Here is a 72089-nt window from a genome sequence, read left to right as displayed (position 1 = left end):
TATCAAAGTGAAGAATTACACACAACACTTGTTTACTCCGTCAACTACCTCAAGTAGTTTTGACATTATAATAAATTAAATCTGAGTAATCGATTGTCTTATTTTGTACCTTTTACTACTGACAGGTGATAAAGAGTAGGGAGATATGTTGTTTCCATCATCTGGTGAGGACCTCTTGGCACTGAGGGAGTACTGCAAATATTACAAAAGTATAGACCAATGACCATTACCATAACTGAGAGAAAACACTGTGCTTGTTATTCGAGTGCACCAGTTTAGTGCCCTCAAACTAGAGGCTACTCTCTGAGCGAAGCTTCATTAAAATAACAAAAATTATAGAGGGAGAAGTAGCTAATCTAGTCAAGTATCATCTATTTAAGAGCAGAGTTCAGATCAGTTAATTCAAATGACAATTTTGTCCCCCTAATAGAGTATTCTCTGACTGACAATGTATCTCGTCTGGTATGCAATCTGCTAGGGTTCTTACATGAAAAAGACTCCTCCTTTCAGGGGTGGACGGTTGCAGCCGCCTGTCCTCCGTCTGTGGGTCCTGGACCTTCTCTATGCCTGCTCCCAGCAGCTCATTCTTCAGCAAAGCTGAGTAGGCCAGCCCATCCGCTGCACACATAGACATTTGACATATTGATAAAGTTGGGTTACCAGGATCTGTTCAGTGGACAGCAGACAAGGTGTTGTTTCAATCTACTTGTTAATGTTATTCATTTTGAAACTGTTAATTCACCTTTGCTATTATCAGAAGATGCATCCTTTGTTTTTCTATTTTGACTTGGTGTTTTCTCATTTTCCTATTTGAAAATCACAAAAACAACATTAGAAGTCTGACGATAGGAGACTTGTTCTAAACAAAACAATAATACTGTAACAAAATGTAAGCACCAAGATGATGCATGTTAGGTGGAGGGCAGCTTGATCTTACTCTCAACATTCCATTCACATAATGCTGCTCTCTCTCTCTCTCTCTCTCACACACACACACACACACACACATACCGGCACCCATTCATTTGTAACGTGTTCATACATTGATTCTGTGGAAGTTGATATTCCAGTTGGCCCCTGCTCTTGCTGGGATGAACCTGTCTCCGTGTTTACTTGGGGATGACAGGGGGGAGCTAGTTGGTGTGAGACCACCACGCACCACGTTGGTCATTTTCTGCGTCATAGAAAGGCATAGGCTGTTAAACTATTCTCTCTTTGTTATTATTAGTCAGTCGATGAGCTCAACATTAATCACTATAATACTTCAGTGAAAAGCATTCCTTTAGACAACAGCAAAATGAGAATTGTGAGAGTGGAACAGTAAACTAGGACTCACAGTGGGACTTGAGTTGTCATTATGAATGTTGATCTGTCGAAGGAGGCGCCGTTCATATTCTGGATCCATGCTACATTTGGATCACACAGACACAGGCTGGGACAGTGTTAGCTAGCCGCAAGCAACTTAGATGTTAATGCTATCTGGCATTGAAGATGCAATACCAACCCTTGACACATTCACTGAAACCAAAAAGTCTGAATATTGCAGCTGTATGGAAAGCTTTGGGTTATCCTCTTTGTATCTGTCAAGTTTTTGTTTGATAAGAATCCACCGTAGACATGTTATGAGCTACTACTTTCTGTCAATAATCCCCCTGAAAAGAAGCAGCTTGGACTAGGTCAGTCCGCTGCTGTTAACTGTGAGTGGACGACGCAATAAAGCATTACACTTGTTTACAAGAGGGTCCACCTTGTTCAATTCATCAAAACATTTAGAGACGTACAAATAGACACTATAGCCAAAGAACAGAACAGAACAGGAATTCATCATAAAAGGAGGTCAAAAGGGAAAAGAAACATATACAGTGAGGGGGAAAAGGGGGGGGGGGGGGATTCCGATTTTACGGGGCCAGTTTCGAATTGCAGCCGTCCGTAGGTGCCCTTTGAGAGCGGTTTTGAAGGAGTCAAGGGATTCACATGTCTTAATGACTGTTGATAGGGCGTTCCACATTTTGGTGGCATAGGAGCGAAAATAATTTATTTGTGCCAAATCTGGGTTGTACATGGTTTGTTGCACTCCCTCTGGTGTTGTGGGTGTGGACTTCGTTAACATTAAGGAAGTACAGGTACATGGGTATCTTGGTGGTGTATCGAATCTTGTGGACCAGACCCATTGCAAGATGCTGTACTCTGTCGTCGACCCTAAGCCATTCCAGCCTGTCAAAGTGGGCAGGGGTGAGGCCAAGTAGGAGCCTGACCAGTTTGTTTTGGGAGGTCTGGAGCCTTGTTTTAAGGGCCTTTGAGGTGCTGTGGTACCAAGAGGTGCATGCATAGTCGAAGAAACCTTGTACGAGGGCTCCTGTTAAAGTCTTCAAGGTGTTTTTGTTGACCAGTGAGGAGATCCTGTAAAGGAATCTTGTTCTTTGATTGACTTTTTTGATTACCGGAAAGATTAGCCGCCAGGATGGAACCTAGGTAGGTAATTTCATCTTTTCGTGTGATAATATTGTCATCCACTCTAACCAAGAAGCCATCTGCCTCTGTCAGGTCTTGATAGTGTTGATAGTGTTGATAGGACTTTTTGGTTTCAATGAATGGGCTGTCAAGGGAAAGAGTTGCAACTGTTGCTTGCAGCTAGGTGTTGCTGATTACACAAGAATTATATTGATTCGATGCAACAAAAAAACTAAACAATATTGGGTACATTACAGTCAAGAATCGTGTGCTGTCTGTTTGACTTAACTTTAGGTGAAATATAACCATGTTGATGATGCAGGACTCACAGTGAGTACAGATAGTGTTCCCCATAGACTTCACTTCACAGAAACGTTTGTGCTATTAGGAACACCACTTTGACACTATGTAAATACTTATAGTTCATGGTAAAAATGCCAGTACAGTACAGTAGATAAGTGGGCAAGTGGCTGATACATAGCCTGGCCCTATGGCAGCCTTAGCCCAAGATTTAGACTCTCGTAGAGTTTTTTTCGATTCTGACGATCAGAATCGGAAAAGAACTCTACGATAGTCTAAATCTTGGGCTATGACAGCCTTTACTGGCGTTAGCAAACTGTAGCTAATGTTTGACAAGGGATGTGCATAGTTGCATACTACATACCTCCAGCAAGCAGGACGGCACCCAGAATACGAATACCGCCAACCAACAGCAGACACCAAATTGTCGCAAGAGAACGGTACTAGCTGGAAAATGTATGGATGACAAACAGCGTGTTTAATCACTGCTGGAAATAAAGTAGTGGCTTAGCTGAGGGGCTGACTGGTTATTGACAAAATGACACAATGCATTGTGGGACATTCTTTCAGAACATCCGTGACGTGCCTTTTATAATCAAAACAAGGAAATGCCACTTTTTGTTGCCAGGGGAACAAGGAGCTGCAGTGCAAACCTAACACGTTGCGTGGTCAACTCTAGAAACACACTTTTATGTCTTTGATCAACAATAAGGCTTCCCGTAAGTTTAGGTTTATTATTATAATCACCTTCCGGAATAGCGAAAATTGGAGATAGAAGTAGTAATGGAAAGTTCTACGTGCCAAACATAGATGGCGTGATAGCTCTATTTTCAGTGAAGTTGTGTGTGTGTGTGTGTGTGTGTGTGTGTGTGTGTGTGTGTGTGTGTGTGTATAAATGTAAATGCGACCAGAGGACCAGAGGTCGCATTTACTATGAAATCCTGCATCTCCAGGTCAGGCTCCATATATGGTCACGCCTCGTGACGTCACGCCTCCATATATGGTCACGCCTCGTGACATCACACCACGTGAGTCTTGACACATCATGGCACCATATATGGCCATCTCCATATATGAAGATCACGACACTGACCTCATCTAACCCTGGATAACCATAAATGGAGAAGACTTATTGGGTGTATCCATCCCACCAAACCCGCTAACAGCCTTGTTTGGTATCCCCCCAGGGACCAATATTCCTTTATACCTTAAGAGAATAATCTCCTTTACTTCTCTTTTAGCCCGACGCCTTATACTCCTCAAATGGAAACATGTTTCTCCACCTACACATAACGGATGGATAAAGGACGTACTATTCTATCTTAAGCTGGAAAAGATTAGATTCTCACTTAATGGTTCCATGACAACTTTCCAGCAAACATGGACGCCCTTTGTGGACCATGTAAGAACCCTGACGGTAATCCCAGAGATGAGCGATATTTGAACTAATAGAAAATGGTGAATGCATAGGCCTATGCGTTGTACGTGCGTCGTGTAAACCGGTGAATGTGCGCACACACAGGTGGTCCCCCCTCCCCTCTTTTCCTCCTTTCTCTTCTAATTTATCCACCTTTTTGTTTTTGTGGGGGTTTTTCTTTCTAGCATTGTCTCTGCATTGGGGAAGAGTGGGTGGGTACAATGGGGTGGATGGGAGGGAAATGAGGGGTGTCTATATCTATGTATCACAAATGTATATGTACATGTATATGTATATGAACAAGGACCCCACATAGGAGGGGAATTTTTTTTTAAAAACCCAATAAAAAGATATAAAAAAAAGAGAAGACTGGATCATCACCTATACTATATCTGCATATAATATATGGAGCCGGCCAGCAACTCTACATCTGACCTCAAACCCTTAGATCTCCATATGTGGAGCTGACCTGTTCTGACATTCCACATGTTGACTTCATCAAACCCTGTACACTCCAGTACAGAATTAATTCCATATGTTGATCTGACCCCCCTATGCCAAAGCGCCAGCGCTCGCCCAGCAGTCTGCCATCTGCCGTCACCCAGGCGGATGCGTGCACTTCTCGCCCTCAGGGCACCGGTATACACACACACGCACGCAGGCACACACGCACGCACACACACACACACACACACACACACACACACACACACACACACACACACACACACACACACACACACACACACACACACACACACTAAAACAACTTTAGTATAGTAAGTAACCTTCCAAACATTGCCCTAATCTATCAAACCCTGGGCTGCCTGATGATCAGACTCAAGCAAGCAGTGGCAGAGTGGGCGGGGTCTATGGTCTGGAGCCAGGCTATTGAAAATGGTGTGTAGAACTTAGACCCACAAGCCTCTGAAAAGAGGCCCTCTTTTAACCTGGAGGCAAGGGCTTACAATAATCATAATGTGCAGACAAAAAAAACGATTGCAGGAAGTCTAGACTTGGTCTACATGGATTGAAATACATGGTTTTATTCCTACGGTATCCATAACCCCTACCCCTAGTGTGGAAGGCAGACCCGCACTTTGCCCACAAGGACATAAATACATTTTGTTGCAGCTATGGGTGCTTGGATGGACATGCACAAGGACACTTTGCGCCACATACGCATCACATCTTGCAACACCACATCATTTTCACATACATACATATGACCTCTTTATTATCAATAAAGAGGTCAAAGATGGCTGGATCCAGCTCATTCAAAATGCTCCAGTCAGAGTGCTCACTAGGACAAGAAAAGCAACAAATGACTGTACTAGGTTACTTCACTGGCTCCTGAAACAATCCGTTTCAAAGTAGGCTACTACTTATTGATAATGGCGTGCAGCAGCTCCATGAATACATCTTTGAACTTCTCACTGCCAATCAAATCAAACCTCTCATCACTCACAAATGGGTGTGTGTGTGTGTGTGTGTGTGTGTGTGTGTGTGTGTGTGTGTGTGTGTGTGTGTGTGTGTGTGTGTGTGTGTGTGTGTGTGTGTGTGTGTGTGTGTGTGTGTGTGTGTGTGTGTGTGTGTGTGTGTGTGTGTGGTGCGGTGTTTATGTCCCCTGTACCATGTTTATTTGTTCTTGTATTATTGTATTGTATAGTCGGGACACCCCGGCTGGGTCACCCGAGTGAGGGGTAGGATGTTCGCGAGACCCGAAACCCTGGGATACATCACTGAGGATACGTCCAAGGTGCATCCATGCGATGTATTTTTGTTCTGAGGTATTCTATTTATAGTGACTCATAGGAATAGACTATGTGACAACAGGTATAGTCTGGTGACCACCGGAATGTAGACGGCACCCCGGGAGCAGTATGGGTTGGCGCCCCAGCCTGCATCCTCCGTGAGGAGGAAGCGCAAAATACCTTCGGTGAGGCCTTTAGGAGGGCCATTCGAGCCGCAAGTGGAGCCTGCACGCCCTGCAGTACCACCGTTGCCCAGGCCTGCAGATTTGCAGAACCATTGCGGCTCAAGAATCCACCACTCCTGAATGAAGTGTCTGGTGCTGGGAGTCTGGTGCAACGCACAGGTCCTGGCTGTACTCCTGGTGAGAGCAGGAGTGGACCTGGTGAGACGTAGGAGGGGCCCGGACAGGAGTCAACCCACAGAGCCTAGTTCCTCCACATGCTGTATTTTTTTCATTGTATTGTATTGTATTGTATTGTATTGTATTGTATTGTATTGTATTGTATTGTATTGTATTGTATTGTGTATTGTATTGTACGTGTTTTTGTATGGATAGTTTTATTTTTAAGAGCCTGCTCAGGGATTACAGATGGAAAAATAAATAAATAAAATAAATTTGTCATGAACTAATTGAAATAATTACAGATTTACAATGCTTTTAGTTATTACACATTTATTATGCGAAAACGTGAAATGTTCTGAATACCAGGTGTGTTTGACAGGATATGCTATGCACTGACTTTCAATGAAGTTCACTATGTCTTCTGTTCAATTATTATACTATAAAAGAGTGCAGTGGAGAGTTCCTCTATCTCTATATTTCTTGCTTTTAGTCTCTCTCTCTCTCTCTCTCTCTCTCTCTCTCTCTCACACACACACACACACACACACACACAGTCACACACACACACACAAACACACACCAACAGTGGCGCCAGCCAGCAAATCCCCCTCTCACAACCCCCTCACTCACTGACCTCCAATTATGTCATGCGAAAAAGCTGTGTCCCATTGAAAAGCTCTCTTAATCAAAACCAATTAATTCCGCTCTTTTCCCTTATTATCCTCAGAAAGGAACGCGTCTTTCCATTAAGACTGTTAACTCCAGCCGTGGCCCTTTCAGATTCACTGGGCTGCGGGAGCGAAATAATAGATCACACAATTAATCAATTAGTCGTTAGGAACTTAATTGTTCTTAATGAAGACAATAACACGGGGTTGTAGTGAGTTAGAGGTTCTCTCTAAATCATTTGTCTTTGCTTTAGTGGGTATTCAGCTACTCAGCAACCTGTGGCTTTGGGTTCTGCTACCTTTCTTTCTCATGTGAGGCAGTTGTGTTCTCGTTAGTCTAGTTATTGAATAGATTACTGACTGTATAGATCTTTATTCAACATCTAAGTCATTTTATAATAATTTAGCAACTTTTAACTTTTTGCAAGTAATAATCCTGACTGTCATTGTTGAGGAGGCCATGAGATATTAATCTCCAATGTCCCTGGTTGCCAGGTTTGTAGGATTAACTCCTGCTCCTGTCTCTTACCACCAGCTGTAAGAGAACACACCATGCTTGCATGCCAACCTTTTATCGATGGTTGAAAGCAAAGTAGCATGTGGACAAGATTGATTTTCTCAACAATCCATATGTCCGAACTAGATTAGGTTTTGTTTTTGAAAGAACACATGTGTAATAGTGCTGCACCAGAAATGTTGTTCCAATCAACAGTTGAGTTGAATAGAATGGAAGTAGTTTCACACCCTAACACATGGTTTTGCTTTGGTATTCTGAAGAGATTAGAAATAATTGAGTCTTTTAGATGTTCAGTCAGTTAATCATCAGCAAAAGAGTACGTTTCTGTACAAAGGTATGGTGGCTAACTCGTATGACCTATTCTCAAAACAAAAGATTTCGCACAGTAGAGCAAAATTCCCCAACAAAAAGGTTTTTTTTCTCCTGTTGATCTGCTGCTCTTTTTCCCATGCTTTTTCTTTGTACCACTTACTCCGACTCAACGCATGCCTACCCCGGCCCCTGGCTGTGGCCAGGGACCCATCCTAGCGCTGACTGAGCTGTGCCAAACTGTGTAGCAGTCACAAAATGTATTTTTAGGCCCGGCCCAGCTCAGCTCAGCCTGGCCTAGTCCAGCCTAGGCACTAATCCCCAGGCTGTCAGGGGACCCTGCTCTGAACTCATCCTGCAACGCAGGAAAATGCTCTAATTGGGGGATTTTCTACATCATTAATTCTGATGAGCAGCCATTCTAACCCCTCCTCTCTCTGCCTCTCACACTCCTATTTCTCTCTCCACTGCTACTCTCTATCCTTTCTTCTCTTGCTCTCCCTTCCTCTCCCACACTTTTCCTTATTAATCCCTCTCATCACTGTTTTCCCCCTCTCCCATTTTCATCTCCTCACTCTCTCATCTTACTTACATGTTATGTATGTACTATATATATATATGTTACTTTCTCTCTCCTTACTAAGTTATATCGTCGTTAGTCGTTCTTCCTTCCATCGTCTGACTGTAGTTTCTCTTTCATCTTATCTAACACACTGTGTTATTAGTGACATGGAAACCCCAATGAGCATCTGATCAAGGTTCTGAAAAGCTGTCCAGCCTCACCAGTCCACTTGTGACACTGACACACTACAGTATAGTGTACATATTCACATAGTAGTAGTAACACATTCATGGTGAAAAGGTAACTGAACTCATCATTTGTTTGTATTCTCACAGGCTCATGTCTGAATGTAAATTACAAGAATTAAAAGAAAAATTCTACCATAAATTTGCAGCAGCTTTCCACACAGTTCCAGCATGTAGAATAAAAACCAACCATGACTACAATGCCTCCCTGTTAGATTCTCTGCTCTACCCATGTGGCCCCATGTAGTGCGGTCCGTCCAGGCCTCCATCTGTCCAAGAAAAAGTGGTTCACATGCTGAGGAGACCAGCTAGCACAGCGGCACCACCGGCCTTTCTGTGAACATGTGCTGCAGCGGCCGTGCCTGCCTGCCTGGGGGCAATTAAGGAGCTGGGCCCTGTGGTCCGAGGCCCCCCTGGGAAGCCCTGATTGATTGGAGTCTCATCTTCCTAACAGGCTGGCACCCTGCCACCAGCCATGGAACTGGGAGAGAGGAAAGGGAGGGGTAGAGTGCGAGAAAGAGTGCTTACATCAAGGCCAGAAAGAAATGGGGAACTAGCGAGAAAAGTGTCCATGTATATCAGATTATAACGATTCAGTCAGGATTGCAGACTCAGTCCCTACTTTCCATTGCAGTCCAAAAACCCACCACTTCAGACTCCACCTCACCTTCTAGCACGCACCTCTTCAGAATTCACCATTTCCTTCTGTCCCTTCTCGTTTTTTGATAGATGCTTATATATGTTGTTCATGCCTATCTTGTTAATTGTAAATTCTATAATGTACTCTATAAAATCATTACAGGATAAATGAACACTGTGGATTTAACTGTGTAGTAACTTTGTTTCATTTTATTATTTGGGTTAAAAAACAACTATTCTGCAGGAATGAGTGTGAAGGCCACGCAACAAAATCCAGTGTTAATTTAACTCTGAAAGTGTAAAACTTGATGCTGTCAGAGTTATAATATAATACTCAGGATTTTGTTGTCTGCAAGTGTACATGTGGAAGATAGTAAGGATAAGGAGATGATTATTCTATTAAACTAGATGTGTTTATTATCAGTATTCATTTTTCCAGAATATCCATCATGGTTCTGATAAAAGAGATACAAGAAAACAATGACAGAACTAGGACATAATAAACAAAAAGGCTGTACAGGAAAAAGAAAACAAAGTGAATCCTGTACATTTTCACATTTAAAAGAAATTCTAAAAATGTGTCTTGCTTCTAGTGCATTTCTGCTCATTATCTATAACCTTTGGCTTATTCTTGATCCAAAATCACATTTATAAACAACACCTTTGTGCAGCATTCTTTTTTGTACAGTTTGAGGTCCTCCAAGATTTAATTTGATTTAAAAACTATATAATTCCAGAGCTAAACACCACGAACCCACAACATAACACAGATGCAGGTCAGAAGATGCAAAGTATTTTGAACTATATCAATAACCACATAACTGATTATTGTTGCTGCTGTTCTCATGACAGCAATTGTGGTTATCGTTGAGCGCATATAACTAAACAACAGGAGATAAGAGTGAACTATTGCATGACATTTAAATTAAACAGTACAATGACAGAGAAACAAACTGTAGAGAATGCTGTAATTGCACTTTTTTGTTGAAGGAATCCACCTTCAGGGTTAATCAAATGGATTGCCATATACCATCCTGTTTGAACACATTCAATTCTATTCTATCAGCAGATGCTGTGTATTGGTGAGATGTTTTGATGTTATAGGCAATACAAATACTGATCCACGCCTCACAGTTAACTTGCAAAGTTGCAATAGTACATTTTGTCTGACTCTCACCATTAGGGACGGAGCTCGTTAAATTGTATTGATAACGATCACCTTATCGATCAGGCTTATCAAGCCGGTTTCTTATCGAGCCCACTATCGAGCATTTTTTATTATTTTGTGGAAAGACGGGAGATGACAATACATTCGGAAGAGAACCAGTATCTTTTACTAGGGCCTTTTTACCAATAAAATAATATTATAGAAACTGTTAACTGGTTAATATGTGTACCGTCACTTTTAAAGTGTAATTTTGTTTACCCGAGCAGCGCTGGTTGGCAGGTATCAATACACTTTTAGACCGAAATGTTTGTGCCAGCATGGATGATTACATTTGTTTCTTGATCGCCTCTTGTCTTGATTGTTTAAACATGACGTCATGGTCCATACTATGCTCGATAACAGGCTTGATAAACCCAAAGCTTATTGATACCGGGTTAGGGTTAATTGTTATCGGATTTTTTTCGGGTATCGGTTATCGAGCTCCATCCCTACTCACCATTTTCAATATCAAAATTAGTTTATCTGTACTTTTCTTTATACACGCCTACTTAGAACAGACTCCACAACAGACCCTAAATTACCGATACTGTACCACAGATGACCTGAGTAGCTACAGCCCATGTCTCCTTGCTTTTGACACAGAGTGGAAAAAGACGTCTGCAACAAAGATGGTTACAAGGGCCTATTTAGTGCAGCCTGTGACCGTTTCCCCTCTTTAAACTTTAGACAAAGAGGACAGGCTTGGATCAATTGTGCTGAACAAAGACTAAACTCTAGGGGGTGACACATTAGACAGGACTACCTTCTGCTGCTCTGCACGTAACCACAGCTACCCAGCACTGAGCTGCTAGCAGCTCTTCTACTCTCAGAGTCGTTGAAGCAAAAAATACAAAAAAAAGTAACTTCACTCATAACATCTCTCTTCCTGTCCCTACAATTCCATGTGACAAAGTCCCTGTAGTGAAGCCCTGTTCATTAGTACTGGCTACTTCTCATACATTGTATAAAATATAAGCATCTCGTCATGAAAAGGTTTACAGAACACAATGGAGTAAAGATTGTCTTTTATCAATTCAGCCATAATCCGCAAAAACGGTGCAGTTTACAGTTGTGTATTCACAGTCAAACCCATGATAGGCAGCAACTAGGTTTACTGGTCGTCAGCTAAGAACTTGAATCAGGATGAAATCTAAAGTAACAGCTCATGTGTCTGTGAATTAAGTAAAGAGAATGGGTACTCTAGTCTAGCCCAAGTATGAAAACAGGAGATTATGAGCAAATTGTACATGACAATTTTAAATCAATAAGCTAGATTTCATTTACAGAGACTCACTTCATCCCTCATTTAATTAAAAAAGCTCCTGTCACGTGCCCCTCATCACAAAATATGTGGAGCTACTGATTAGCTGACCCATGAAAGTGGGACAATTGGATTAATTAGTAAGATCACAAACTTAAGGAAGAAAATGGAAGAGTAATGAGTGTACACTTAATTGTGTGATCATCATTGGGTGATAGAGGAGAAAACCCTAACAACAATTAAAACAAGATTTCACCTTAAAAAAAAATTGTTTTTTACATAAGTCAGCACAGCATTCAGGCATTTTTAAATTGCAATGCAAACTTCTTCAAAATGGGGACAGAAAACAAAACTAGATCAAAAGGAATGCTTGTTTTAGGGTATTGTGATATTATGATCATTTGAAGTTTGAACTCTATTGAAAAGTTTCATTAATCAGTGGAACACAATCAATGGAGCACAGGAGTTTATAGTAGCTCCTGGGGTATAAGATGATGATGTGTGTTTTAAAGGGATATTTTTTCACTTTCAAAAAAAGCTTTTGCTCATTTTATCGTCTACTCAGGCTTATGTGAACACCCCAGACAGTTTTTAAGTTGCTTGATTCAGTATTTAGATATTTGATATTCATTTTAGCTACCTAGCTACCCTTGATGAACCATGATAGATTCATCAAAAACACCCGTTTTTCTTTCTGGTGACTGATATTGTCCTTCTAATACGTGAGGGGCTGTGTTTTGTCAATTACTGTTTTCATTTAATTATTTTGGTAAAGAACCTCCTCCAGGAGGAGGCCGGATGAGACAAAAAAAACGAAAAAAAAGGACGGGTGTTTTCGATGAATCTATCATGGTTCAAATTGAGTTCGAAGTTACAATGGGTTTGTATATGAAGCTAAAATGAATATTGAATATCTAAATATTGAATCGAGCAACTTAAAAACTGTCTCACAGCCTGAGTAGACGATAAAATGAGCAAAGGTTTTTGTGAAAGTGAAATATCCCTTAAATAGCAGCCAAGGCATCATCAACTATCTGTTGACCACAATATTGCTATTCAGCAGAAACACAATTAATTTAACCAGGCTGTTGACTCGATCTGTTTACTTGCTGTCTTCGGTGAAAAAGTGTTTGTAGAAAAACAAACCATGTATCCCATCTCCAGTGTTCATTTTGTTTTCCAGTTTGTTTAACCTCCATGTCCTTTATGTGCTGTAGAACAAGGACATGTTGCATTAGCAGGAATCTCGTTCTCGTAATGTCATCTACGTTGTCCGATAGAATGAGGATGCAACACACCTTGAACATCTCCCTTTGTCAATTGTTAATCACATGGGTGGCCAGGATGGCATAGTCACATTGGGTGCCATGTCTTGTCCATAGACTGAAGGTGTTCCTTGGCTTTCATCCTCAGCGCAGCAATACTGGAGCTGCGTTGGTTCACATCCTCCAAAGGGTATTTCTCAGGAAAAGGAGCTGAACACTGGTACGGAGGAGGAGCCATACTCTGCATCCCCTGGGCCATGGAGGGGTGAGGATGAGGATGAGGAGGATGGGTAGGATGGGGAGAGGAGGTTAGGAAGCTGTGGCTGGGGTAGCTGGGCTGGAGGCCCTGGGCCGGTCCCTGCATGAAGCCAGGGATACTGTGGACCGGTGTGGCACTGGACAGAGGAGACGTCAGCCAGGGATCCAAAGGAAGGGAGTTGGCCATTTGTCCTACATTAGTGTGCACAGGTGGTTGCCGGTTGAAGGAAAGCATTGGGGAGTCGTGGAGCTTCATGCTGCTGGCATCCATCTTCTCTTGGCGACGCCATTTAGCTCTGCGGTTCTGGAACCACACCTAGATAATAAAACAAAGTTATTAGTGGTAAGCTTGTCATATGGTAACCTATCCCTCGAAAGGGACTGTCCTATTTTAAAGCTGTGCCCTCCCGCTACTTTACTGTGCATCACAGGGTTTGCTATCGTAATTGTCTTGAATAATCTCACAACCTGAATAGTGAGAAAGCCAAGCCGGTGGCTTGGAATCTGTTGTCCATCCGTATGCCATAATCTGGGAAATTAATACATTCACTTATGTAAATCTACCAACAACAGTCATAAAAAAGTGTGACTCCTTACTCTCCTTCAAAACGGCTCTAAAAGAGAACTTACATGTGGCTGCAATTCGGAACTGGCCCCTGTAAAAAGTCTAAATCTAAGCCTATCCCCAGAAATAAAGTATTCAATCAATCAATAAAAAAATTAGACATTTTGGGCACTTGCTTACTTAACTACACCAATATGCTTTGCTAGAAGAATATCAAGACACAATATCACTTTTCTCATTTCAAAGGGGTTTTCTTTCTAACTGATGTTTTAAGTAGTTGTTCACTTGTTCTACCTGGAAAAAGAGTGCCAGCGAGTTTGCAGTCCTAAAACCTTTTGGAAAAGTACTTCCAAACTATAAGGTGTGTGGTTAACATAAACATAGCTTAGCACCTCCATCCTACTCCTCCCGTTCAACATTCCCTGTTGACAGGTGCCACCCTACTCCGGAGGAGTACGTGCAGTGAAAGATCGCCCTCCTCACCTCCCTCCCATAGTCAATTGGTTTGGCATACAAAAATACATCATCCCTGACCCCTGTAGCTCTCTATTGAGAATCCAACATAGAATACAATAACGTGCTTAGGCTCACATTAGGAAATGGCTTTCTGATGCCAAGGTCTAGCCTACCTGAACCCGGACCTCTGGGAGGTTAACCTTCATAGCTAACTCTTCGCGGCTATACACGTCGGGGTAGTGGGACTTCTCAAAGGCACGCTCCAGCTCATGAAGCTGGTAGGTGGTGAAGGTGGTTCGGTTGCGTCTGTGCTTCTTCTTGGGCTGATCGTCCTTGCATAGCTCTGGGGACTTGCCTTCATCGCTGTCTATACTCTTTGTCAGTTCACTTAGTTCCCCATCACACTTGTTTGTGAATAGGCCCACGTCTGTCCAACATTGAAAGAGAGAGAGAGATCAATGTGTTGTGTTTGTTTGGCTTTTTGTCCTGAACATAATATTGTATGGCTCGATGAAATCTGTGAGAAATAACACATTTTAGAACATAAACAAAAGGCAGCACAAAGGTGACATGAAGTCTTGCATTGACCTACAGTAATGCAACGGCCACTTTCCAGTAGAGCACACATTTGTTTGACACCTGCAACAATAGCCTCCTGAAGCTTGAAGCTTGAAATTGAAAACACCCCTACTCTCACTTTGAGAGGTTTGTAATATAATTTTGCAACTGCAAATATAAGCAATCCTCAGAAAGAGGACTTCAGGGAGATGATTTGTGTCACTCAAACTGTAAGTTACATTACATACTTTACCTCATTGTAGTGAGTATTCAAAATAATACCATGCTCTGAGAATATGTCTATAATCTTAGTACAGTTTTATTTAATATGATTGTTATCCATTTAATGTATTTAATGCATATAATAGAGTAATCCTTTCTTGCTTCTTGCTAGTGTATTATATTGTTGTGAACATTTTATTTTAGCAGACACTGTGACAGGCCATATTGTGCTCCACGGCAGGTGTATATACTTTAAATCTCTGAAGGCACAGATGCCAACCTGATAAACCCTCCTTGCCTTCCTCATATTCCTAATCTACCTATAGGCTAACAAGCTAATGTGTGTGTGTAATACGTGCAGCAGCAAAGAAATAGGCCTACAGAAACCCTGAGGGAAAGTCCTTAACACTGTCAGCCCGTTGGATGAATTAGCCATGGCCTAACTAACTAGCAAGTAATTGAATTAATTTAAGTACAAAGATGATGATTAGATCACACCAGTATGTGTCTCTGTCATGATCAGACTCAATTAGTAGCCCTTTATTGTGTCTGTGCAAATCACATGGTGTCAGGTAAGTTCTCAGCCACACAGAAAGGCAAGCTAAACGTACTATGAAATATACAATATATTATATGCGCATATATATATACTGTATATGTATATGTAAATATATATATATCCCATGTTTGTGGCAAATTACACTCATCTGGCATCAAATGCACCATTTGATATACTTTTTGAGGATTACAAAAAGTATTGGAAACTACAGTTTGGCCAAGTTTTGGCCATGACTTTGGATTTCATAACAGTACAAGATAAAATGCTACTTAGTAGCATAAACAGCATAAAAAAGAACGACTTGTAAGATTACTCAGTTATTCTAATTTTAGGCCATTTCACCTCATAGAGAGGGTATGTCGACTCATTGGGATCCAATATTTGTCAACGGTTGTCAACACATGATGATGATGCCAATTGCCAAGGACTCCAAAACTTTATGTTCCACTTAATGCTTCAGTGTAACTGGGGACAGAGTGTGCCCATGCGTCCATGTGTGCACATGGAGGAGAAGGAGGGGTGCAAGTCTTTCAATTACCAAACATGAGCAGAAGCTAGGGCAGAGGAGGATTTTGGGGGTTCATTTATCTACCTCTCATTAAGCAACTATGACAAAGCCTAGGCTTTCACAATGGCAGAGGTCAAGCCTGGTTCAGTGACCAGCTCTCTGCCTGTCAGCCCGTCACATCCACCGATCTGAAGGCTGCCACTGTTCACTGGCCAGCACCGGTTCTCAATACAGGGGGAGTCGGGTGGGGTGTGGGGGATATGAGTGACGCCATGCGCAAGGTAGTGTCCATTCAGGGAGAACAAGCCTGACTTAACAGCATAGACATCTACAAAAGAGAATTGACATATGTGGTGATTTATGTTGACTCAACAACACATATTGTCCTTTTCGGATGCAGTGACTGGATCCTCCTGAATGACTTTATGTGTGTGTGTAAATATGGGTTTGTCACAGGGCTTCTGCAGTGCTAACTACAAATTACACATGATAAATTAGATGTGGAGAATGGAATGGAATTGAAGAATGACAACAGTTAACACCACAATCAATCTAGGTTACAATTTACAATTTAGGCATTTAGCAGATGCTCTTAATCCAGAGCGATTTACAGTAAGCAAGAACAAGATAAAGTATCAATTGCATAGAAATAGTCATCTAGGATCATAAGAACCTATCATCAGTCTAACAGTAGAATATGCGGCATACATTGAAACTATAAACACTATAGGATGCCAGATCAATAATGACCTGGCATATGTCTACATAACATGCTATCTAAATTACATTTTTAGCCTTTGCATAAGCCTGGAAGGTCGTCGATGCTAGGGCAAGTGCTACGGGCTAGGTTGCAGTGAAGAGACTATTTGGGGGAATTTCACACTATCTTGTTCTGTTATTTTTCTCTCAATCTCAGCCAACACAGTTCACAATAAACTGATGTTTAACCACATGAACGTCCCTATTCTGGGCAGTTCAGAATAGGCAAACATTTGGTGAAAAACGTAGAGATTTTATTTGGAGGGACAAAATGAGGGGACAAAGGATAGACTATGAATGAATTATTCTATGAATTAAATATTCAGGATCCCAATGGAAACAAGCCATAGTGCTTTCTTGGGTTCAATCCTTTTATAATTGTATTTGTATTATTCTATGCTTTTTTCTTCTCTCAAACTGTTAATAAAGTAATCAATCAATCAATCAATCAATCAATCAATCAATCAATCAATCAAATACTCCTTGGTGGACTTCAGTCAACAAAGTATAGGATTTAAGTGGTTATGGTTCTAATCATGGAAACAGTAGCCTATTGTATTTGCTAGAGACTGGTGATAACACCCAGCCTGAGCATGTGTACAATCATCTTATGATTAAGGTGTGCACCATCTTAAAAGCTCCAAGTCCAAACTAATCACTTCATTCAGCATCAGCATCATTTACTGCCTTTTAAGTTAAGAATTTAAGTCAAGAATTGTTATGAAAGGTTATAATAACCACACCTGTGAGATCTGCATGCACTGTAACATCCTTTTTGAGGGGCAAACGAGTGCTGTCATGTGTTAATGTCAAATGCACGTGCCTGGATGAATTCATGGTTAGTGATCAAGTATTTATTCATTCTGAACACCACTGACAGTCTGCGGTCGATGACATACCATGATATGGTGGCTGCTGCTCTGAGCTGCTGTCTCTCAAAGAGGAAAGGTGGCCACCATACGAGGCGTTTGATGAGGGCTCCTGCTGCTTACCAGGCTCTCCAAGGCTGTCCATGCCCAAGCCCACCTTATGGGGCCCCGGATCGCCGGCCGAACTGAGCAGGCTTTCCTGGTCTTTACTGAAACCCAGAATGACATCAATGCTGTGGACGCGGCCCCCTGAAGCTGCCCCTCCGCCTTTCCCCATTTCGTGGAAGTTGCTGGGCGAGAGGCAGCTGTCGTCCACCATGTTCATGGTATCCAGTGATAAATGCATTAGAGCGTCTGGGCACCCGGCCTGTCCTAAAGCAGGGGAAAGTGTTCAAGTGAGGGAGAAGGGATACAAGAGGAGGTCAGAGAATTTCATAGATGGCAGTCTGCTGATTCCTCTGTAAACTAGTGTTCAGCACATAGTTGTCATTGTCCTAGGGTGGGACAATGTCGGGTCTCTGCTCTACATGTAAAGTGTTTTGAGACAACTTGTTGTTTTTGACGTTAATAAAATGTAATACAGGAACAGAAAATCTCACAGTAGTTTGAGACTTTGTTGTAAATCTAGTCTAGGGAAAATTTTCCCCTTTTCAACGACCCAAGGCAATGGCAATTTCACAATTGATAAGCATGATGACAATTCATAGCTTAGGTTATCAGTGAGAACCAACAATTCAAAATACACAGATCACTGTTAGTATTCTTTATGGTTATCAAACATTAAGAATAATCACGTTTCTGAGTTCAAGGCCTCTATCTACACTTTTCTCTCTACACCAAGTTGCTTCACTGAAAATAGCCAATCTACAAGATCATAACCTGTCACAACATGATGTGTTGTGAGAATGTAGATCTGCTATTCTTTCCGAATGTTCGCCCCAGAATAGGGATGCTAGAGTTCATATGGTTAAACATTTGCTAAACATTTTTGAGATAAGGGATTTTCATCTCTGCTAAATGTATATTACACTCATTAAACAGACATGGTTGATCATTCTTCAATTAAGTAAAACCAAATTAATGAACCAGCTGCTTATTATAATGTAAGAACTAGATAGCAATACATTTGGCAATGATACTGACACACTGTGGTGTAAGGGCTTTTACTTAAATTCAACAAGTTGTCTAAGTTCCTCATTAAATATATCGGATATAAGTTACTATTGTTAATATGTTACTATTGAAAACAAACTAAATATTATCCAAATGAAATTATGTGCAGCAAAATGTACCACAGAATGTCCAACAACAACATAATAAACATGGTAGCAATAAGGCCCTGCGATGTCTTCATAGACTGGTTGAGTAACTGACGTGAGACAAAACTTTATTTCATTTCACATGCAGCATCATGAAGGACATATCATTTGCCTTCACTATTAAGTATAATAAACTAAATAAAAGGCAATAAGTAATGGAGCCTACCTCTACAGAATGAATGAGTTGAGCTGTTGCTGATGCCAGTATTCCACCTGTTCCTCTCAGCAGATTGCTCTGTGACTGCTGTGGTACAGTAACCCGTGTGCACCCGCCCCGGTCCTCTATGTGCACCGCTTGCACCCGCTCAGGTGGCTTTGCGTACTATGCATGTCTTTAGATTATATCTTGATGCAATGATGGATCAATCTGCATAGAAAACCTTTATATAATAAGTGCACAATAACCCAGACAAATGCAAACACACTTTACAAGCATAAGTTCACATGCCACACACAGAGAGACAGGAGGGAGAAGAGGAAGAAGGGAGTGGGACGAGAGAGAGAGACAGAGAGAGAGAGAGAGAGAGAGAGAGAGAGAGAGAGAGAGAGAGACGCAGACAAGACTGGGGAATGGAAGGAAAATGAAGGGATTAGCAGAGGTTTATTAATTGGAATCCTTCCCCTTTAAGAATGATTGGCAGTTGTTTTCTGGTCAAGTAATTGTTTTAAATGTGGGTTTCCACTCACACCCACAGGAGGAGGCCCAGGCTAATGAAGCCTCAACAAATCTTTCTTTCATATATTTATTGTTTTAGAGACAAAAGCACCACTGAAAGTTTTCACTAATCCCCCCCATCATTCATGTGAGGACAATACAACCATGAAAAGCACGAACTATGTAGAGATAGCCACAAGTTAGGACCTAATGCAAGACTCAACAGGCTGCCTTAATGTTTCAAGTGCCGTCATTGGTCACACAAAACTTAACATTCACAGCTTAAATGTTTTTAAAAACATCCATGATAATTTGTGCCAAAAACGTCAGTAATATTTAACTTGATACATTTTAACGTTACGTTTTGTATTTTCTGGACTACACGTTTTTTAGGTAATCCTTTACAAAATAACTTGGAAAATTGGGTTACAACTACAAGAGCAAACTTTATTCATCTTAATTTTAAAGATAAAAACTTCAACAACACGAACCCTAGCGTCCCTGTTGTGGTAATGTCATATTAGGAAATCATTCGGTGAAAATAGCAGCTCTAGAATATCATACGTCAGAACTCAATATGGTTATGGATCCTTTTAACTTTAAACCTGTAAGCTTAGCTCACCCCGCTCTAGCTTTGACTGAATTATGTAATAAATATTATATTATAGACATTTCCGTTATGATCCTTGATTTATTTGAATTAGAATCCAATTTTAACTGTAACACGATGTACAGTATACAGTTGTTCATAGAGTTTTATGTTGGGGCACAGAAATGTCAGCTGGGAGCTTACAGTCGGTCAAGGCCATAGACCAAGGTTCATCCTGGCTTAGTGAGGTAAACGACACAGAGATCAAGCATGTATCTAATTATGCTAAAGAGATTTCCTCTGGCCTCAATACAAGCCTAAACATAAAGCGAAAGAATGACAGATCGTGTTAAAGACAGCAGTTTGATTCAGTCGTGGTCTTCATTTCTAGGAGGAAAAGGTACTGCAATTTTTACCAGATTAATTTAATACCTTAATAGATTTTTGCTTTTATAGGTCTAAACTGGTCATGGGTTAGATTATGCAGCTATTGCTGGTGAACTATGGTTGAGGCTGTCAGTCTGCCTGTTTGTCTGCATACATGCATGTCACTGTCCACAGATCTGTCCACCAGAGGGTGTTGTGGTTCAACTATGCACAACGCTTAGGCATTTATTTATTGTTCAAAATCTACTCTACTCCCATTTTCCCAGCAAGACTGTGACATTTTGAAATATTATATTGGCGACAAATTGTATCTCTTTTGGGTTTGTATGAATGTATTCAGGTAAGGACCGGACTGGAATGGGTTGAGGACTCATTTAAAACTGTCAGACTCGCCTCAGGGTGGCATGCAAATGTGCCCTTTGAGACCCATAAACCGGAGCAAAATATTATCACGTAATGTATAGGCCTATACTGTAGTCAAAGTTTTTTTTTTCTCCAACATTTCTTTATCCCACGACATCGTAACCCATTTTTCACCCGGTGCCAATGCCTAAACTGCATTCCTGGGTGCTACTCTCTAGGCCAGTCAATCTAAGCTAAAAAGGGGCGTGACCCGAAAGAAATTGCAATAGTAATCGTTCAAGGTTTTTTATGATCCTTTAATAGGGTCATCCAAATAACATAAAAAATTGGACCATGGTAATTCAGGGGTTGAAAGTTGGGGTACCATTAAAAACCTAAAAGTAAAATAAATCATTTTAATTATGCTTTAAGTAGCATGTGACGTGTCAAACTAGGGGTTATTCATGATTCTGAATCCATTCCAAGCATTAGTTTGGCACCAAAAACACTCCTTGGGCTAAATTAGGCCATAGCCACTTGCCCAAATGTGCCCAAATGTGAAGACCTCATCACATTTGTGATGATGGCTATGGCCGTTTTTACCCCAAGGAGTGTTTTTCGTGCAAAACTAATGCTTGCAATGGATTCAGAATCATGAATAACCCCTAGTTTGACACAGCACATGCTACTTAAAGCATAATTCAAATTAGAAATTTAGAAAGGTTTTTAATTGTATACCAACTTTTAACCCCCTGAATTTACCATGATCCAAAACATTTCAATCCATCAATTTTTAATGTTATTTGGATGACCCTAAGGATCATAAAAAACCTTGAACGATTACTATTGCAATTTCTTTTGGGTCAAATCTTGACTGGCCTACTCCCTCTGCCAACCTGGGGAGAGCCCCGAACTGAGCTTATGCTTCCTTCAATGTATGAGGAGTGAGCAGGCCGTTTCTTATCACCTGACAGGGGGGATTTTCCCTGGTAGGATGTAGCGCATGGAAGGAGTGGAACACGTTGTTCCATCCAGTTCCTTTCCCTTCCATCAGGTGCCTCGGCTGACCAGGGAGAGGCAGTACAGATACCAAGATTACTGCATGTTTCGTGAGGGAAGAACATGCAAACTCCACACAGAAAGGCCCTTTCGCCAACCAACCTAGGGTATGGACGCTGATGACGCAGAGGAGAGAACACGCCCCCCAGCGCCCACAGCGTACCTGGCAGGAATCGACTGCTACCGACTGTGCCACCCTCTAGTCAAAGTTTGACTGTAAAAGACTCTCACTGCCAACTGGCTTAGAAGGTGATCATAGCGTATATCCTCTCCTCATTTAGTTAATACATTTTTTGTACTTCTACTGTTGTTTCTCCATTATCCTAATTGAGTATAAATTGGTTAAGAAGGAACAGTTCAGTTATCAAGCTGCTTAGTTTTATCAGATGACAATTTAAGTCCCCCTGATCCTATTAGAGACAAAAGCAGCTAACGTGTAAATGCGCAGTGTCAGCTTACTGAGGCAGGTGGGGAAGGCTGGGGTAGAAAGAGAGAGCAATCAGCAATGGTTAGACAAGTAGAGAGAGCTAGAGACAGTGATGGGGGAGGGGAGCACAGTAAAATTAGTGGTGTTTTTACAGTTTCTGAGTTAAATTAATACTCAAGGTTTTTGTGTGTGTGGAATGGCAAGGTGAAATATTGTGAGATGAAGAAAGAATATTCTTGTGATCCTCTTCTCACTCTCAGTTTCTCAAACACAAGTGTGCACACAAGGGCAGACAGATCACTGCAGCAATCTCTGTTTGTTAAAACCTTCTTTTGCAAGGCACTAACCTGCGCAGCACATCGAGAGCAATTAAGGGTTCAGAGTCTTGCTCAAGGACACTTCGACACTAACTCTATGGGAGCCCGGGTTCGAACTGGGAACCTTGCGGTTTCCATCCGGTCACTCTACCCCTGAGCCACTGCCGCCCCTTAGGGTGAGGTTTATGAGACTTGATTGCTGAAGCCAGATGTTTTTATTGGATGTTGGCCAACAGAGCAACATGATCCTATTTTGTTATCAACAACAATATTGACAACAAACAGCATTATCCGTGACATACAGTATTTAGTCTGGTCTTTGGTCTGACTCCAGCAGCCACTCCGGCCATGACGCACTACTGTATTTCCACACCAAGCTACTATACTGCTCTGTGTAAAAAAGCAAGTACATTACAAAGTACTTGACAATAATCCAAGCAATGACAATAATCCAAGAAGATGCTATTTCCTCCCTAAGGGACTATTCGTTATTCATGAGGGTCACTGGAGGATTTTAAAGTACTTGATTCTAGGCTCAGTTTGTAGTTGTGTTCCTTTTTCCTTTGGAAAAAAACAAACAAACAAACACGGCGAACGGGAGACCGATGGGCTGACCGGGGCCCACCGGGGCCGGCGATCGCCTCCCCGGGGGATTCAGTCTCCCATATTCAGCTCAAACAAGGGGTTAAATTAATTTCGTTAAGACATGTGAAACCTTTTGTCTGTTTAATGTAATGTCTGTTTGTATTGTTTTTTTAAGTGGTTCTATACGCACTATATATTGCGATTGAACAGATGTGAAATTTCAGCCTCAATAAAAATTTAAAAAAAATGTGAATCCCTAGAGTCCTTCAAAACCGCTTTCAAAGAGCACTTCGAAACTGGCCCCTGTAAAAAAGTTAACCAACCCTATAGAAGTGTATATTTTTGTACTTTAGTACTTTTATATTTGTACGTCTCTAAATGTTCTGATGAATTGAAAAGTGTTGTAAACAAGTGTAATGCTTTATCAGTGTGTCGTCCACAGTTAACAGTTTTTGTATTGAGTTGTGCTTGAAATGTATTGTAATTCTGCAAACTGTTAATAAATACTTCAATCAATCAAAGTAGGCCTAAGTCTTTAAATGTTCTGGTAAATTGAAAATGGAGGATTGATTGATTGAAATATTTATTAACAGACCCTGATGTAAACAAGTCTTAGTGCTTTTTATGTTTTTATCCTCGTAGCAGATTTTGTATTGACCTCACCAGTACTTTTGTTTGAACTGTACCCACTCTACAAACTGTGAATAGTTTTCAATCAATCAATCTCAAGTCCTTAACGCTATGGACCAGAGCTAGTGCTTCTCTAAGTTGGTTTGTAGTATGTGGACAGGAAGCAATGCTAAAGACATTTAAAATGTATTATGTATACAATTATATACAGTAGGCTATATAGCAATGCATGCATGCATGTGCATGCAAGCACACAATCCTTGTATAGTAAATGATTCAAACTAAAGTATTAGTACTTACTACTTACCATATTTGGGTAGGGTGTTGTCCATAAGAAAATAACTCCCAGAGGGGAACACCATAGCTCCAGACATCTGACCTTGTTGAGAACTTCTACATGACAACCACAAAAACAACAGTATTTAGATTCACACCCATGATTGCATAAATAAATACATGTTTATTAGGGGCCATACATTTCAGTAAATCCACATGAATAGCATACAATATATACTTACATTAATTGTTAATTTGGTTTGATGAAATTACATTTTCCACTTTTACCAACAGTCCACTAACTATTTGCATTAATTAATCTTCATTCAACAACTTTGTACTACGTTATGTATCTGTATGTATTGTATTGTGTGGCCCTGGTTTTGCCCTAATGAGACTGATTGAGGGTAGCTACTGGGACGTAAGTCGGGACTTGATCACCCCGGCTGGGTCGCCTGAGTGAGGGGTATGATGTTCGAGAGACCCGAAACCCTGATTACCTTGGGATACATCACTGAGGATACATCCCAGCTGCATCCATGCGATGTTTTTTGTTATGTAAAGGAACAGCCATGTGTACAATGTCAAATTATGAATGTTCATTTTACCCTGACAGTGTAAAAAATTAAAGTCACCTCTTTCTTTAGGGCCTCAGGGGCAGTCCATTTGACTGGTATAGTTTGGGATTATCCAGGGCCTTGCAGTCTGATTTTGTCAGGCCAAAGTCACTGAAATTGGCCACAACCTAATCAGAGACCAAGATGTTACAAGCTACCAAGTCTCTGTGGACCAGTTTCTTAGACTCCAGGTAATACATTCCCTCACACGCAAAGCACTGATGAAAGTCTATTGTCTACTACAAAACTGAAGAACATCTGAGACTGCTATGGACTTGAAGACGACTTGTTACTGAACAATTTAATAAACACTATATAGCAAGGATTGCTATATCAGCATAGTGATAGAACTATGCAACACTTATTTTAATAATAAATAACGCACAACCGGAGACAAATTATGCTGTTTAAAAGTATCCTATTTAATATTTCCCCTTAATTATAGGCAGCACTACAAAGACAATCAAATAACAGGACAGCAATGTTCACACTCGTTTAACAATACAAAACTGATTGCAACATCCTTTAAATAAAACAAAACGCCTATGTTCATAAAGGAAAACAAACTAAAATAGCACATCGTTTCTCTCATAAATCTTTGTCAAAGATTTGTCACCATCCAACAACTTTGTGAAGTAAGATCTTTAAAATATTGCATGACAGCATAAAGTGTTCCCCTTCCTACTACACCTTCAGTCTTCATAAGAAATCTCTACACATCACAATGCAAGACTAGTAACCTTCTTGACCATTTCAGTGGATCTTCAGTCTGACATTTTTTTCACCATGTCTCCTCTGCTAACCATACTCTTAAAATAAAAGAAAAAAGATTGCTAGGCATTATTCAAATGACAAAAAGTATGGCAGCATAAACATTGTCATTTTAAGTGCTTCATTCCCTCAGCATGCTGAACTGTGCAACATAGAACTCTTTCTTCAGACAGAACATTATTACCCAATGTAAGCTTTTAATTTTTCTGTTGCAATCAAACCTTGCACCAGGCATTATATTTGCAGGTATCTGACAACCTTAATGGCTTTTTTTTAAAAGCAACTGAGGTTTGGTGTACATTAGGTCATTGGCTGGACCCCAAGTACTTTCTCTGGCTTCCCTGGGGTTTCCCAGCACCCTTGTATGACATAAGAGTAAAAAAGACCATGTAAATATGGTAAACGCAAAGTAGATTCAAGATGCTGCCCTTATTCTTTCATATTAATTTGCATCGGAAATCTGGGCAAAAGGAAAATTGGGGATTCAAAATAAATGCTTTTGAATGTAAATCAAATCCTTTTTAAATAGCCTATGCCTTTTTCCACAACTTGATCACATTTAAAATGAACATTTTGGCAACTCAGCTTTTTTCTCCAGCATCAAATGTTATTTTCAGATTTGCATTGCACATGCTAGAACACTGGCTCGTGGAGAATGTGCATGTTTGCACCTATTTTTGGTGTTCCCAAAAATAAAATCTAGTTGACAAATGTGGTTTTATTACATAGTTTTGTTGCATGGTATGTTGTCCAGATTTGATTCTTTTTAACACAAAAGAATAAGCGTGATAACCTATATTGAGGCTGGGCATTGGAAGAAGAGGTCAGAGGGAAACCCCAAGAGGCGGCAGAGCTCAAGACAGCTGAAATAAAGAGGGAAGAAAGGGGTCTAAAGAATGACTTTAGGTACACCAATTTCTTTCAGATTAACATCATCACACCATTACTTTGATTATTAATGTCACTACTGCTTGTATTTTAAGCACAATTAACGGCATGGTGTGTAAATCATAATTTGCTCTAAAGTCTTCTGTATATAACATATAAGTAAACCACCATCTCTTTCCAGCTTAGACATGGAAATAATATTTAAATGTACAATGACATGCACTTAAGTTTGTATGGTAACTCCTACCATGTGTTAAAACAATATTGGACTGGCCTGTGCAGCAGTAGGGATTCAAACCTTTCTTCAATGAGAAAAGCTGAAAATAAAGCTAAAAGTGCCGATGATTAAATTATACTAGAGGCATCAACATCAGATTAATTTCAGTACATACAAAATAGACGTTAGGTTAACAGTGGCTGGTACACATATTGTTAATGAATGGAGGGGTAGTATGCATCTAGTGTACACCTGTTCTAGAAATGGAATGACAATCATTATCTCCCTTAGAACCTCTGTGATCTGATGACATGATCTTATGGCCAATGTTTAGCACACTTCTCTGTACAGTACATCTTTAACGTTTAGCACAGGAGAAATTGTTACGGTGAAATATTCAAGTTCCACTCGGCCCCTCCAACGTTATTTTGCTCGCCTGAAGGACAGACATGTATTCATATCTATATAACTGTATGTGTAAGATTACTTTTAAGATAAGAAAAAGGTTAAAGTTGTGACACTGATCAAATTCACAAGGTGGCCATTTTTATCTTAAATCATACTCATGAATTTCCACCCCAAAGTATCACATAAGAGCATAATGGCAGCCACGTGAAATGATCAATTATACCAGTCTCTATGCTAACAAACACACATCTCCATGTCAAGCCTCTGCTGCTGCTTCCTCCTTCTTGTCCTTTTTCCCCTCGCCTTCCTCTTCGCAGTTGTCGCTGCCATCCCGTCTCCGTTTACGGTTGCGCGCACTGGCCTTGGACGCTGGGAGAGACTCCATGCCCAGAACTTTGTGGATTTGACGGAACGCAAGCAGCCGCAAAGCATGCTGAAACCAGAATGCAAAAAAAAGAAAAAAAAACAAACAAAAAAGAGGTGGTCAAGTTGAATTCCAACAACCTTCTATAAGCATAAATTCCTTATTTGGAAACAAGAGCGAAGTACCTGTGCACTAGCGGTAATGTCCTCTCTGGCTTGGCCAGTCATGCTCTCCAAGGCATTTGTTGAGTCTTTCTCACAGGGGTCCATCAAACCTGGTCCATCTGCTTAATGAGGGAAGAATAATGGGTTGACTATGACCAATGGAATTATGAAATTCAACAATTAATTGAAATTCTTCAAAATTCCACTTTTACAGCAGAAAGAGAAGCGCTGCAGCTGAGACTGATTGAGTGTGCGGATTTGTGCGTTATCACTGTATTAAATATACGAAATCAACCGTTATCAGGACGTTGGAATATGGCTAATATGGCCATACTGGCATACTAGACATTGTGGTGTTTGGCTGTATTCCCCCGGACTGCACGCATGCAGGGTGCGGTGCAGACATAGCCTGGTCAGGGACTCCCCCTGCTGAACGTGTCATTTCCAAATCTATTGTCGGCGCATGGAAACTAGGGGCTACTAATATATACTATTCTCTGCCTATCGGGACGTAACTCGGACGGCGCTGAGTCGGGTCTGGTGGCCTTCGCAACGCTCGGCACGGCGACTCGCTCGGCTGGTGCCTCTCGTGGCTCAAGGCCACCAGACACGGCGCGCCTCCGTCATTGACACAAAAAGCAAACGATCCCATAGTTTCTCTTCCGGATTTCCCAGTATGTTGATTATCACATACTGGGGGTATTTCTAAGGTGCTGATCACGAACATTTTCTTGATTATCAGGAACATCCGAAACGGGTGGATTGGATGCCTTGCGATAACCATACTGAAACACAATTATTCTTGGAAGAGAAAATAGATGTGTACATCATAATGATATACTTTATTTCTCCAGGTGAGGGGGGGCATGATAAAAGACAACTCCAAGGGTTGTTAACCGCACTAGCCCATTATCAGACCTGGAAGTAGAATGCCTGTGGAGATGCACTCCAACACCCTGCGCATGGCCTCTCCAGGGCTGAGTGGACCTGTGGCACTGCTGATCACCTTCTCTACCAGCAGCTCCATTGCCTGAAGGGAAGGTAGAAACAAATGAAGATTTAATAGTACAAAGTAGAAAACTGCACCCTGGATTCTTCTTCCCCGAATAGTACCTCGTCCCTTTCAGTATCTTGCCCTTAATTATCACATGCATTGCCTGAATTCTAAGTGTGCGTACATTACCTCTCCATTACATGTATAGACACATCTGAGCGTACTGTAGATCATTTTAGGTGATATTTGTGAATTGGCCAGTATAATGTGTAATGGACAAATAAACAGGCTAACCCACAAACGTTTTAAAAAACAATAAAACACAAATAATAAATAAATAGGCTAAGCCTGACAATTGGTACATTACTATGGTAATTTCATTAAGCCTTACCCAGGCTGGCATCTTGCCCCAGGTTGGCACACGTTGGCATAAGTCTCTCAGTACCCTAATGATGATCACACAGGACTGGAGACCATTGGCTCGAGCCTTAAGAAATTCAAAACAGGTCACCATCATCAACACTGCATTGGACAAAGTAGACTTGAGACTCACTGAAAATGCTTGTGATAATATAAATCATGGACATAGTGCCTAAGCAAAAGTAGGCTGCATATTGTCTGTGGTAATGTCAAATGAAATTGTCCTGTACTGAAAAGAATGTCACTATCCTGGTTATATGACAACAAATAGAAATTGAAGTCAACAAATCAATGTGTTCCTTGACCTTAACACTTATGATGCTGCCAGAGTTCTTCAGAATAGGCGCTAGGGTGCCAAGCAGGTGGGCAGATTTTATTCAGAAAAGCCCCGCCTTCCATTTCCCCCCCAAAACCTGGGAGGTATAATGTTCCATTACTACCTCGCGCTGTCAGGTCTGATCTCTCTCTAGAAGCGTTAATATTCCAAGCAAGATGCTTGGTTAAGTCAGAAATTAGAACAGAACATCAGCGTTCTGATCAAAACCATGGAGAGGGCTCTAGATTTAGAGAGAATAGAAAGGTTTGTCAACCCTTAAACAAGGAAGTGAACGGCTGTGCGCATGCAGCACAAAACATGCCCGGGAGCGCTGAACAAGGTGTTGCCTAGCAACGGGTCCCCCGTTTTATATAATTAAAAAGAACCTAAAGACGTGTATACACGTCCAAGGCACATCCCGGTTTAGCATCATAGGTGTTTTAATAGTCATTATTAATGCCATATAATGACTGGTCTACTGCATGATGTCCAGGTAACGGTCAGTAATGTCTTTACCTGAAACCATTTGGCATGTCGCAGAGCAGCAAGATATTCTAGGCATTTCTTCTTGTTCAGGACATCCGGAATCTCCTTCTCAGCCACACCTGACAGAGACAACAGACTAGCTCATGGTTTACTGTTAGACATACAGTAGATGATAGCTAAACCGATCACTGACACAAGTCAATCTATGACATGTTATTGGTGCGATCACTGACGACCAAAGGAGTGTGTGAGAAAATATTTCAAGCATATTGTTTACTTGAGTGATGTTTTGGTCCAACAAAAACAACAACTTCCCATGGTTCCCTAAAATCTTTCCTTGATTCCTTTAATGTGGTTTTAAGATATAAGAAATCAAGGAAAGCATATGAGCACTGCTTTTCCAATAGGGCCCGACCAATCAGTCAAGCACTATTTTGGATGCACAGTAATGAAGTATCGGATTTGTAGGAAACACATCCCGAGCTGGTAAAGCACAAGAGCAAAAAGAAAATGCCATTGAACATCTCACTATTTTAACAACTGACAAAGAGCAAAGCATTTTCTGAGAGGTTAAGTCTGTTCACCAAAATGTCAAAGCAAGCCTTATCACTGAACACTGTATGTATCACTGTATGGATGATAGGAAAGCAAAGCTACATTGGATAAGGAAGCGATGGATTATTTTTTTAATGCCAGAAAATCTGTTTGATTATATGACCAATGAATAATTCACATTCGTTTGTCACCTCAAAATAGTATCACTTCCCCAATCCATCCACCTCAGTTAGTGAAATTTATCATCAAAACGGTATCCCTCCCAAATCCATCCACTTCAGTTAATGAGAATTGTCATGTGTAATGCTTCACAATCCTATGGGCTTTCCACACTTCCATGCTGACTAGCACTGTATCAAGAACAGAAAACATTAGATTTATTACAGGGGGAATACCGTACATTAAAGCAGGCTACAGTACATTGCAAAGTCTACTCTGCCATACCACTTAGAACCAATCTAGAGTAGTGAGAGTTGAACATATTCATACAGTGGCCATTTCGCCCATAGTGTCATACTGGGTGCAGGGGATTATTCTAGTATATCATTCTGCATGAGCAGAATATGGCCAATTGATGTGGGGACAGTCCTGACCCTCTGATCGCTGTGCAATAGAAGATCATAGTCATACCTACTCTGAAGAGCTTAAACAAATAGGTGGGTGTTTTCATTTTTATTTATTCATTTCACCATTCTTAGTGGTATGTATACGAGTGTGGACTTCAGAATAGCCAATGGATTGCCTAGGTCTGCTGATACAGGAGTTGGGGGGGTTACTGATCAACAAACCCAAACAAAAAACTAAAGGAGAAAGGCCACAGAAAACATTTATTTGATGTTTTCTTAAAGGGATAGTTCAGATTTTTTTAACTTAAGTTGTATGAAATACTTGCCATTAATACAGTGGTTGCAACTGTATTAATTGATTGCCCGAGTCCCATGGTGGGAGTTCTGCTCTGGTTTTGGTCAATATTAAGTAGTTCCGGTCATTTTGTGGGGGGCACTGGGGCCACGCAGTAAAAGTAAATGAATCCACAAAACGAACGTAATTTGTATTGTTGACCTATTTCTAAAATATTAGCGCGACTTTCGTTCAACTTTGACCCCTCTATCACATGGAACTATTTTTTGGGCGTAGTGATATGGACACAAAAAACATAGTTCTGTGTGATAGAGGGGTAAAAAAAGAACGGAAGTTGCACTAATATTTTAGAATAGGTCAACAATACAAATTACGTTAGTTTTGTGGATTCATTTACTTTTACTGCGTGGCCCCCAGTGCCCCCCACAAAATGACCGGAACTACTTGATATTTCACCAAAACCAGAGCAGAACTCCCACCACAGGACTCGGGCAATCAATTAATACAGTTGCAACCACTATATTAATGGCAAGTATTTCATACAACTTAAGTTCAAAAAATCTGAACTATCCCTTTAATGGGGAGAAAAACAAAGTTTTCATGCTGAACGGCATCGTTATTGCAGTAGGTGAAGGAGTGTATATATCACAATGATCTGGCACTGCAATGCAGGGGGAGAGTAACAATAAAGGTGTTACCAATCTCATTATTTCAGTAGAGGCCATTGTGAGGAAATTAAATGACACTCCAACACCTTATCAATACTGATAATGCCATTTAACATTGCAGGGATGAGAGATAGATAAGGGAGTGGGAAGTCGTGGACCTCCTATGATCATTATCAACAAAACATATCTCATGAAGAGTGCAATAGGAAATCTTAAAAACTAGTTTTTTTTGTTCCTTCTACCAGTCGTATCAATGCTGTGATGCATTCTCATCCCTGGGCATTATCTGAACATCACTTCTTAAATCACTTTCATTAGAATTTCCAAAAGGTTTAACCGAGTGTGTATTCATAGACAAACACACACTGTTACAGGCACAGAAAGGTCGGAGAGCCCGGCTTTAGATTCCCATGTTGGAGGAAAAACAAAGAATTTGTTTGGCACTAGTATAACTGCAAACAATGTGGGGGGAAAAAGCAATGGGACAAATGAATGGGTGAGTCAAATCTTTTTGTTTGTGGGAAGGGGATAAAGAAAAATATCTATGAACACCGTTTTTGTTGTTTTAGTTAGAAAGATGATACTTTATGGGCTTGGTTAAAAGTCCCATTTCTAGTTTGGCCTCATTTAGGGTCTTCTCAGCCTAAAATATAGGCTAGTAGTGGGAGGGATTTATAGTGTAATACACACAATGCTAATGCCTAATTTATTCTCTGTTGTACAACGGTGTCGCACACCAACAACAGCAGATCTACAAGCTCACCGCGCACTTCGATGTGTCGCGAGAGCTTGTAGATCGGCCATTTTCGGCACAGGACACCCTCATACGACGAAGCATAAATCAGGCTTAACATCAAAGTCACCTTGGTACCAAAAGCTTTGGCTTCTCTAACCTTTCTCAGCCGCTTTTCCTCCTGCCTGCTTGTCCTTCTCAGTGGCAGGGTCCTCCCTCATCAGCGGCGAGGTGAGAGAAATCGTCACCTGCATTTTGGGCTCCTTGCTTGAACATATCACGATGTTGGCCTCCTCTGGGTGAGCCTGCACCTCATACTGATCTTCAGAAAACGTCTGCCGGTTAAAAGGACACTGGGGATTACTCTCTACAGAGGAGTTAGGGGATTGCAGGGGACAGTGTGCCTTTTTGTGAATAAACAGGCAAAAGGGCAATCTTTTTTTTGGGGGGGGGGGGGGGGGGTTAACCCATGGCAAATATAGCTTTTCAAATAACTACTGGGATTTGAGACCCCGTTATTTAAAAATGGTGAGTTGTGTTGATGATTATATTTCTCAGGTTTGGGCACTAATAATGTTTTCTATGAGATGTGCTAAACATGGGAATTTTCTTTCTGGAAAAATAAATTCCCCAGTCTCACTCTGTAGGATTTGGGTGTCATAACCAGGCAGTGGATCTAAAGATCAGTCAAAAGCACTTGTGATGAAACACTCATTACAACTACAGCAAGAGGGAGGAAGAGATTCATTATAAAACACATCCCTATTAGCAGTATTCATAAAGGCTTCATTACACATCCCCTATGGGTCCACTCTCTTCTTTACACGTCTCCTGAACAGCCTTAAAAAAGGGAAATTCCAGTCAATTCAAAACTCCACACATCATTCTTGTGGCCTAAGACAGTTCATCTGCTTGAATCGTGAAATCTAAGATTCCGATTATGCCATTTAAGACAAAGCAGTTTGGAAATTGAGTAAATGGGAATGTGTCTTTGAGGATATACAGAACATCCGTTTGCACTTTTCCAATCAAATTATTTTAGAATATAGTAGTACTACAGCAAATAGCTCATAACAAGAAAATGTTAAGATATCCTAAGATGATGCTCAGACACTTTCAAGTTGCAGGATAATTGTACACTGCAATGAGTTAACTGATGCAAACATGAACTGTTGTAGGGCACAGAAGAAACCCCATTTGCATTCTCGTCATATTAAAGACATCACTGCTATACATATATAGCACTATAGCACTGCTAAATCTTGACAGTCAATTAATAAAGCAGTGTAGCACAATTATGCACCAAACCCACCACACACACACACGCTTGATTGTCTCGCCAAACTGGCACGTCTAGCTATCCAAAATAAAGTATTTGTATGATAATACGGACATACAATATCCTCTCCCAGAGCAGAAAACAAATCTTTGCGTGTGCGAGCGGAGCACCTGTGCTTATGCTTACGTGTCCTGTGGGTCTCATGTGTTACAATGGAATACAGTGATTTATTATTTGACATGGGCAAACATTTGCCAAAAATCGGTTTAATATTTCTGCAATAATAGAATTTCTAACAACTCATAACGTGTCTCAATGTGACACATTGCGAGTTGAAATCTGTATTTTCGGTTTAGCGAAAAAAGCAGGGGGCCAAGTACACAACCCAGGGAGAGCCCGTCAACAAAGCTCATAGGATTTAAGTAGATGTAATGTATCTCATACGCACCCCCATGGAAGGCAATGGCTTATGAGTGGCTCTCATGAAAACATGACTTAAGTTTTGTTTAAGCACAATCAGTAAATTACTACCAAATATAATAACAAAAGCCCTCTCATAACATCATGTAGATCATAGGAAGGGGATCCAACCATTTCCTACGTCAATGAATGACCTCTACATCTCTGCAAGCCTGAGGCAAGACAAGTGACTTTACTTACAGCCAGTTCCTTGGGTAGCTGCATGGATATGCTCCTCAGTAAGGTAACAGTGGGTTTCTTAGCAGTCAGCAGGATAAGCTCAACATTCCTGTCTCCATGGAGAAGCAGGCCTTTGGCCAAGATGCCCACCCTCATCACTCCTTTCAGCAGCCGTCCAGGAATCTCAACACTGTCACATAGGAAGAGTCAGAATTTCAATGAGAAAACTTTTACCTTAACAACAGACAGATCAATTGGTTCACCAATCGACAATCTTGACCATACAAGTTCACCAATCTCCTCTCCTGCTGTGATTTAACGATGCCATGTATTAAGTGATGATACCATGTATTAAGTGCCATACATACGTCCTTTTTGTAAATACATGGGAACCCTCCTCTTACTCTTTTTCATCTCCATCCTCAGTAGTAGTGGTGGGTGTGGTGGTGGTTGTGGTGGTGGGTGTAGCTGGAGGAGTAGCAGCAGCAGCAGCAGCAGTAGCAGTAGTAGCAGCAGCAGCAACAACAGTAGCAGCAGCAGCAGGTGGTGTCTCTTTCTCCAACAAGGAGTCAGACACCAGTTTGAGGGCTCTCTCGGTGTGAGAGACGATCCTCTGGACAGCCTGCAGCTCCTCCTCCACAGGGTAGATGGTGGAGTGCTTGGCCATGATGTGGCGGTCATCAGGGGAATCTGGCCGCCGGACACATGTCTGCTGAGTGTAGATGAAAATGTTAAATACACTACAAAAAGAAATCACACCCGTGTGAAGTGAGGGGCGCTCTTATCATCATACATCATCTCATACCGGCCAATCACAATTTGCGTCCTCACTTTTGTCTTCAATGTTTGTGTTTATGTAATGTTTGCGTTTACACACATAGGACATAGGAGGGGCTAGCGCCCCTAAAAAAGAAAAGAGAAATGCAACAATTGTTTTTGAGAGGGTGCATGGATTAAAATCCACAATCTTATTTTAAAGGGATCGTGACATAAAAAAAAGTTTTCAAATTTTTCTTATTTTATTTTACAAACAAAAAACCTGAACTTTTAACATTCAGTAGATTTTCTGTGGTCTGGGGATTTCTGGCTCAAACAAGTGCTCTGATTTGCCTGTGGACTGTGAGGCAAGAATCCACAAATCCCATATATGACATAAGAATTTGCTAGCAGATGTCACTGTTGACTCGTGTTGAGGGATTTTGCCTGTTTTCAATGCAGCTCAAAAGGCTTCAGAACACACAGAGAAAACCCCAGACCGCAGAAAATCCACTGAATGTTCAAAGTTCAGGCTGTGTGGATGTAATTGAGGTCATAAAACCTAATAGAAAAACGAAAAATAAAAATAAATGAAACGTAATGCCATGAAACCTTTAAATCCATCCTGCTAAAACTAATTTAACACAACCGCAAAACGGCGTTGCAGTTAGCGCTCACCAGCAGAGGAGGTACTGGCATCCCCGGGCGGCTCATCAGGGGAGGTGGAGCCATCCTACGTCTCTGCTCCCCCCAGTACATCTGCTCCTCTTCCATCCTCCTCCAGTACAGCTCCTCCTCATAGCGTCTGGAGGAGGAGGGGGGGGAAAGGGAGGTGGCAGTAGAAGTCCTAAGTCAGATATTAAACCGTGGATTAAAGGGTACAAATTGGGGGGTTATGGATGTTATTCTACACATACAGTACAGATGAAGAGATAATCATGACTGGAAATATGTGAATGTCGGGATCCACGTGGGAACGGTGTGGCTCTAATGTGTTCATGTGGCCAGCCTGTGAAATCAGTCATCTATTACGCATGTATGACAGACGATTTACTCAAACTGCGTTTCAGCCCGATCACTTCCATTATAGACATTTAATTCTAAAACGGTTAGTCCTAATCCTTGATTCTGGATGACTGGTTTCTGATTAGACCATGTGCTAAATGAGACTATAATCTACACCTTAAATCAGTTTATATCAATCCCAGCCATAGGTGGCGGAGGGGGGAGGTCAAATTGATTGATAGAATAGTTTATTGAACATAAATCTAAAAACAGTAGTCAAACACTCGGTTCAAAAGGGATAGCACCAAAAAAAAGTCCTTGCGGTCTCGTTTCCATTTAGGCCCTATGCAATCAATACATAGACATGACATGAAGAATAACAACAAAATCCATGTCATCAATTAAGAGGGAAGGATCATTTCCTCTCCCTTGGGCCTGCTGAAAGGTGGATTTTCAGAAGGGTCTGAATGTCCCCGCACTATTGGTGGATGACTGATCTATTTTGTTTAATTATTTTGTTTCGATCCATCGATGGTATCACCCGTTTTGTTGCGCAATCATCGTCGTGTATGGATTGGCTGCATGCTTGCCTCTCTGCAGTAACTGCAGAATGCTCTGTCTCAACTCGATCAAGGTGTCAGACAAGCTAATACACACACAATAAATCACATTCTTTGTATGCTGGCTGTAGGTGTGAGCTGCGGCAAAGGGCAGGTCTTGTAAAGACAGAAAGCGCTCCCTATTCCATCAGCACAGCTAATCACCCTCGACATGTCTATGCTAGCGTTTTTCACGTGATGTTCACAGACATAGAAGCAAAATTTGGCTTTAAAAAATTATGAATTTCTATTGAATGTTAGTTACAATGAGATTGACCTAAGTTAACAGTTACGTTTTGTTTCTCAAAGTTGATGTCTTAACACACAGACTGGCTAATATGTAAACATGAGGAAGTGGCTCTTCCTGGTGGCCGAGAAGTGGAACTACTTTCTTGCAGGAATTGTTTTTTTCCTCTAAATATTTTATCCCACGATTTTTGTAACCAATTTTTTCACCCGGTGCCAATGGCCTAAACCCTAAGCTGCAATCCTGGGTGCGTCCCTCTGCCAACCCGAGGAGAGCCACAAACTGAGCTCATGCTTCCTTCAATGCATGAGGAGTGAGCAGGCCGCTTCGTATCACACCATGGTAGGACGTAGCACGGGGGACACAGAGAGAACATGCAAACTCCACAAAGAAAGGCCCTTTCGCCAAACACACCTAGGGTATGGGCGCTGAGACACTTGGCTTATTGCTTTAGTAACATAGAGAAAAAGTAGAAAACATATGAAAAACTATTTGAGGCGAGAGACTGACAATCTTAGATGGCTGGACTACTGCAGTCACACTGTAAAAGAAAAAAAGGTCAAGCAATAGGGAAAGCTCTAATACCATAAATACTGACAGCCATATACAGTCAACTGACCACCTGTTCCCGATACCGATATCAACTTCATTAAAGCCTCTATTACATCTACTTTGATGACACGTTGGTACTGGTTGGCTTGTTACTTCTGTGGAGTTATCTTCCATATATTTTCCATTTCTCTTTGTTCCGTACAAAACAAATACAAGATCAGACATTATTTCACAAATCAAACAATCAAATGATCAAAAAGAGAAGGCACACTGCACTGATGATACAGCACTGATGATCATCCTTACTTTGGCCATGAGTCTGACCTCATCTCCATGTGCCAGCGCTGCTCATCATCTCTCTGTCTCTTCAGCACTGCCTTCTGCTTCTGTTTTCTCAGCTTGCCCTCCTGCAGCTTCCTGGCACGGTTACTGGGCTTGATTTCCACAGGAAGCTCCGGGTTCACTTTCTTCTGCACGGGGACCAAGAACCGGGAAGAACTAGAGACTTAATGCATGCACCTCTTCCTGCAATCTCTCAGACACAATATTTCACACACCGTATCATAAAATACCTAATATAATAATTATATTTGTATTGCAAATATTGATTTGTACCGAGCCCCTGAATGGCCATGCATTCAAAATATATTATCCGGATATTGTATAATTGTATATATTATCCGGATTATCTTGTCCGGACAAGATAATTATTATCTTGTCCGGACGAGATAATATCTTGTACGGACGAGATAATATCTTGTACGGACGAGATAATATCTTGTACGGACGAGATAATATCTTGTACAGACGAGATAAAATATATTTTGAATGCATGGCCATTCAGGGGCTCCGTAGATTTGCATTACATATGATAAAAATATATTATTGCACTTACAGACAATATTTAAACAGAACAAACAAAGAGATGTACACTGCTTTAAAAATCCAGTCAAATGGGGTAGCGAAGATCTTTTCAGAAGCAAATATGACATCTTACGGCCAGTGTATAACAATGTCACACAGTGACACCACTTCTCATTTACTATTATTGCCTGTCTGCAAGTCGCAGGGCACAATTTATCACGAGTAATGTAGGAAATCACTCCCTCTGTGTTTCTGTAATGTCTGTTTTATAGTGCACTTTGAGGATTTTTATTTCGTAGACCATTTCAACCAGTTGGGATGATAGAAGCTTGTGGTACAGTGTTCCAGGTAGTAGATAGGGCTTGGAATATCACTTTCAGAACTCAAATACTTCATCCAAGTATAACTTAAACTGCAATTCAAGTTGCATAAAATGACCTTCTACTGACGCATCCATCTCAGTAGATGTCTTAACAAGAGAAACATTTTGATCATCATTTCTTTAATGTCTTTTTATTTTACCTTGTATTGCAGTCGGTGTCTCCTTCCCTTCAGGTGCATGTCTTTAGCATTAGGGTCATTGAAGCTGCATTCACAGAGTTTGCAGTGGAAGCGAATGACCTTGCCATCATCATTACGAACCTGGAGATAATTCAGGACAATGGACGCATGAAATACACACAGGTGAAAGGCTGACAATCATTAGGAGGCATACAAAATAGAAGAAAGCGACATGTAGTCGCAACAACCCAGTTCTCGTTGCCAATAAAAAGGAAAACTAATGACGGACGTTTATTAGCGCTGTTTATAACCACAAGGCCAGTCAGTGGCCTTGTGGTTAGTGTCCGCCCTGAGACTGAGAGGACGGGGTTCGCTCCCCGGCCGGGTCATACCAAAGACTGTAAAAATGGGACCCAATGCCTCCCTGCTTGGCACTCAGCAACAATGGATTGGATTGGGGGGTCAAATCAACTAATCAAATTATCTCAGAGCACGGCACGGCTGCAGCTCACCGCTCCTTGGCTGCGTCTCACCGCTCCAAGAGATGGGTCAAATGTGGAGAACAAATTTCACTGCGGTAACGTGTGTGACCAATCGTACGACTTTGACTTTGTTTAGGAACTGAAATTGAATTATTTTTTATGAATACTAGATCACACACACAATAAGATTGTCGTTTGCCTACCTCCTCAACATAGTCATGTCCCACAGGTTGGACGTGAGCTCCTGCTCTGTCACTGTCCTCATCGTCGTCACTCTGTTCCATCTTCGGCTGCTTAGGCTCCTCTGCTTTCACTGGTGCTGCTACTGGAGCGCTGGCCGGCTTGGCTGTGACACAAGCAACATGTCAGTATCCAGATGTTCATTACCCAAACACTACCCAAACTGATAATATGATCTATAAAACCTAGAATGAATTAATGCAAAGTTTGCTTTACAACCACTGTAACTGTCTATTCAGGCAATAATGTAACATATTAAGTTTTAACGTGGTCCTCCAACCACTCCTTTGTGGGATATTTTTGTTACAGTACATTACACACAAATGTATTAGGAGCAGTGGTCAACTGACATCAATACAGTGACCAGGGAGCAGTTATGGTTAGGTTGGGGGTTGGGGGACTTTCTGTTTCCCAGGCGGCCTATAGACCCATTCAACTAACCCAATATATCTCTGCTGTCGGGAAGAAACTACTTAACTCCAAAATATTCATTTTCCAGGAAATGAAAAATATACATTATTCAGGAAATTAAGAAAACCTTATATTTTTAAAACAAAGCAATACTACATCATCAAAGTTGGTGTTGTGACTTTATATATTGTCAATTACTTTTCCGAAGTGATTTTTACTATACTTTTCATTGGTTCAATATTTTTTTAACCAACATACAGATGTAAAGGGTGTTCAAGAGCAGTGATTTAACGGGGGGGAAAAATCAAAAACCTCAAAAGAGGTTCGGTGGTTTCCTCCTGACTGCAACAATATAATAAAAGCTAAACAACACAGAAATGGGTTATTTTTCATTCTTGTTTTTATATTATTTTGAGGGGGGGTTATGCCTTTTTTATTGATAGGTATACAGTAGACTGAAATGGGGAGAGAGATGGCGGGGTGACACGCAGCAAAGGTCAGGATCAAGACTCGAACCTGCGACACACTTTCAGGCTGGATTACCAACCTAGGTGCCCAGACGGCTACGCCAGCCGCCCGGGCCGATAAATGGGTTTTACTCGCATAAAAAAAAAAAAGGTACAGATTGAAGCAGCCAACTTACAAAGGATGGTTATTTTAGAAGTCATTTTCTTGATCAATGGTGTTGTTTTGGTAGTGGTGTTTATGACTGCTGGTTTGGCTAGCATTGCAGGGGTGGTCGCCTTTGCCGTAGAAGCTGATGAGGTCGGGGCCGATGCTGAGACGGGAGGTTTCCCGGCTGTCGTGGTCGTATAAACCGGTGCAGAATTCACCAACACTGGCTCAGTTGAAGGTATGGGTTTCCCCAGCTTGGTGTGGAGTTTCACCACCTTTCCGAAGAATGAGGAAGTAGAAAGAAATACCAGACAATGCTCCTAAACCAATTGCACACACCAACCTTCATCCATTAATGTTTATGCATGAATTCATCAATCACTCCATAAACGTTCAGATTATGACTGCCTTGCCAGGCTATCTCTCATTAACGTGGAAAATGAGGAAAAATTTGGAAAACTATTTTTAAAATTACGTGCGTGCGTGCACGCGCGGCCATGACAAGCAGCGAGCACACCGCAGCTCAGAGCATGCATGCTGGGTCTTACGCTATTTTTATGGCAGCCCATTAGGGACAAAACATTGTGCAGCGTATCTGGTCATTATGAAAGAAAGATGAGTAGAAAAACATTATAATAATTAGAGCAATCAAAATAAGCTGGTTTGTACACTCCATTGATAAATGAGGGCCAGTATGTTTGACGAGCGCTCTGAGGTACAGTCTTTCTGGTTGTTGTTTCTTTACATCAGAAATGGGGGGTTAATTTGTAAATGTTTTCTATTTAGAAGTGTACGACCAAACAGCGGCTAAGCGGTTGAAGATGGATGGATGGATACCTAGTATAGTAATATGTATGTATGTATGTATGTATGTATGTATGTATGTATGTATGTATGTATGTACATACAATGTATATGAATTTAGGTCTTTGTGCGCGTATGTGCTGGTGCACAATTTGCACATCTGTATTTTCTAGACTGTTATGTATAACGGTTCTTTTATGGCAACATGAAACCAATAAGACCGTTCACAAAAAAGAAAAGGAGAGATAGCACTGCATGAGTGCTGGAGACACGTAATTGCTTAACAGATCCCTGAGGGAGGTATCGGTACTCGTCCACTTGGCAGCTTTCAGGGGACATCACATGAGTCACTGCACCAATATCCAGTATGATTTATTTCTGTCTCAATATTTTTCATGGCTGCCTCCTATAAATATATTTTTCTTGATAGCAGTCAGCCAGTCAGTAATATAAAGTTGCTAAGTTGTGCTAACTGCTAACCTTTTGGTGTTTGGCCCCACGGATATGAGCAGCATAGGCATCAACCCCGGTGCAGGCCACATCGCAAAGCTCACAGCGTAACTGGGTTTGAATCCCTCTGGGCCCATTGTTGGTGCCTGCCTGGCCTCCAGACTTTAGGGCTGCCTCCTTCTTTTTGTGCTTCTGGCCATCCAGGTGCTCCCGATACGTCTAAGAGAATTGGACACAGTTAAAGGGTTAAGACATCACTGACCACCATTGATTGTTCTATATGGCATTATTTACACATAGCTGATTTTCTGATTCAGAGCTACTTACACTGTAAGTAGGTACACTGTAAGTGTAAGTAGGTATGTGTTCAGGGTTCAGTGTCATGCTCAAGGAAATTTCAAGATTGATCATCATAATATCATAGTACAGGCTGGGAATTGAACCTAAAGTGACTCCAACCATGTGATCACTGAGGCCCATCATAAACAAGTTCAATTTTCACAATGCATTGTTGTAAAGTCTTACCTGAGGGCCAGCACAGCTAATCTTACAGATGTCACAGTAATGGAGTTGTGGCTGCTTGGGAGGCCCTTTGGGTTTCTGCAACTTGCTCTGATGGAACATTGGCTTTTTGTAGGTGTTTACAGCCTGGGTTGTCACCATGTTGCTGCCTGCATTGCTCCAGGAAGAGCTGGTCTGCTGTTTGGGGGGTGGCTGGATGGAGGGCTGGGTCTGCTGGGGAGGAGGCTGGGGCTGGGAGACTGTAACCTGTGTTGGCTGGTAGTATGAGGGGGTGGAAGTGGAGCTGTAGCCACTTGAGTCGTAACTGGAGTAGCTGATGCCTGAAAGTGACGGGACAGTAAAAGAGTGAAGGCCAGAGACAGAAAAATGCAACTTCCTACTAGCTGCTAGCCTATGTCAAGTCAAGTCACCAGACAGAAGTTGACCCAAAGTGCTTTCCAAATAAAAATTACATCATAAAATACAAAAATAAAATAAACATTTAGCAATACTTCATATAAGAACAATACAATATAACAACATTACAAGGAACATGAGAACATGCAATAGCCTATTAATTACAAAGAGGTTAAAAACATTCACAGAACTAGGAGCTGAAGGCAATGGAGAAAAGGTGAGTTTCTAGGGGGGGATTTGAAACTTTCGATGGTGGGGCTGGATTTGATGTGTAGTGGGAGACTATTTCAGAGTTTGTGGGCAATTACTGAAAAGGCCCGGTCGCCTTTGGTTTTTAGGCTCGTTGAGGGGACAGCAAGGGGCATTTGGGAGGTTGACCCGAGTACCCTGGAGGCTGAAGGTGCAGAAACCAGGTCCCTGATACAGGGAATTACAATAGTCCAGTCGAGAGGTGATAAAAGCGTGGATCACGCTTTCTAGGTCACGGTACGCTAAGATAGGTTTCAATTTTGCTATTGTTCTTAACTGATAAAAAACTGCTACTCAGTACACTGGACACTTGTTTATTAAAATGTAAGTCAAAGTGAACATCCAGGTTCTTTACTGTGTTGTGAAAATTCGCAGAAAGGGGGCCTAGGGAACTTTTGAGGTCATTTACGGATTTCTGGGGGCCAAATATGATGACTTATGATGACAGTTTTATTTTGGTTTAATTGAAGAACATTTGTAGCCATCCATCCCTTGATGTCATCGAGGCAGTTAAAAATGTTGTTCAGAGAAGATGTGTCGTTCGGTGTGACTGGCAGATAAAATTGTATATCATCAGCATAGCAATGATAGGGAATGCCGTGTTTTTTTTTTTTTTGAGCCAAGGGGAAGCATATATAGGGAGAAGAGGAGAGGCCCCAAGATTGACCCTTGAGGAACACCACACGTGATAGGGGCCAGGGACGATGTGTAGGCACCAAGTGTAACGTTAAAAGTTCGATTTTTTAGATAAGAAGTGAACCAATTTAAAACAGTGCTCTTAAAACCAACCTCATATTCGAGACGGTTTAAAAGAATATTGTGGTCAATCGTGTCAAATGCAGCAGTAAGATCTAGCAGGATTAAAATGGCACAGGAGCCAGAATCAACGGTTAAAAGGATGTCATTTTGCACTTTCAATAGTGCGCTTTCAGTACTGTGCAGAGTTCTAAAACCGGATTGAAATTCATCGATGGAGTTGAAAGTATTTAAAAATGCAAAAACTTGGTGTATGATGCTTCGTTTTAAGTAGGCTAGCAGAAATGTTCCACATCACTTAAAAGCAGAGTTCTCGACACACACAACGCTTTAAGATGTTATGATTTTTAGACGTGCTCTTCACAATCAAACATTAGGAATCGGACAAATTGGCAAAGTTGCCATCAGGGAGACAGTAGAGAGCATGCATGCCAGCTCAGTGGCCTTGTGGCCAGTGTCCACCCTGAGATTGAGAGGTCGGGGTTCGATTCCTCAGTCGTGTCATACCAAAGACTTCTATAAAAATGGGACACAATGACTATCTGCTTGACAGAGGGGGTGTTCTAGTACATGAAGCTGCTTCACGCTACAAAAACAGGAGATAGACTCCTGCCCTAGGCTATGGACCACATGGCTCGGCAAGGCTGGCTTACTTATGCCAAATTGAACAGGTTGCAAAAACACACAGATAGAAGATATGCAAACAGTACTTGAATTTCATCAAGTGTTAATCCATACAGTCTATACTTAGTGGACTAAGCAAGAAGCAAGTCAAATGCCAAGTCACATTCCTCATGTATTAAAAAGGATTTAACAGGAGTTGGATATGTGTAAAGAAGCACCCCTTGAAATGCTTTGGCCATGTCTCGTGTCCCCCACCCCCTCCCGACCCCCAATACAAATTGACCGCTACAATAACCTTAATAATAGAGAAAATACATCATAAATAAATACTGAAACCAGATATCATTAGGGAAGTGTACTATGCAAAATCTTAATTTCCATTTTCCAGCCTTTCAGTTGCAATTTTTGAAAATCATCTGGGGACCCCCCCAAAATAATTTGGCGACCCCCTAAGGGGTCGCGGCCCCCAGGTTGAGAACCCCTGTTGTTCATACCCATCACATTTTGATGCTCAGACAAAGAGTCTCCTTCAGCTGGAGTATCTGGTATGTGCTTTGAGTGCTTCCAGAGCACATTGTTCTGAATTTTTCGATCAGGAATGCAGTGAATGCTCTGAATTCCATAATGACAAGCAAGAACACTCAAAATACCAGAGTTCATTTATGAACACACAAAGAATTATGCACAGTTAAGAGGCACTATAATATACAATTCTAGTCTGCATAAGTTCCTAGTGTTGTGGACCGAATTCAACTAAACATCAGTCATTAGAAGCACTCCTCAGGTAACATGCACTTTCCTGTAATACGCTACCAGGTGTGTGCATGCTCTTCCTGCTCCTGCTAGATCCTGCGCATTGGTAAGAAAATAACAGAAAACAGAAAATAACATGGGGAACTTATTCCTCATATATTGCCCTTAGTGCATGTGGAATTGGGCTAAACTAGACATTAGGACAATCTGTAGTTCATCTCTCTCACCAGAGTAGGAGTTGGCAGATGCTGTGGGCGTGTAGGAGGATATGGGTGAGGGAGACTGCTGGACGCTTGTGGACACTGGGTAGATGTTATAGCTGGAGCAGGCTGGAGTCAGGGGTTTCAAGGCTGTCACCTGCCTCTGTGGAGGAGGGGGCTGGCTGTACACCGTGGAGGAGGCTGGAGTGTAGCCGCTCTTTACACCTACTGAGAGTGAGATGAAGGGGAGGGGGTGAGTAAGGAAGGGAAGAGCAGTGCAGAAAGGAAGGGAAAGGCAGAGGGAGAGCAAGAGAGACAGATATTTGATTCTCAAATCACATCCTCTGGGACTGCCTGTCAAGAGAACTACGGGCAAGGCAGTCAAGCCATCTAATCCACCTTTGGACACCAGAAACATTCCTTAGAATATCACATTGCACTTCTATACTTAGAAAGTGTGAAACAAACAATACAAAGAATGTAGTGAGTGACTGTCTGGCAAATCACTCCTCTGCCAACCAAAGTACTGCAAAATACTATTCTAAGTTCTCAACTGTAATTGAAACGGGAACAGTCTCCTGCTGCAGGTTATCTGAAACGCAGTGATGGCTGACAGAATAAATGCAGATGGATTTACCAGTCTGGTAGTAGTTGTCTGTGGCCGTCCTCTGGGCTGGGGCTATACTGGTCTGGTAGTACTGTTGTTTATTATCATAGGCAGTCACTGCTGGGGCCCGTCCATAGCTGTAGTTGTCCTGTAAGTGTTGGTATCCAAGGCATTTATCAATAGATGCACAATCTATAGTCTATCATCAATAAATTGTCTCTACTTTAGTATCCTTTATGCGTTTGTGTATGTCAAATGTTATATCTAATCTACACTGAAGTGAAGAATTGCAATAGTAGCATCATGTCCAGGGGGTGTACTTGTACATTAAGCTGCCTCAGCAACCTCACGCTACAGAAATAGGAGATCATACCCGATGGGCCACATGGCTCGGCAAGGCTTACTGACTTATATATTATAATATATTATAATATTCTAGTACGATCAATAAATTGTCACTACTTTATTATCCTTTCTGTGTAATAAAATCCACAAAACAGTTATGTCAAATGTTAGATCTAAGCTGAAGAATTGCAGCAAGTATACCCAAAGGATTTTATCTAATGAATGTACAGTTGCAAACTTGCAATGTCCACATTGTAAAACATTACATTCAATAACGCTTTTTATTGCATCATAACATCTCGGATATGTTAAATCAAACATGAACACAACGTGCCATGAGACTTTACAAACAGTATCTCAAGCAAAGTGAAATCAGACTGACCATGTCTGAGTATACCTGAGTATACGTCTGTGGGGTGGTGGTGGGCTGTGGGGGTGCTGGGGGGTCTGGCTGCCTGTAGCCATATTCCGGGGGGGGCTGCACTGCCTGGTGGCCCTGATAGGCAGGATACGCAGCAGAGACCACTGGCCGGGCTGCCTGAACTGGGGCTGGAGCGTACGAAGCAGTCACAGCGTGAGCCACAGCGGGAGCCTGCTGCACACTGTAGCTGGCTGTGGAGGGGTGGGTGTAGGATGGGGGAGGCTGGGTACTGTTGGATGGAACAGGTGGGGAAGGAAATGAGCAGCAGGAAGATAGGAGAGAGAGAGAGAAGCAACATTTAATTAACAAGCTGGTATATGAATGCAATTGCCTTCAATAGAAAACTGCTTTTGTTTGGAAATAAGCTATTGATTCAGATTGTGTTTAAAGATTGTGTTCTATTCTAAAATCCTGCTGTGAAAAAGCCTGCTAAAAAAAGCCTTCAGTGTGATAAGCTTGGGAGGTTAGGTAGGTTGGTTCCATCTACACTAACTGACAGTATGCCTATCCATTTATACTAAGGGGAATGTGAATCCTTTCGCCGTAATTTGATGGGATCATGTGAAAAAAACCTACATAACACTTTTCAATGTGTTCTGTGTCTCGCGTTAAATATCAGCAGTTCCCCTCTAATTAGAGTTCTGCCAAATGCACTGCGATATTAAGCTCCTTACGTCAGAGCACACTACTTTAGGCGCTGTACAATGTGTTTCTCATAACGAAACACAGACAAGAGGCTCAAATAATAGCACAGGTACAAATGGTGTATTGGCCAAAAATGTTAGGCATTACATTGGGCAGTGAAGTCAGAAGGCACCGTCCAGTACACACTGACCTACTTACTGAAAAAAGAAGAGAAAATGTTATTCTCAGCTGAATTTGCAGTAATGCCAAGAAGACAACCTTGTGTGTTTATGGAAGCAATTACAAACTAATAGCAGTCACTGGCACTGACATCCTGTACCTGATGCTGTCAGCAGAAAAGCATATGGTGTCAAGATAGACAAGGACGGCGAAAAAAACAAGTACAATGGATTAGGATGGAAATAGATGGCCAAGTGTTGGCCAACTACAGGTGCATGGATGCAGCAAAAATAGTAGTAGTAGGCAGTTTGCCTATAACCAATTGCGAATGGTTTAGTTACAGGCTAAATGATGAAAACATTGAACAAACAAACATTGTCTGTAAGTGTTTTTTGAAGCTGTTGCGGTGAAAACAGGCAACACAACAAATCTGTTCAATCAGATAAAACACATTATCAACTGTCTACAACGAATTGTATCAAGCTAAAGTGAGCCGTGACTCCGCTCAGCTCAGCTCAGTTGAAAAAGTTCCAGCAAAAATGTCAGCTAAACCACTTCACTTGATGACTATCCCATGCTCTAGTAGTCGTACAAATGCAACTCTATTTGAGCCTCACTGAGCACTAGAGCCGAGAAGTACATGCTTGCAGACTATTGCATGCTTGCAGAAGCTATGCACAGATCATACAGGCGGATGGACGATTGCTTAAAGATGGGTTTAATTCATGGACGTTTTACGGGGAGTGGTTGGTCTGTGTCACAGTAGATAATGGCAGCAACGTTATCAAGGCAAGAGCCTTAACCACACAAACCTTAGTGCCCCTATTCTGGAGCCAAGGTTTGGTGAAAATAGCAGATCTACAAGTTCACAAAGCTTGCAAAGAGATTTGGGGCAGAGGGAAAAAAGGTGCGGACCAACTCCAGACCCCTGGCAGAGGCGGACCCTGATCAACTAGGGTTTTAAGTGGTTGGCAAAGAGTACAATAAATCTGGACAGGTTGCACTGCTGCATCTGGTCATCGGTAAGAGAATGCCTCTCTCTCCCTCTGCCTCTAGGCCTGTCACAATTACATTTATTTTTTGTGTGTGACAAATAATTGTGTAAACTTAAATTGGTAATTGTGACAGCTATCTATCTACCTGCCACTCACTCACTCACTCACTCACACACACACACACACACTCACACTCACACTCTCACACACACACACACACACGTTTGGGAAGCACAAATGTATGAGGCACACAATTGACAGGTGTGTTGCGATTGGTGTGGGGACCGGGTAATTGATGACACCACCTATTTTGTGTGCCCCATACATTTGTGCTTCCTAATTAAAGGAAGTTTTGATGTGAATACATGAATTGTACTGCATGTAAAATCACAGATATTCTAGGGCTATTAACTTGAAAACTATAATTATTCATCTAATATTCAAACATGTATTCACCAAAACCAACTTAGTTAGTTGATTACGTTTGTGTGTGCTCGTGCTCCGGACAAGTGACTTTAGTGCCTGGACAAGTGCTTCAAAAAGTGAATGTCAAGCCCTGATTTTTATATATATATATATATATATATATATATATATATATATATATATATATATATACATACACACACACACACACACACACACATACACACACACACACACTATCAAAATATAATCAAATTATATAGCAAATTTAGGCCATATCCAGATATCCCCCAGCGATGTTACATCAATAAATATTACTTGAGGGTTTTTGTTTTATCTTTATATTAGAGGTTAGGGTTATCACTATAAATGGATACCAAAGTCTTTAATTTACACTTGAATCATGAGATAGTGTGTGCAGTTAAGTAGCTAAAGGTACTAAGGTAGACAAGTCAAGTTTAAGTTAAGAGAGAACTCATTGATGTGGAGACCAGATGTCATGGTGATGGTACTATGTGTGTCAGTGGTTCAGAATAGCAATATCAAACTTCGTACTCAAAATTAGGCAGGACATATTTTTGTCCACTCGACAGTGGCTGCTAAATTCAGTAATTAAACAGACACTCCTCTCAAGTCAACTAGCCTAGATAGAACAAGTTATTATTTCCCACGCCGTCATTAGACGAGAAAACGCTCCTCCAGTTGCACAATGTTGCAAAACTAAATAAATTACAAATATTACAATAGTTGTTTAGCCCTAGAATCACTACAAGCTACAACACTTGCTATGTAAAATGACATTCACCACAAAATTACAAAAAGTCTCAATTATTTTTAAAACCCAAATACTAGGAATGTGATGTGATCATTATTATGTGTTGTTGGCCAAAAACCCTCCCTAGCTACCAGTCACCCCACAGATATTAAAAACTGCAGTCTGCAACAGCTAGTGGCAGGCTGAGGCTGCCATTCAGAAACGGTAGCTTGGGGCTTCACTTGTCTGCCTTCGTCGTAACCTGACACAAGTAACATACAGAGAGGTCCTCTCTGCTGCTGCTGCAGCTGCTCTCCAACTTTCTAACCCAAAGTGTGACCATTTTTTTCGGCTCGCCGCTTCGTGCCAAATGCGTGTGCGACCGCTGGCCTGCAGGATCGCATGCTAAAGCTAACGCAGCAGCAGCACTAGTAGCTAACGAGCTCGTCCACTGACTGCACGGACAGGACAGTGTGAACCCGCATCAATTGCGCACGGTGTGCGTGTGTGAGAGGTTGCCAATGGGACCAGTAACAGCGTGAATATGAATGTCACGCTGACACCTAGTATAACAGACGCACGCATCAACTGGAATTACCTGTACTGCGGACCGGCACCATGTGTATAGCCATAATAATTGCTCGCAGCCATCTTTGCATCTCCCGTTCACAGCAGCAGCACTGACTGTACGTGGACGGGCCAGTATCCGCTTGTGTCACGTGTGTCTGTCACTCAGTCGGGGCGCCCGCCTGCTTGCTGCGTTAACTCTACCAGCGCTAAGTGACAGACAGCTGATTACAATATGCAGACTGACTGTAACAGTCTGTAAGTGTGTCACTGTACTGTAGACTGTAGTTGTACTGTCTGTAGCATAGTAGCCTACCTACCACCCACCTGTGTGTGTGTGTGTGTGTGTGTGTGTGTGTGTGTGTGTCAGACTCAGTAAACGTTTTCAGGGGCGTTGTGTTTTGGTTTCACAATGTTTGTCCAAAACTGATTGATGATGATTATTATTAATTATTAATTAATTATTGATCAAGACTAGTATGATAGATGTATTTTATCGACTTAGACATTTGCAATTTTACATAGCTACGAAAGTAAAGGTCAAACTCCATGAAATACGTATGATAGTCTTGATCCAAGGCTAATGATTAATTGACAGGCCCACTTTATTTATTTATTTATTTTTCTCCTTACAGGCTTCTCCAATTCTTGCACTTTGATCATCACTGTAGCAACAGTATCAAATTATTTTGTGTAGAGAGTTTGCAAAGAAATGTTTAATAAGGACGGATATAATGTAGCTAATATTGATCAGGGCATCCTGCTACTCAGGTAGCAGACAGGCCAAGTCCAAAATAGCTACTGTTTTTTAGTTTGGCTAGCTAAATTGCCGTGGACAATGGATGTGCATGTCATGACCTTACTAAGGTCATGACAGTAACAGAAAAGACATGGCTGCATGTGGAAAGAACAGGGTGGAGCAGAAGCAGAACGTGTGCTGCAAACTGGATGAGAGTGATATGATTGGATGGAAGTGTCGGTGGAATAATATATTTGTGTAGGCTATGTGTCTGCCCGTAGAAGCAGTGCATGAGGGTGAAAAAACTGAGGAGGAGTCCGAGGAGAGAGAGAGAGAGAGAGAGAGAGAGACCAATAGTAAAAGGGAGATGCTGTTGCTAAGGAACAGTGGCCACATAGGGGACCATTGACAGGATTAAACAATATGATTGGTAACGTCAAGGAAGCAAACAGACGACCTGATTAATATGTGATTTCTTTTTTTAATGGACCCCATATAGAATGTGAAATCAGTTCAAGAATGAAAAGCTGACTGTTGGGGAAACAGGACATATATAAGGGGGTTTTGCAGCTGAGAGAGAGAGAGAGAGAGAGAGAGAGAGAGAGAGAGCACTCATGATGCCAGAGCAGATGTATTCTAATTAAAGGGTTTTGTGTCTTGCTGGGGTGAAACGCTGAGCTGGGAGGCAACGCGTCGGCGGTCTCTTCACGCCAGTCTTTTACTCTCTCCTTCCTAGACAAAGGTGGGCAGAAAAGGAGGAGGAGATGAGGGGGAGACGAGCACAGAGGTGGCCCCTGTCTTGAGGCACCTGCTGTTGGCTACTGAGGAGGACACTTTGGAAGTGTATGTGTGTGTCTGTGTGTGTGTGTGTGAGTGAGTGAGTGAGTGTGTGTGTGTGTGTGTGTGTGTGTGTGTGTGTGTGTGTGTGTGAGAGAGAGAGCGCCGAGTACTGTGCATGTGTGCGTTTATATGCACATGAGAATGAGCGGGAGATTCAGCCCTAACTCATGCATTGATTTGGAGGACTACAGGTTTCAACCATTAAAACATTGCATCTGTGACTGACGAGGAAGGACACCCACCCAGGCACAGACGAGCAAGAGATATTCGAGGGGGCTCACACTGCCCATGTGAGTACTATAGTCATTCATTACAATGCCTTTGCGTTTGTGTTCTACACATCAAAATATATATATATATATATATTTCTTTTTTAAATGAACACTGGGTACTATTTGTGGTGCTCTCTCCTAACATATTTGTTGATTCACCACAGCAGTTGGACTAACACTGTGAGCATTGAACAGTGAACAACATGCAGCTCTGATTTAGAGTAGCATGGTAGCCATTTGTCTATCCAAAAATGTCTATTCTATAATTTTACACTGATGTAATCTACCACACAATTCAGAGGTGAACCAAATCCATACCATTGGTATTGGCAGCCTTGGCATCATGAAGAAGATCATTTATTGTGACATTATTTTTGATAGCTGGGTTTTTTCTTTATCATGCATGCCCTTTTAATTTTGGTACCCTGTGGGTTATAATGATTTGGCTTATAATGCAATCTTATGCATTTTTTGATTGTCTGAATTTCAGAAAAATATACGTTGACATTTGCATAGTAATGTATGATGATGCAAAACTTGCAGTGGTGGATGTTGTTTCAGCATAAATACTGTTTATGAGTAACTACCACTTCCATGAATTACAAATATTTCACAGGGACATGCACTGCACCACATCCATACTCATGTTGATGCAAGCTTATCGTCACCATCAGACAGCAACATACAGTGTAGAAGTCTAGAAGACAATGAAAAATGTTTACCATTAACAAATTGAGTTAGTTAGCTTTACATTTATTGTTATTGTACAGTATTGTGAAATATCTGGATGTATTGGCCTGTCTTCAAGCGGCACTTCCTTCCTTTACAAAGTCTGTTCTTAAATTATTTCCACCATTTTAGACGAGTGAATCCTCAGACACTCATTGGAAGACAGGTTGTTTTACACATGAGTGGATAGAACAAGTATGCTAGGCTCTAACAATGCTATTTTGTGCACTTACTGTTTATACGGTAATGTCAGCAATTTGTCTAAGGTGTCAATAATTTAGTTTGAGAGTGAATTCTCCTGTAGAAATTCATGAATGTAGGTTATGATGATGCATTAGAATGAGCTAAAAGTCATGTTACAAGCTATCACAGAATAACACTGTTAAAACATCTACAAATACAAGTTTATTCTTAATCCCTTTTGTATTCGAATACAAGGTATCAATCTATACATCAGACTATATCACAGCCAGCATGTACTCACTGTTGTGTAACTCTGAATATTGATCAAAAAGTTGCCAATAGACTCGGCACAGAAGGATTAAGGCTTGATGTAGAAGGATTAAGTTTGAATTCTGCACCCCTTTCCCAGCCTCTTGAATTCCACCCAGGATCCGCATGGTAGTTGACTTTGAAAGCAGCCAACACCAATAGAAGGGACCTGTCAGAATCAGTCACGCGCCTTTCATGTGGAGCCCTATGAGGAGAAGGATAAAAGCCTGCATGTGACCCTGATTCAGACCCTAAATTGTAACCATAGAAAGTAAATTAGCAGGATGAAATCCTCTTGTTACAAATGTTGACCTTTGCATTTAGTTTTTTCTGCTGTCCAGCTCATATAGCAGTGCAGCTGTCTGTATATAGTTAGAAGCATTTTTGTGACAGTTTTCTTTTGTCATTATAAATGGTGAACATTAATAAGTAATGCAGTTCTTTGTACACTCCTAGGCCCCCCTCTCCCCTCCAAGGGATGGGCACAACAGAGGCAACACTAAGAATGGAGAACATGGAGGTAAAGGATGAGTGGCAGGATGAAGACTTCCCAAGGTTGGATTAATTTTCAATATGTTCATCCTCTATTCATCTCTCTTTATCCTCCTTCCCTGAGCATCGTCTGTTGCATGCATTAATGTACCTTTTGTAATGCTTGTTTTCTGTCATCTATGTGTATGTGTGTGTGTGTGTGTGTGTGTGTGTGTGTGTGTGTGTGTGTGTGTGTGTGTGTGTGTGTGTGTGTGTGTGTGTTCGTGTGTGTGTGTGTGTGTTCGTGCGTGCGTGTGTGTGCCTATACAGTACAAGCATAGTGTATTGTGTTTGTGTTAGTGTTTGTTCAAGTGAATTTGTGTCATATAATTGATCATTCATATGGTTTGTATACATTTATCAAAGGTAACTAAAACAGCAATATATAGCACATTCGTCTGCACATGAACGCACTAACATAATCAATAATAATTATAAAAAAGTATTATTATGTTATTTTTTGATGCTGTGCTTAGCGGTTGCTCAACTGTTGTGTGTAAGGCTGAATCCTGTACTCTTTGCTCCATTGAAATAGCTTAGCAGAGAACAAATGTACAATTTGTCAATGTACAAATAGTGTTATTAATATGGTTGTTGTTAGGGTAACTGATTTCCTGTGTAGTGGGTTGTCTGGGTCCTGAGGAGAGGCCCATTATGAAATCTTTGATACCTATGTCAGGGTGACTGCTCACCTCACCAGTCAACAGTCAGTCTGGCTCTCCTTGTTGCTTTGTTAGGTTGTTTGGTTTGGTTTGGTGTCGATTAGAATGTTTCTCACACATACGTACAGTTTATGTAGCTTGTACAAATAATAAAGTTCTATTTTTCAAAGAGTTCCCCACTTAGGCATTCGTCTTAGCCAGGTTGTGACAAATGCCATAGTTGTTACTAGCTGTATAATTAATTCCCCTCTAATGCCATGCAAGCATGCCTTCCCCCTAGGTGGGAGGGATGGTGCTATAGCATTCTGTTCATACTGCTGTACACCTCTAGTCCTCATCATAACACAGCATGCATCACTGAGTTTTGCATAATGTGACTCAATTCCCAGAAGGTTAGCTTGTGTGGGTGCGGTGCAGTTAGGCTTGATATGACCCATGCACCGCAAATAAGTCTGGTTTAGGTGCTTGTGTAGAACTTGCTTGTCTGAACATTGCTTACTCATTGGTTGTTATCTAAAGTAAGACGTTTACAGAGATATTATACGTAACTCTAGTATAATAATAGACATATTTAATAGCAATTAATTCATTTATGAATTTGGCTATAGGATGTTGAATGAGAAAACTAGTTTATAATTAGTTAGAGAGTGTCAGGGGTTATATATCAGATGCAGTATCAATATCCCACTTCATAATAAATCACGTCATGTTTACCATAACTGAAATGTACAGTAGGGTCTCCCTGGGTGAGAGAACAAAACAGTGGGAGAGACACTGATTCTTGACGAACATTCAGTCAGACACACTGTTCACTGCTAGAGAAAGCTATAGTGTCAGAGTGATGGATGCGTTGCGTAGACTAGACAGAGAGTCGAAATACATGGAAAGATAATACGAGAGAGTGTGTGTGTGTGTGTGTGTGTGTGTGTGTGTGTGTGTGTGTGTGTGTGTGTGTGTGTGTGTGTGTGTGTGTGTGTGTGTGTGTGTGTGTGTGTGTGTGTGTGTGTGTGTGTGTGTGTGTGTGTGTGTGTGTGTGTGTGTGTGTGTGTGTGTGTGTGTGTGTGTGTGTGTGTGTGCGCGTGTGCGCAGCCAGGGGGTTGAGGGGAGCAGGAGAGGCAGCCAGGGGGTTGAGCAGGGGAGCAGGTGCAGCTCTCTCCATAAATGGTCTCTGGCCACGTCATATGACGCAACGGCAGCCACCAGTCAACAACACAGCATCACCAGGAAGATGGAGGCAGGTTTGGCTTAGGAGAGGAGAGCAGAAGAAGGAATAGAAAGCAAGAACGCCAGCAGCATATTGAATCATTGGGCTATAGGCTCTGAGAGATGCGTTGCCTTCGGCTGGGAATTAATTCATGAAATAACTGGATGCAAAGGGATGCAAAGTGGGATTGCTCTTCGGAATCATCTTTGATACAATCCTCCCTCTCTTTCCGTTAGGTAAGCATCATCCATCCTTCCACCCTCTGCTGATTCGACATGTGAGATCTTGTTTTCATTTAGAGAATGTGGCTGTATACAGTGCATGACCAACAATACAGTATCGCTCATCTTATCAAACGGAAATCCATACTCCTTGTAAATAGCAGTAACCGTGTCTGGGAGAAAGGGCATGTTTTTGAACAAAGACAGCCTCTGCATTGTATATTGTGCTGTGCATCATATGCAGGGCGGATGGTAATCAACATAAGGGTCCTGAGGGAATAGTGTTGGATCGTTCATCACTGGCCTGTCTTGGCTGTGTGCTTATTTGTCCCTTGGCTGGTGTTGTTGGTGGGGCATATTGTCACACTGTGGATGGAAGGAGGGAAGCATGTTTGGCTTGCACGAGGATGCAGTTACTGGAGATTAGTTATGTCGCTAACAAGTTAACAACAATACAATAATATAGGGGCGCCTGCTGGCCAAGTGGTCCAGGCGCATGCCACATATAGGCTTTGGCCTGACAGCACGTTGTGTGTACGAGTCCCGTTCATGACGACCTTTGCTGGGTGTCTCTCCCCTTCTCTCTCTCCCTCTTTCCTGTCTATCTTCACTTGATACTATCAATAAAGGCAGAAACAAATCTTTAAAAAAACAAAACAATAATACAATAATATAAATCTGACTTGTATCCATATTTAAACATATGGCATTACAGCCTTCTTATAGAGCCATTGCTGTGTTGTTGGAATGTGTAGTGTGCATGTCCTCACGTACATGCATGTTCAGACACGCGCACGCACACACACACACCAGATGTCGGGACATAACAGCCCCTGTGTCTCTGCACTTCCCCAAACAGACTAGGAGGGTGGGTCATGTGCTCCTTTCTCTTTCTCTTACACTGTCTCTTGCTCTCCCTCTCTCATCCTCTCCCATTCTCTATCACCCCACAGCTATTTTTGCCACCATCTCTCTGCCTTTATACTCCCATTTAACAGCCTGACTGGCATCTCTATAATTTAAATGTCTCCCCAGAGATAAGTTAATTCCCATTTATCTGCTGATTGCGTGACCAATTCATTGTTGAGCCACATCAGCACCGGCTGCTGGTATGGTGCCATATGGTTCAGTAACAACACTGTAATATGAGACCTGAGAATGATGCTTTGATGAATAGTTAAGATTCATACAAAAAAAGACAAATCTGTTTGTGGGTGAAATGTTAGGTTGTCTCTGATCTGACTTGTGGGAACTAGGCCAACTGGTGTAGTAGTGTTATTGTAAGGCTTAACTTCAGGGGTTCTAGTCAACAAAATGTTTCAATCCTTTTCCAAGTGATGAACTTTTAATGTGCAATTATGTATCACCCAGTTACACTAATAGTAAAATATACTCTTATCTACTGTATGATAGATTTACATTACCACTTTCATGTTTCCCCCAGACCACTACCAGAATACGGGGACATGGAGTCTTCCTGTGGTCTCACCGATGACAGAACCTGTAAGTAAACTTGGGTACTGGACAGTCATTTACATTGACACGTGTCAAGACCTTTGGTGATGATATTTGAAGCCTATTAGAACTACACTTTTTACCATTCTGACAGATCTATATATTGTTTCACTTTTTGTCATTTGCTGTGTTTGTTGTTCCCCAAACTAATGTATTAATCAGTCATGGAAAAGAAGAAAAAGGCAGCACACTCATAGCCACGATGCTGGAAGTTTATTAACAGAAACCAACGTTTCGACCTGTAAGGTCTTCTTCTTCTTTTTCATTGTTCATCGCCTTAGGCCTTTATCACCTCATTAATATTGGTGTGCGCCCTTCTCCTGCCTATTTATCAATTAATCAGTCATGGACCATCAACACTGGCAATGTTGCAGTATACTGTAAATAATATATCATGCTTGGGGATGTCTCTCTCAATGTCCATTGGATATATGACGTTGAGCCCTGTTCCATCAAGACAAAATACTCTGGCCACCCATGTGCCATAACAGCCCCCTGTTCCTAATTGGACTCTTTGATTGATATCCCCTCCCGATCCAAGCTCCGCCCAACGCCCTGGATGTCAGTCCAAGTGGAGGAGGCGGAGGTGTCTCCTCCTCCCACCGCAAACGGCGTACACTGGTTGCTCCGGATATGAACCTGTCGTTGGACCACAGTGAGGGTTCTCTGCTGTCAGATGACTTCCTGGATACACCTGACGACCTGGATATTAACGTAGACGACATTGATACCCCAGATGAGACGGATTCCCTGGAGTTCATCACCAACGGCACCGACCTGGAGTGGGAAGGTAAGTGATTGCGACTGCAGGTCGCACTTGTAAACGTGTAACGCCAACGCTCAAGCCTGTCACAGGCTTCCGACACATCACGCTCTTCATGTAATGCTGCACACACACACACACACACACACACACACACTTTTGCATGGAAAGCTCCACTGTTATAAGGAAGCGACAAAGTAGCAAAAATATCCCAACGGCATAGAAACTGCATGTCATTTGTTCAGATGACGCGCCAGTGGCCTCGGCCAAAGCCGGTCCAGCTGACCGGTCAGGAGAGGTGGACGAGGATGGGGCTGGCGGAAACGGACGTCTCTGGAGGACGGTGATCATTGGCGAGCAGGAGCATCGCATCGACATGCAGGTCATCAGACCCTACCTCCGGGTTATCACACATGGAGGTCAGTGTCAAATTACAGTTCACTCTGCAGCTGGAACATGAAGGCCAGTTAGCCTACTTAAAATCGTTTGGATGTGTGTGCACCTCCTGGCCAAAGCCATGCCAAAAAAAGACCTTGACAGTCATACTGTCCACTTAAAAAATATGGTCTGAGACTGTTACATTCTATTATATCATTTTAATGGTTCTTTGGTTTTCTCAATAAATTGTATTGATAATAAATAACCGTATTATCAATACAATTTATTGAGAATACCAAAGTTCATGGTAAATACATTATCGCTATTACCATGAACTTTGTGAATATACTGTATATTAGGCAGAAGGGAGTTCCAACCACGCCTCTAGCCTATGGCAGGCCAGTCTGGTGCATCTCAGAAGCTGTATACTGAAGCTATATACTGTATATTAGGTTTCATTCTTCCGTAGTTTATTGGGCATCTCACACTTAATACTACGTTACTCAGCATATTACGCGTTCTACTCTCAAATCGACTATGTCCTTTTCTCCCCCATTGCCTACTGTACACACACACACACGCACGTACGTACATACACTCAGGATACTACGGTGAGGGCCTAAATGCCATAATTGTCTTCTCCGCTTGTTACCTGCCTGATAGCAGCTGCGCTGACTATCACTACATCATGGAGAACCTTTTTCTGTGAGTATAAGTGACTGTTAACAAAACACAGAAACACTGGGCCAGCAATGTTGAGTTTACATGCTTATGCTTATTGATTCTCCTTCACAATTATGTTGATCTATGTCTTTTATCGTGACTTAGTTATTGATCATATTCAAGTCCTGTTCAGAGGGGGGAGGAGGTGGGGGGGATAGCGTGTACCTCCACATGCGTTACGCCCCCCTAGTGAGACCCGTCACTGTCGGGTGGAAAGAAGATGTTGGCTTGACGGCCCGGGTATCGGAGGAGACCTGAGGCTTTCTTCACCCTCCCGATGACTGATTGTGGGGGTTATCAGAGATAGAGGAAATTTGGAATTGGCTTTACTAAATTTGGACTTGAAGGGGAGAAAATGTTTTTTCTTTTGTCTTGAAGGGGCATGTTATGCGCAACAACATAGTCTTTTCATTATGTCTTCCCTATGATCTCTGAGATTTATACATTTGTTTAGAGTCACTGATACTTAGGAGTGGTCTAACCTATTCCTTATATGTAACTGACTGCACTTGACCACTGAAGGGCTGTACTCTTGTGTAAAATCTGATGTTTTTTTTGTTTTTTTTTAGTGGTGCAACCACTCCAAGGAACAGCAATGTCCGTGATAAACTGTTAACCTATGTGTGTGTTAACCTATGTGTGTGACTATGAGTAGCAGTAGGGGCAAAAGTGGCGCTGTTGTGCCAGAAACAGAGAGAGAGAGATAGTGCTGCACTGTTGCCTGCTAATGAGAGACAGATAGAGAGAGAGGGGGGGGGGGGGGGGGGGGGGGAGAGGGGAGTTGCACCACTCAGTTCACACGGGCTATGATTTTTCCTAAGAACCTGTGACTTGACATTCATTCTTGCTAAAATAAAAAGATTTTGAAAAGAAAAGATCATATTCAAGCAATGGTCATTATACTCTTATTATGTCATACACTAGCCCACCCCTGAGTATGATGTAAGAGCAAAATAGCCGCTATGTGAATTATATCCAGTAGAAGAACTGCACTCTTCTGAGGCTACCAAAATTAAATGACAATATTTCCCATAACAAAGCATACTGTACTTTACATCCCTGCTCGTCCAGGTATGTGGTTAGCAGTCTAGAGATGCTGGTAGCGGAGGACTACCTGATCATCTACATGAATGGAGGCACTCCACGAGGCAAGATGCCTGGGATCAGCTGGCTCAAGAAGTGTTACCAGATGATTGACAGGCGGTAGGTATCTATTCGTTTGATTGATTACTATCAGAAGTCAGTTTAGCATCCATGGATGATGCAGTACTTAAGACGTTCTCATCTGGAGCCATACGTAACACTATAGTGGCCTAAGAGGCAATCCTACCACAGACATTGTCCCACGGTGCATCTCATCTTTCTTTCTGTTAGTGAAGAGGAAATATGAAGGGGAGTGGACATTATGCTCACAACGTTTAAAGAATCCATTATTTAATATTATACATGTTTTAAATGTAGTTAGATCTTGCTCACTGTGAGACACTTATTAACTTATTAAGTCTCAATAGACACACTTGGACAGTGTGGCTAATGTGACCAATTTATACTGCCCGGCAGTGCCTGCGCTTCGTACAGACATGCATGACATTATACTGACAGATTGACTGAGACCCAAACAAGTGTAAATGAAGAGTGATGGAACCCGTCGGCTGCTATCTGTCATTAGGAGCCTGGAGAAGACTCAGAAAGCCTCTAATTGAATCTTGGTCAATGAGCTTAAATGCATTGCTATAGTTTTGAATGTGTTTCATTCAGTTACTATACCACAAAGCGCTGTGCTTTTAGTTACCCTGCACTTCTAGTAGCTCAGCTAATGCTGAAATGAAATGAAATGAAATGATTACTATATTTACCCAGGGTATCTGGGCTAAGCTCAAGAACTTGTTTCCAGCCAGGCCCTGCTCATAGAACATTTCATCGTAGTGGTTCAATGCCTTGTTCAAGGGCACTTCAGCGGTGGTAATTTTAACGTGTCGGACCGCTGATTCGAACTGGCGACCTTCCGGTATCAAGACCGCTGATTAAATGGACTTACTCCTGCTTGTGTGTTGTGGTTGCAGGTTGAGGAAGAATCTGAAGTCTTTGGTCATTGCTCATCCTACCTGGTTTATACGCACCGTCCTAGCCATATCCAGACCCTTCATTAGGTAACACACACGCACACACGCACGCACGTCGCACACACACACACACACACACACACACACACACACACACACACACACACACACACACACACACACACACACACACACTTGCACACTTGCACGCATGCACACACACACACAAACTTGTTCTGATCTTCATCTTCCGCAGTGTGAAGTTCATGAATAAGATCCAGTATGTCCACAGTCTGGATGAGCTGGCAGAGATTGTCCCCATGGAGCATGTGCAGGTCCCTGAGTGTGTGGCGCAGTAAGTGGTTACCACCACTAGATGGCACAAGAGACAGAATGTTTACAGTACTTTCTACTTCTTTCATTTACTGACTGACTGATGCTGGGTTGCATACATGATTTAGGAAATTAGGAATTATGTCAATATAAAGAAATAAACCTTGCCATTAAAAAAATACTATTTTAGGTACAAAAATTGACAATATTATTATTCATCAGCTTTGATCATTAATGATCAATTGAAATATCAGTTAGCATTCTCTGTTCTAAAAGGACTTATGAGTTATGACAGCATTTGACCATTCACCTCTTTTTCAGATTTGACGAGGAGAGGATTAAAGCTCGAAAGGAGAGGTGAAGCACATTTAAATGAAATGAAATGCATTTATTATTCAAATTGAACCCTAGCAGATGCACTGAGTTAAAATGATCACCTTTGGGCTGCACCACTGCAGTAGCTATTAATTAATCTATTCATGTGCTTACAATAAGCACATTTGAATACTTCAAGCTATGGTAGAACTGATTCTGGTGTGTGTGCACGCGCGCGTGTGTGTGTGTGTGTGTGTGTGTGTGTGTGTGTGTGTGTGTGTGTGTGTGTGCGCGCGCGCACGCACGCATATAGATTGGAGCAGGAACAGAGACAACAGCAGCAGTCACATCCACATGAGACAGTAAAGACAGAGAGGTACTGCTTTGCCCCTAATAACGCAGTGGTTCCCAACCTCTTCTGAATCAGGCCCTTCGTGGCCCACCTGTTTCACCACTTAACACGGCAGCCGAATGAATGGCTGCCGTGCTAAGTGGACGGATGGGTGGGTTGCGAGCATTTTCAGAGCATGTTTAATTTAATGATCAATCATTTGATTGTGTATCAATGGAACTAACACAATATACTTTAAGTTCCTATTTGTCAGTATCACAATGCAAATTAAGAACAAATACCATAATTATGTTTACATAATGTATTCATATAAATGTTATATTCTCAATAAAAAAATGTTTGCAAAGCCCTCATGGCCCACCAGCGGGCCCTGGAAACCAGATTGGGAATCTCTGCTCAAACTCTTGTTAAAGCTTTAATCTTGTTTGCCAGCAATGCATAACAAATAGGCATAACACGTACATGACTTTCATGAAACACAGGAACATCAGTCATCACATGATGAAATGTGACTTCATTTTATCTCATTTCCAGACCAAAATCAATGATTGCGGATAAAGGTTTGTGAGAAGGACCTGGGCTGCGTTCATTTCAAAGGTAAACTAGCAATGCTGTCTGTCCTGTATAATATTGGCCACAAGGTGGCTCTGGTCACCTGAAATTAGGCTTTACAACCTACTCAGCCAGTATGAGTATGGGATGACTGCAGGCCAGGGCCCTCTCCATTCATGGGCACTTTGAGCATTGAAACACTTCACTAATAACCAGTGAACAGCAGTGGTGAAAGCTGGACCTACATGGAATTGTTGGTCAAATAAGAGTAGATAGAGGCAAAACAATCACAAGTTATACTGTTATGCTATATACTATATTAGTTATACTGATGGCCATGGTGTACAGTATCTCAGTACTGCAATGATGTACCTTGACTGTAACTAATAATGCCCACTGCTGGTAGTGTAGATCAAAAGACAATTGTATTTATTTATTAATACAATTGCATTGCAGCCTAGGGTGGCCGGCGGTCCGGGTCCCAAGTCAATATTTTAGTCAAGTTGTAGATGGGTTAAAAATGCATGGAAATTGTTCAGGCTTATACTGCAGCCAAATAAAATATACCTTGACCCAGTGGTGTGTTCTACTACCAGTATACACTATATGTCGTAATATACTCAAACCGGTTAAAACAAATTAAAAAAATAGTACACCCTCTGTAACCACAATAATTAGCGTACCTGATACGCTGGAGGAGGGGCTGGGGCTAGGCAGAATTGTGCACGTCAATCACCTTTTTCAGGTGAAAATGTGGTGTCCAAGCACTTCCATGTGAAGGCTTGGGTGTGGCTACTGAGGTGAGGTGACATGGACGCCGGCCAGGATGTCTGGATTCAGTCTAATATTCTGCATACCATGTTGGGCCTATTGTTATTATTATAAATTATATATGCTATAGCCTCTCTCTCTGTGTGTGTGTGTGTGTGTGTGTGTGTGTGTGTGTGTGTGTGTGTGTGTGTGTGTGTGTGTGTGTGTGTGTGTGTGTGTGTGTGTGTGTGTGTGTGTGTGTGCGTGCGTGCGTGCGTGCGTGCGTGCGTGCGTGCGTGCGTGCGTGCGGTTTCTGGTGAGAACCTAGATTATAACCTGAATACCCTTTACTCAAACATGTGTTAACATGGCATTGAATGTCTAAAGGTGACAAAGACTGTAGTCTTCTATGAATAGTTGTGGATTTGCAAATGTAGGCTATTATTGTCCCTCCTCAACAATAGTTGTCAATAAGCAATAGTAGTAAATATTTAGACATCCTTACATCATTAAGCCTTCCCTGCATCATGGCTGTGCTGAGCACGGTTATGCAACCATGCTGACTGGGCATGTGCCAACTGGGGCGACAGGGCAAGTGCCGTGCAGTGTTTAACATGAAACACTTAAATTGTATTGGTTTAAAGTGTTCTGCGCAAAAGAGCACCAAACTTTGCACTTGTCATCGTTAAGCCTACACGGAAATGAATACTCTAATATACATTTACAGAACACTATCATCCACTAACACAAGTTCCTTATTGTTTTGCAGGGTATGACAGAACTATGAAGACCCTTTCCTACTTCATAATGTATTCAGCTGAAGATACGTGTTATCATTTCTCCATCAAGCTGTTGAATGTTCTGTCTCAGATTCCCTCTAACAAAAGCTCCCTCTTTCTCAGAGGGTTTTATGTTGCAAGTTAAGGACTTACTAAAGAGGGAAGTGTTCCCACCAAGTCATGAGAGACTGACTTATCAATTCATTATGCTACTCTGTTAATCTTATATAAGGACATTCTTTGAAATGTTACATCATGAAATCACAAGCAGGCTCTGTGAAGCCAGCTTATCATCCTATGCATCACTAAAAAGCACCATGAACATAAGAAACAGAGTTTTGTATTTACACTGGTATATAGGCTATATATCTTGATTGTAACCAGAGATGTAAGACAACCACCTGGAATGAATGGAGTAGGAAATCTACCAGTGAGGGGTCGGAAGTTGACCTAGGTCAGTGAATGATCACCAAACTAAAACAGCTCTTCCTCAGTTTATTTTATCTTCTTTTCCGCAGAACTTTAAAATGTAGATACTACTTTGCAAAAAACATCTAAAGCCTTCATTTTTACATTTGCCTCATACATTGTCTGTATTGAAATCTGCTATTTAATGTCCCTTGTTATGGTGTATGAAGACGTTGATCACTAACCTATACTAACCTGGGGATCATTTAATATATGTTTTTCAGATTATGTCGCTTCTGTGACATTATCTAGTCCATCTGTCTGTCAGGCTTCCTCTGCCATGTAAGGATGTGCCTCACTGTTCAACAGGACTGTTAGGCTTGGGTAGCGTCTATTTTTTTTAATGATTTTGATTGTAGTGTTTTTTGTTTTTTGTTTTTGTTTTTAAGAAAGAAAAGGAAGAGCTGAGCTGCTTATTTGAACAGAATATACAGTGCAGTTGTGGCCCGGAGAATGAGTGTCATCTCTGACACTCCTCTTCTGATGTAATGACCTCATTATGTAGGAGAGACGAGAGGATTTCTGATATTTATTTCAGCTGGGTACATTTCATGCAGCTTACAACTGTAGATAGTTTCCAATGTGTTGCACATTTTGAAGTTGAAAATTTAAATCCTCTAAATTCGTTGTGCCATAGTTTGACTTTGCAATATATGCAAGAGAATCATGTCAATGTGTTCTCAACACATTATATTCCTTACTTAATGATCATACCTAACTATGGAGGTAGGGGGTCGCCCCTAGCCACTGATTCTTGTTTGAATGTCTTCTTCCATCTACATGGCATTGTAGCAAGAGGGTAGTGATGTTTTTTTTTTTTTCATTTTAATTTAATTCACTTTGTGTAATCATTGTTTTTTTGCACTATTGCCCCATTACTGGTAAATGATAAATGGTCTACACATAAAGTCATCTGTTTTGGGGGGTGATGATGAGAACATCCTAGGTTTTCTTATTTCCTATATTCAGCTATTAGTGTAGATTTCCGTCCTACACAAACATTAAATTCCCATTGACAATGAATGGAACATTTTACATCATAGTGTCTGAGCAAATCGTCTTAGTGTCTATTTTTGTCCTAAACAAACATTACATTCCCATTGACAATGAATAGAGAATTATACGTCATATAGTGTTTGAGCAAATCGGCATTGTGTCTAATTTTGTCCTACACAAACATTAAATTCCCATTGACAATGAATGGAGAATTTTACGTCATAGTGTCTGAGCAAATTTGCATAGTGTCTATTTTACGTCATGATGTACGATGATAAGAGTGCCCCTCACTTCACACAGGTGTGATTTTATAAGTTGTTGTAGATGATTGTAGCAAGTAAAGAATAGGTGTGAATAGACATGGTAATGTGTACCACCAAGATCAGCATTCATGGCTGGTGAAGTACTTGGAATGGAATCGAACTTTTAGCTCTTCAATTCCATTCACCTCCAGTGGCTTCGGCCTCAGAGTAAAATTGACGATTTTACTGTGCAAGGTGTTGTAAAAAAGACTATGTTCATTCCTTTAAAGTGGAGTTATTATCAGCTACCTGTGCCTGAACCAAATTATTCCCAGAAACCATAGTGATAGAATGTCAAGTAATAAATGTCAAGTAATTGTCAGCAAAGGGACATCATTCACATCACATCACTCTCTCTAAGTGATTGTTGTCTTTATTTTTCATTAAAACTGTAAAAGCACAATATCTATTTTTGATTTCACTAGGAATGCAAAGACAAAGCTCGCAAAAAATAAAGTTATAGCTTATAAAGTAGCTTATTTTTCAGAAATGTTTTGCCCTGATTAAAATTGGAAAGATGAAGTACTAGATAACTAGAGATTGTGATGGTAGTTTTGGACTTGTAAATATAACTAAATAAATTGATCCATCCAACAATCACAGACGTTTTTATACTTTCTTTCTATTCAAGGAATGGACCACATGGCTCAGCAAGAGCAAGAGTTCCTGTAGTAAGTCCATCAACACATACATAGTCAATGAGATCCACTGTACGTACATTTGTGACTAGTATCTGTACTGTATTACTTCCCGATGGGATCTGGAGTTTCCCATGACATCTTTTCACCATGCCAGGGATCAAAAGAGGCTATTAATACTGCCATTATGACCCCTCCTTTACCGTAATAGCACCTTCGTCACATGAGTCCCCAATACCCCCCCCCCCCCCCCCCCCACACACACACACACACACGCACACAACCTTTGACAGAAAAGTCCCCCTGACAACCTCCGCAATGCACACGAGCTCTGACAGTGAACCCCTGACCACTACGTCAGCTATGACAGTTAGGTATGTGTCTCTTTTGTCACATGCACATAATCAGCATAGCACTCCCAGGGGTCCTTCAGGGGGTCCCCAGCAAAATGAGGAACAGTTTGATTTTACTATTATTTCAACAGTTACAGCCCTGTGAGAGAATTTATAGACATTTTTAGTTAGATCATATGTTTCACTCTCTCCACTGTAACTCTCCACCTACAGTAGACTAGAGTATAAAAAAGACTGTTCATTCCTTTAAAGTGCAGTTATTATCAGCTACCTGTGCCTGAACCAAATTATTCCCAGAAACCATAGTGATAGAATGTCAAGTAATAAATGTCAAGTAATTGTCAGCAAAGGGACATCATTCACATCACATCACTCTCTCTAAGCGTTTGTTGTCTTTATTTTTCATTAAAACTGTAAAAGCACAATATCTATTTTTGATTTCACTAGGAATGCAAAGGCTATGTATACAAAGCTTTTAACATTGGCACAAAATATAAACATATTTGAGAATCAGGGGCCTGTAGTATACAACACATAAAGAAAATGAGAGGTAATGAATGAAGTGTGGGCAACAAATAGAAGAGCACACACAAAAAACTAAACCGGTGCCGTGGGCAGAAGTAAACAACAATAGACAGCACACTGGAATATGCTCCAAAGGTTATTATTACCACCAAAATGCTTCCAGCCAGAGCCAACCTTATTGGCTTAACACAAAAAGACCCATGGGGCTTGTTTCCATTGTGGTCCATTGTACTCAATTAATCAGTAATACATATCTGCAGGTTGAAAATGCCCTCAGCTCTGAACTCGGTAGAATCTGCACCTGGCTCGCTGATAACAAACTATCTTTACACCTGGGAAAAACTGAATCCATTCTCTTTGGATCTAATTGTAATCTCAGCAAGGCAAATGGCTTCTTGGTTAGAGTGGGTGACAATGTTATCACACGTAAAGATGAAATTACCTACCTAGGTTCCATCCTGGAGGCTAATCACCTGTCACCTTACTGGTGACAGGTGAGTGCCTAGAATCAGTTAGCCGCTCTCTAGAAAATGAGCTAAAAAAAGTCAACATCTGGTTAAGTGAAAACAAGTTATCCTTGCATTTGGGTAAATCTGAATGTATTGTTTTTGCTTCCAAGCACAACTTAAGAGAGGTAACCAACTTCTCAGTCGAATGTAACAGAGTTAAACTCCAGGAGAAAAAATCAGTTACATATTTAGGTTGCACTCTAGATCAGAACATGTCTAGTGAACCAATGGCCCATTCAGTTATTGGCAAGATCCACGCAAGGACTAAGTTCCTAGCTAGGATTGCCAAATTTCTTGATAGTACCACTATGAGGACACTGGCCTCAGCATTAGTACAATGTCTCTTTGATTATACCTGCCTAACCTGGTACAGCAGCTTATCCAAAAACACCAAAGATAAACTACAGACATCACAAAATAAACTAATGAGGGTAGTCCTTTATCTCTCCCTAAGAACCCACATTGGAGCTAACCATTTTAGACAATTAAACTGGCTCCCAGTGGAAGGCAGAATACAACAATTGAGACTCATTATGGTCTATAAAACCTTAAAAGAAAAATGCCCAAAATATTTTAAACGTTACTTCCCGTATGTTAACCAGTTCCATAGTTTGAACACAAGGGCTAGTGTAGCTGATCTTAAACCACCAAACCTAAGACATAAGGTAGGTAGAAGCTCTTTTAAATATACAGGGGTGGAGGATTGGAACAAAATCCCAAGGGAAATTAAATTTGCCCAGTCTTTGAATATTTTTAAAAATATGTTGAAAAAGTGGCTGATGGGCAAGTTAGTATAGTGCTGTATTTATCTATTTATATCTATTTATTGTCTTTTGTTTATTGATCTATGATGGCCTGTTGTAAATGTCATTAGTATTGTGATGTTAGTACACATGTTCTTCTTATCGTATGCTGTAACTATTTATTTATTTGGATCACAATGGAATTAAGTCCTCTGACTTTTTGTGGAATCCTGATAATTCTGTACTGCTCTTTTATGAATTGTATCATGAATATATCAATTAAATCAAATCAAAATCAAATCTTTCCGGTGACCAACGTAATCAAAAAAGTCAACCAAAGAACAAGATTCCTTTACAGGATCTCCTCACTGGTCGACAAAAACACCTTGAAGACCTTAACAGGAGCCCTCGTACAAGGCTTCTTTGACTATGCATGCACCTCCTGCTCCACAGCACCCGTAAAATCTGAATCCCCCCCCCTTTCCCCTCACTGTTTCTTTTCCCTTTTTACCTCCATTATGATGAATTCCTGTTCTGTTCTTTGTCTATATAGAAGTGTCTATTTGTACGTCTCTAAATGTTTTGATGAATTGAACATGGTGGACCCTGTTGTAAACAAGTGTAATGCTTAATTGGGTCGTCCACTCACAGTTAACAGCCTTTGTATTGAGTTTGTGCTTGAAATGTACTGTAATTCTGCAAACTGTGTACTGTAATTCTGCAAACTGTTAATAACATTTTCAATCAATCTAACTAATAATGCAAAAACAATACAATACTAGGCATCTAAATTCACTCAACTCACGATACGATTCGAATCACAATAATACTAGTAGGTTCACAATATAATTTTTCACTAACACAAATATATTTGAATCTTTTTATTATTTCTCTTACACAAATTCAATATTTTCTTTCTCTTTTAATTTTCTTCTCTTATTCTCTTTTCAATAAGGTAGCAAATGACTGAATTGTTTTTTGTTTTCTTTTGTTAATCAGTTATCTTACAAAGATCCGTTTTTTAACGCAGTTTACATCACGATTCAAATTGCAATTTAATCACAAATCGATTAAAATCAATAATATCGGTACATGCCTAAATAAGACCAACATTATCATCATTATATAAGGTTGTACTACAACCATATTCTCTCCATCTCCAATGATGACCCACTGTGTAGGTTTACATCTTGTGTCTGATTTATAGGTCTGTAGTCAGTGAACTGACATAAGCAATGAATGCAATACAATGTTCGCACATTTATTTCACTGATCTATTGGATCTTGCTAAGAATATGGGCCACACTTGGGGACAGCTGGAAGTGTTGGCTCAGGACCGAGATGCTTGGAGAACTCTTGTCGACGGCCTAAGCTAAGGGGTAATACTAGGCGTAAGTAAGTAAGATCTATTTGATCAAGTTCAAAGAATGACTAAATAGGAACATAAATGTATACATCATGTACGAGAGGCAGGATGTGTTGTGTCAATACTAAAATTAAATAACAGGTTAATTGCTATATGTTTGAATCCAAGGATTTGGAATCCTTAATGTACTCTGCCATTTAAGTCAGTGTTCTGATCTAGTCTAAAGGCAGTGGTTCCCAAACCTCTTAGCCTGTGACCCAAAAGAGAAATGATATGTCTCCCGGGACCCAAACTAGTGAAAATAGTAGATCTACAAGCACACAACGCGTCGCGTTGCGAGCTTGTAGATCGGCTATTGTCACTACTTCTTAAAACATTTGCTTTCTAATTTATGGAATTTCTTAGATTTGTCTTTGATTTCTTCATGAAATTACTGAAAACATCATTGCATTTTGTTTTTAAATCATGAAAATATTGCTTTGTTGTGTCGTATCTTATTCTACAGAACACCCTATATAGTGCTATCATGCAAAATACTGAAAACTGGGAGAGCACTCGAGGATGTTTGAGACACGGCAGACAGCAGATGGAGTGATGTTCCATTTCAGCAAAGTAGGCCTACAGCAAAGCACACAGCATAGGCTCATGCAGGAGCCAGAGTGGCCGACGTGCACCACACACAGGGCTGACACCCAACTGACTACTGTTAACATTTTGGTTAGCTTATTTAAGCAGTTTACATGAGTGAAGGGTGTGGATAGGAATTGCATACACATTAGAGATAAATCCATTTCATCCTAGTCTGTTCCTTCATGTCAACAAATTTACAGCGGTGGTGGTGTGACACAGGATGAAACAGAACAAAAGGTAGTATAAACAAGCCTGCATCATCACCCCAGGGGTCCCAGCTGCGAGCTTGAAGTGAGACATCAGAGACACATACTTCCCACAGATTACAACCACACACAGAGATTTTGAAAACATGACTAATGACAAAAAACTCCCATATCTGCTGGGCGAAGTACAACAATGTGCAAACACAGCAGCAAGATTTGTGAGTTGCTGTGATAGGAGAAGGATATCAAACGGAACACAACCACCCTAAAGACTAATCATTGTGTATATTCCTGCACTATACCTGCATCCAGTGATCTTGGTACAATATAGAAATTGATCTATTGAAGATTCTGACGTTCAAATGTACATATTTTTTGTTTTGATTGTATTGATGTATTGTATTGTATTGTGCTTTCTGCTTTGGCAATGTAAACGTATGTTTTCTCATGCCAATAAAGCCCTTTGAATTGAAATTGAAATTGAGACAAGCCAGCCCCCACAGCCACAGGATGATAGCAGCTGAAAATCACTGAAT

The 72089-nt window shown here is 41.2% G+C and overlaps 4 protein-coding genes across 21 annotated transcripts in view; 1 reads left to right on the top strand and 3 right to left on the bottom strand.

The window, feature by feature from the left end:
* fzr1a (fizzy/cell division cycle 20 related 1a) overlaps nucleotides 1–3302 on the bottom strand; it is an 8391-nt gene extending 5089 nt beyond the window's left edge. The window contains exons 1-6 of one of the 2 annotated variants that reach the window (XM_079505043.1): nucleotides 3116–3302; nucleotides 1337–1432; nucleotides 1043–1174; nucleotides 743–806; nucleotides 488–618; nucleotides 110–192 (exon numbers count right to left, since the gene is read on the bottom strand). In XM_079505043.1, the coding sequence (XP_079361169.1) occupies nucleotides 110–192; nucleotides 488–618; nucleotides 743–806; nucleotides 1043–1174; nucleotides 1337–1405 (479 nt within the window). In that variant the 5' untranslated portion in view covers nucleotides 1406–1432; nucleotides 3116–3302. The remainder of the gene's footprint in view (nucleotides 1–109; nucleotides 193–487; nucleotides 619–742; nucleotides 807–1042; nucleotides 1175–1336; nucleotides 1433–3115) is intronic. The other variant, XM_079505042.1, reaches the window with a different exon arrangement.
* A 9725-nt stretch (nucleotides 3303–13027) lies between these two features.
* Nucleotides 13028–18039, bottom strand: rx1 (retinal homeobox gene 1; the record flags this gene model as incomplete). The annotated part of the gene is made up of 3 exons (XM_079506413.1): nucleotides 13028–13513; nucleotides 14392–14645; nucleotides 17724–18039. 3 exons carry the CDS (start codon nucleotides 18037–18039, stop codon nucleotides 13028–13030), a joined length of 1056 nt encoding a protein of 351 aa, XP_079362539.1.
* Nucleotides 18040–27296: 9257 nt separating this feature from the next.
* zfr2 (zinc finger RNA binding protein 2) lies at nucleotides 27297–50828 on the bottom strand (the record flags this gene model as incomplete). Of its 17 annotated transcripts, none has more annotated exons than XM_079506611.1 (19): nucleotides 27297–27613; nucleotides 27730–27830; nucleotides 28627–28738; nucleotides 29094–29189; nucleotides 29955–30043; nucleotides 32902–33076; nucleotides 34681–34849; nucleotides 35064–35371; nucleotides 36094–36262; nucleotides 38125–38288; nucleotides 39205–39324; nucleotides 39869–40011; nucleotides 40960–41206; nucleotides 42216–42404; nucleotides 42711–43027; nucleotides 45713–45913; nucleotides 46323–46440; nucleotides 47020–47287; nucleotides 50636–50828. In XM_079506611.1, 19 exons carry the CDS (start codon nucleotides 50686–50688, stop codon nucleotides 27437–27439), a joined length of 3216 nt encoding a protein of 1071 aa, XP_079362737.1. In that variant the 3' UTR covers nucleotides 27297–27436. The 17 variants fall into 17 exon arrangements, with proteins under 17 accessions (XP_079362737.1, XP_079362746.1, XP_079362747.1 ...); XM_079506620.1 differs by having other exon boundaries at nucleotides 27730–27827; XM_079506621.1 differs by having other exon boundaries at nucleotides 35064–35368.
* Nucleotides 50829–53872: 3044 nt separating this feature from the next.
* atcaya (ATCAY kinesin light chain interacting caytaxin a) lies at nucleotides 53873–63320 on the top strand. The gene is made up of 12 exons (XM_079506629.1): nucleotides 53873–53947; nucleotides 54133–54231; nucleotides 57739–57797; nucleotides 58351–58599; nucleotides 58818–58991; nucleotides 59553–59655; nucleotides 60745–60876; nucleotides 61737–61823; nucleotides 61993–62091; nucleotides 62391–62426; nucleotides 62698–62760; nucleotides 63271–63320. The coding sequence occupies exons 2-12, from the start codon at nucleotides 54155–54157 to the stop codon at nucleotides 63302–63304; spliced, it is 1113 nt and encodes a 370-aa protein (XP_079362755.1). The 5' UTR covers nucleotides 53873–53947; nucleotides 54133–54154; the 3' UTR covers nucleotides 63305–63320.
* The last annotated feature ends 8769 nt before the right edge of the window (nucleotides 63321–72089 follow it).

Source organism: Electrona antarctica (genome assembly GCF_951216825.1).
Source record: "Electrona antarctica genome assembly, chromosome: 7".
In the NCBI taxonomy this organism is placed as follows: domain Eukaryota; kingdom Metazoa; phylum Chordata; class Actinopteri; order Myctophiformes; family Myctophidae; genus Electrona; species Electrona antarctica.
Note: the sequence above shows the minus strand (reverse complement) of the source record. Positions and strands in the feature narration are given on the sequence as shown.

Excerpts from the sequence above, each read along its gene's own strand:
- atcaya (XM_079506629.1), top strand. The coding sequence starts at position 54,155 with ATGGGCACAACAGAGGCAACACTAAGAATGGAGAACATGGAGGTAAAG. Across the intron at positions 61,824-61,992 it reads ATATCCAGACCCTTCATTAG|TGTGAAGTTCATGAATAAGA; the intron begins GTAACACACACG and ends CATCTTCCGCAG. Across the intron at positions 62,092-62,390 it reads GTCCCTGAGTGTGTGGCGCA|ATTTGACGAGGAGAGGATTA; the intron begins GTAAGTGGTTAC and ends CCTCTTTTTCAG.